Source organism: Zea mays, chromosome 2, assembly GCF_902167145.1.
Source record: "Zea mays cultivar B73 chromosome 2, Zm-B73-REFERENCE-NAM-5.0, whole genome shotgun sequence".
Taxonomy (NCBI): Eukaryota; Viridiplantae; Streptophyta; class Magnoliopsida; order Poales; family Poaceae; genus Zea; species Zea mays.
The window spans coordinates 1,941,261-2,007,564 of NC_050097.1; the positions used below are offsets into that span (position 1 = coordinate 1,941,261).

Sequence of the window (66,304 nt, forward strand, 5' to 3'; positions counted from 1 at the left end):
GGAGTAGCAACCATTATGAGTTAGGGGTCTTCTTATCATGTTTTTTTAAGGTTGTCGATATATTTGTCTATCATTCAAAATTCTATATTTATCTTTTAAAAATTATTTGTGCAATATTATAAGGTTTGTTTGACATCAATTCATTCTATTTGAGTCGACATATTTATAAAAATATTACATATTTATATCGTCAATATAATATTAGTGTTATGGTAGTATTTTATCACACGGATTTTATATATCATAGTGATGTTTGTCATTCTGTATCTATGTTTTATATTAAAATTTAACTTTCGTGGCAATGCACGAGCACACACTTATAACAATATAACACACATATGTACATAAGTTATTGTGTTATTATACGGTTCTGTTGCAACGCACGGGCACTCACCTAGTTATTGTATTGAGCTTTGATAACCTCAGCATTTGCCCCTGGTTAGTATTAATTGTTCTGGTTCAACCTTTTATTTTCATAGGTTGTACCTACTAACGTATAAGTTCAGACAGGGACAATAGATTTGATCTTTCATTTCCTATATCATCTGATGCAAATACTTGCGCCCTACTTCAAACTTTGATCGATGAAAATGTTGCTGATCACATATTTGAGGTTCTCGAGTCATCAGGTAAGAACTTCACTTTTTTGTAGTTGTGAACTTTTATGAAGTATTATGGTCAAGAAGACTTACAAAGTTGCACTCCTGTTATACATCTTCAGGAAATAATGATCTGCTTGTCATTTTTTCTGTTCGAGTACTATTACTTTTTTGCGAGATCAGAGGAAAAATGTAAATATTTTCATTGACATTTTAATCTGAAATTTAAATACTTTTACCAACAATAATTAAGGTCATAAACATAGGAACGATTTATAGTGTTAGTTATTTGCTGTAAATTTCTTTTATTTGCTCAACTGTAGTTTCAACTTTGATTTTATGGGATCTAGGGTCTTCCTGAGAGATCTTTCTAGGAAATTGGATATGTTTATTTATTTATTTATTTATTTATTATTAAAGTTTTATTAGACTGGTACATTTTTATAAAGGTAGAGTCGTCTGCATCTTTTGAAACTACAGTTGGCTACCTAGCCGTCTGCATCTCCTGTTACATTTTCATTGTCATTAGACTGGTACATTTTTATTAGAGATGTTTAAGGTCATAAACATAGGAAAGATTTTATGGGATCAAGAAGGCTTCTCTTGTTCAACTTTTTGCTACCTAGCCGTCTGCATCTCCTGGTATTTGGTGAACCACAAAAGGTTTAAATGACTTTAATTGCATACCTAGCAGCAGCGAGGAACAAACTTTGGTTACCAACATTAGTGTCCTTTGTAAGCAATACATTCATCTGCAAGGAACTCTGATGTCTTGCTCACAATCTACATAGTTGTAGTTGCAAACCTTGCAGTGGCAAGTCATACACTGATACAAAGAGATCACACACGCTACATATACATACTTGTGCCTTATACTTGCAAAATGTGAGCTCTTTTTGCATCAAACATTTGTTGCTGGTAATATTGTACACCATGAATGAAACTATGTATATTTACTTTAGTCAGAGATGCAGGTGACAATTTCGCATCTTGTCTCTGACAACTTAGTCAATTAAATATTTTCACTTACTAAGCATTACCTTATTGTTTGTGTTTGCAGCCATAGGGGTATAATTACAGAAGAAAATCCAAAGCCAAGGGGTCGTTTCAGAAGCCTCTGTCCAAGACAGAGGTAAGAACTATGAAATAGTCTGCATATTTGGAAGTTGAAAATTACAAACTAGGTGTTCCCTCTATTCCATTTGTGTATGTTGTTTCATAATTGTATACGTTGAAGGAAAAGCTAGCTATGGCCTCGTGCCCCCCCACTAACTTTGCAAGTATCTTGCTACGGTGCTACCTACTGAATTTGTTTGTCTCATAAACTGTTCAAATTTAGTACGTGACAATAAGGCTGAGTGGGCCTAAGCTTCGGAAGTTTCATATGATGTGCAGGAATCCACTGGTGTATCAGATGGTGATTTTGTTTCTTATGTAAATGAATGGCGCATAGATGGGGCTACGCTTATCGGGAGCTGCTACAGGACAACTCCAAACACTATCAGAGCCATACACAGAACTCTAAACCAAGGCTCCAATGAGCAGCAGTTACCTCTAGCATAGAGCAGTGCTCCACTCCTGATGCTCTCCTCCCAACAATACCTTGAGCTGTATCCCCGAGATTCCTTAACTAGCGAACCAATACTGTTGCACGTTCTCTTTCAATTAAGATGTTCTATACCTATGTTTCTAAATACAGAGACTTATATCGTTAAAAATAATTAGATTAGTGTACGGTTGTCGATATATTTGTCTGTCATTAAAAGTTCTATGTTGACTCCTTAGAAATAATTTATGTGATATTAATAATGTTTGCCACACATATTTTACAGATCATAGTAATGTTTGTCGTTCCGTATCTATGTTTTATATAATTTTTTAGTACCGTGGCAACGCACGGGCACAGACCTAGTATTACTCATAATTTCATATATCACATCATTTAAACCCACAAATTAACACAATTCATCATTTACTAGTTCATAGTGTAGGCTTTGTTTTGCTGATATATGCTAGCTCATTCGAGCTAACAAACTGGCTCGAGCTTGTATCAAATTGACTCGTTAACGAACCGAGCTGAGATGTTAGCTCAGCCTGTGACAAAATTGATGCAAGTCGAGTCGAGCCGAGCCAAGCTGACCATGAGTCGAGCGAGCTCATGAGCCACGAGTATTTGTCCAGCCCTACCACCAACGTCTCATTTTTTACAGCGCAGGACTGACCCACGGGACCCGGCGCGCACTACAACGAAGATGTCAGCGGTGGACTGGCTACAGGGATTCGTATGACGAACGAGCGAGACGATATGACATACGAGGAGTATGGCTATGCACGACCATACGGAAGACCCACACGACAACGTGAAGGAGCAGATCTCTCTCTCTCTCTTGTAGAAAACAAATCTCCTTTGTAAGGACCAACCCTTGAGCAATAAAATGACATGTCATCTTCCTTCTCCTACACAAGCACATATGTTGTAACATGCTCATAGCAATACTATTATCAACACTATATTGGAGTAGGGTGCGAAACCAAACCAGTATAAACCCCGTATCTCAGATTTCTCATCGAGTCCCAGCGACTCACCATTCGGAGTGAGTCCACGCTAGCACCCCTGCCAAAGACAAATCTTATTGTCCCCCGATTTTCGAAACTAAGAGACATTTAGTTTTTGTTCCATAGTTGTGCTTGAGGTCTATGTTGCTTTGTTTCGTCTAGACATTAACCTTGCCGCAATCTACATTATATTTTCGATATACATATTTATCATTTTCTTAATCTCACCCACCTTTTTCTTTCCGTTTCAACATTAGCCATTCTCTTATTTAATTTAGTGATGATCAAATCATGTTTTTTCATCTAGCACTCTAAACCCAAAAAGCAACACATAGGGCATTCCACATTTCCACTAGTTACCAATCACCACTAAAACAACTCGTATTAAATTTATATTAGGATTGATAGAAGCCTACTATATACTTGTTACCACTTTATGATCCAAACTATTAGGCAAATTTACCATGATTAATTATTTCTCACATATTATTGAGTGGATTCTACAAGTTATGGTATGTCTCATAACAACTATAGCAGATTATATTTGTTTTTGTCTCCATCAATTTGATATTGTAGTGCAAGTTTCATTTTTACTAGTAAAAATGCTTGTCTCCCACCTGTTACCTGTCTCCCTCCCGCAGGCACTCACCCTAGCCCTCGCTCCTCCCTCCTACCCCGACGTCGGCTCTGCTTCCGACGCGCTCCCGTCCCCACCCCTCATCCACGCTAGTCGCCCTCCTTCGGCTCCACGTACTCGTCACACACCGCACCCACCCGCGAGATGGGAGGACCTCATGTGCCGCTCGCGCTGCTCCACGGTCGCCTCACGCTCCTCGCCACCGCCCGACCCACTGCTCGGGTCCTAGCCACTGCCTGCTTTGAGCACGCCTGGCCTGCAGGGGTGCGAAACACTGCCCTACCTCGTGGCCCTGACACTCACCTCTAGTTCTAGCCTCAAACCGGACCTCCGTCGCCTATTCACGCTCCGAGACGAGTTGCCGCTGCTCGACTACGACGATGACGATAGCGTCTCTAACTTCAAGATGCTCCTGCTGCGTTGCAGCGTCGGTGGTGACATGTGGGGATGGTGATGGTGTGTTGGAGGGGGCGACGATGGGTAGGATGATAAGGAGTCGGTGGCGTGAGGGGACCACGGGTGGAGGCATGATTGATGCGTGAGGGATGATCCAAATAAGCTAGATCTTTGGATCTGAGTAAGAGAATATATTTAGATCGATCTCGTCCCTTGGTTTTAAAGGTGGGATGATCCTGGGTGCATTTGTCTAGGTGGTTATTGTAAATTTTGAAGTGGTGCTTTTATATAGGGGTATACATATAAATAGAGATGAATGTGTGTTGCCATCGTGCCTTAATAAGCTATAGTCCAAGGTTGCCTTCATCAATTTACTTATTCTATCTTCTATCCATACTTCTATTCTAAATTTTATTACACGCAATAGAGACTATAGTGAAAAACAATATCCTGTACAACTATATGCACGGTCTAGAGACACCTCGATGGAAACTTGCCGCCACGAGGTTAATTGAGACCATGTTCAATATTTTATCATATGGTCATCTAAAACATTGTTTTGCACTGTAAACTACAATATTTATAAATTGAAGTTTGAATATGGATACAAGTTTGAATATGGCTATAAGGATGGGAGAAGGTGTCACGGATGTAGACCTAAATCAAATCATGTCATAAACAAATAAAAGATGTAAGCAAACGTAGAGGAAATTTTGCCTAGTTGTCCGATGAAGCGATGGAGACACCGGCTCCAACCATCCAATCCAACACCAACACACGCTGCCATGCCATGAAATATCCCCGCAGTTAAACAGCTCAGTTCAGCTGATACCTCGCCGGCAGATCCCCCTCCTGCTCATCCGCCTTCCTTTCTCGAAGCGCCCAATTTATTACCTTCCCCTAATCCCGCAGCCTTGCCAGAAGCCAAATTGGTGCTCCTCTTATCTCGCCGCGCCGCCACCGCTCCATTTCCGCTCCCCCAGCCCCCCCAAAAGAACCTCGTAACCCTACTCGCGGGATTCCGCAGGCCGCCGCTTGCTTAGGGTTCATCACTCCTGTTCACACCCGATGGCCGTGGACGAGGCGAGCAGCAGTGGCGGTGGGGAGGAGGGGTGCGGGTCGTGGACCCGCGAGCAGGAGAAGGCGTTCGAGAACGCGGTGGCGACGATGGGCGGGGAGGAGGACGGGGACGCGAGGTGGGAGAAGCTAGCGGAGGCCGTCGAGGGGAAGACGCCGGAGGAGGTCAGGCGGCACTACGAGCTGCTGGTGGAGGACGTCGACGGCATCGAGTCGGGCCGCGTCCCGCTTCCGGCGTACGCGGCTGACGGCGCTGCCGAGGAAGGGGGCGGTGGCGGGAAGAAGGGAAGTGGCGGAGGAGGGACCCATGGGGACAAGGGGTCGGCGAAGTCCGCCGAGCAGGAGCGTAGGAAGGGCATCGCCTGGACAGAGGACGAGCACAGGTTGACTTCCAGTTTCTAGCTTTGATTCTCGTGCCCAAAATTGCAGTGATGCTTGATAATTGGTTGCTGAATTGCCTGCGTTTTCAAAACGTAGGGGGAAACTGTTGCTACTATGTTGAAAGTTACTGTTTATCTGGGGATTTTGTTAATTTATTAATCTGCATAGCTGTCATAGTTTTTTTATTAAAAAATTAGTTGTTTAGAGGGTTTACCTGGTACTCTTGGCAACTAAACTGGGTGTGAGTGTGAGTACTGTCTACTGGGTCGGGCGCTGGGTATGCGTACCCACCTTGTAAGTCCGTAACTAGGCTTTGCCTCTTGCATGAATTGATTGGGCTGGTGACGAGCACAGGTAGGATACAATTACATTTCAGCAAGTGGATTCCATGTTTTAGGAGCTAGGTTCCTACTGTCTTATTTGGGGTTCATGTTCATTAATTTGTGCCCTGGTCGTTTTCTGTTGGAGACTTGTATATCCGTTACTTAGATAGTTAGCTGTTGCTGCTAAATGCTTTTTGGCGGTGCGATGAGTGTCGTTTTTTGCATTTTGGCGCTTCTGGTATGCGCGTCATGATTCTTTTCAGCTGCTGTTCACCTATTGGCGGATTAGAATTGGTGCATGCTCTGTTAGTTTTACTTGAATTTTTGTTACTTATGGATGAGTGTCGGTTTGTGTGTTTTGGCATTTCCTGCATGATTATTTTTAGGTGCCACCATGCATTGGTGGATTAAATAGATTGCTGCATACTTCCTTTGATTTACTTAGCCCGGAGTTTTTGAAATCTGTTACTTAGATTGTCATCTTTTGTTGTTTAATTTTAAGTTCATTGCAGGGTGGAGTGTTGGTTTGTGTGTTTTTGTAGTTTTGGTATGTTGTGCATGAATCTTTTCAGCTGCCATTCTCCTATAGGTGGACTAGATAATCTACTGAGAGCTCTGTTAGTCTGACTCAATGCTTGCAATTATTGTAATCTATACATTGATGGTTTGTTGAATAAGTGTACTGTAGCTGTACTATATTGGAATTACTACATCATGTGCATGTACATGTTTTAATCGTTAAGTGATGGATAATATTAGTGGCACCTGGATGTTTTAATTTTCTTTTGGCTTCTGCATGAACATCAGTGCTTTCAAACAATGGTAAATGTAATTTACATAAGCATCAAAGTTTTCGGGAACAAAAGCATATTGGATGCACCTATCCATGTTTTATGTTGTCTCTACACGCGTCATGGTCTTGTTCCATTGTACATTTGTACTATTTAGGGAGCAAACTGTCCTTCCACATTTGCTAAATGGACCTACCTTAGTAAAGTAGTCCCCATGATATAATTTTTTTTGTGCCAGGCAGCCAATGAAAGGAAAATGCAAGTACAATATAGCTCTTTTTTTCTCTTCATTCTTTCTTCAGTTGCATGACTTGCTAATGAATCTCTAGCCCCCTGTAATTAGGTGTTTCTGTTCTATGCATGATTTCATGCTTATTGGTATATACTCTTCTCCCCCCCCCCTGGTTTCTGTTTACTGTTCTTATCACTTTCTGATATTTGCTACGTGACACCTTTTACAAAATGCTCTATTCAGTATTAACTTGCTAACTTTGAAGTTATCATGCATTCATATGTGCATGTAGTGGTGTAGGTGCTATATGCACCTTTTACAAGTAGCCCTGTTTTTTATGTACAACCCCATTGCTGTTGGTTTGTTGATGGTATTTCTGTTAGGTGAGTGATAAGTTTTCAATATACGTCGTATTGTGTGAGTGATAAAGATGAAATTTGGGTAAGCAAGGGTTACAGGAAAAAGAGCAAAAGCTGGGTTCCTTTTTTCTCGGAAAAAAGATGGATTCCTTCTTTTTCTCGAACCAAAAAGATTGGTTCCACACTTGTGATTTTAATGGTTGGATGACTGAAATTGTGTCTGAATATAGTTAGCTTGTTGAGCCAAAGTCAGAAGATGAAAATACATACTGCTAATGATGAAGCAGAAGCGTGGGGGTTGATGTAGTAATAGTAGTTACAAATAGCTTGAGAATGCAGCTATTTTCCAAGCAGCTGATATTATGCATAAAGCTAAAGAGATGTTTTTTCCACTGACATGGGCACACTGCCAAGTATTATTTTTAAGAACAATTCAAGTGGCGACATATCATGTATGACACATTCAGCTTTCTTTTTTCTCCTGAAATCTGAATGCTCTAGGTGACTATATTTAACATAAGTAACTTGTATGCAAGAGCTGAATAGTTTATTTTAACCATTGGTTCTTTCTTCTGGAGACTGGTCAAGTGGACATACATTATAACCTATTCTCAAAAGCTTCATCCACCCAGAGTCTGTTGTTTGTTATTTAAATGCTCTTTAACTTGATTTTGATTTTGCAGATTGTTCCTCCTTGGACTTGAAAAGTATGGCAAAGGTGACTGGCGGAGCATCTCGCGGAACTTTGTGATCTCAAGGACGCCGACTCAAGTAGCTAGTCATGCACAGAAGTACTTTATCCGTCTGAACTCAATGAACAGAGAAAGGCGGCGATCAAGTATACATGACATCACCAGTGTGAACAATGGAGATCCATCAACTGCACAGGGTCCAATCACAGGCCAAACAAATGGTCAGGCTGCAAATCCTGGAAAACCATCTAAGCAATCCCCGCAGCCAGCGAATACACCTCCAGGCGTCGATGCTTATGGCACAACAATTGGACAGCCAGTTGGTGGCCCCCTTGTCTCAGCTGTTGGAACTCCCGTTACACTACCTGTTTCCGCTCCACCTCATCTGGCCTATGGCATGCGTGCCCCGGTTCCAGGAGCCGTAGTACCTGGTGCTCCAGTAAACATTGCTCCGATGCCCTATCCAATGCCACCCCCACCATCTCATGGGTGACAGGGTGAGGGACACATTTCAAATGCTGTGTAGCGTCTAAACAAACCCATAATCTCCCCCTATGCCAGCATTTTGCGGGTGTGCTGCTATGTCTCAATAAAGCAATGCCAATAAACCCTTGTACATTACAAACTGTTGTTACATGTTGCATTGAGGACATTGCAGATTGTGTACTTTGTGTTGCATGCAAACTTTTCATGTACATCTCCAAAATCCAAGTGTTTCTCGTTATGGCAGCTTGTACTTCAGTCAGTACCTGTGATATGTAAATGTGTACCAGCTGGAACAAGAGTAAGATACTGTCGCCTGTTTCTCATGTCCATTAACTGTGTGGCTAGCTAAGTAGGAGTATTTGGTAGAATGGTAGTGATATTTTCCACGATCACTGTAGTGCCACTATCACACTGGGTTGTTGGGTTCAGTGTGCTCCGTTTCCGACACCAATAGCCTTGTTTTGGTGGGTCTTCCAGCTTGTTCACTGCGGTTTTAGGGAGTTTTAGGGACTGTTTGGTTCGTGGTTAACTGTGTTACACTTTGTATAAGGTTAGTCGTTTGAATTGAAAAACTAAACTTAAGCAGAAAAGTTAGCCAAAAACTAAATTTAGACAGAAAAGTTAATCAGACTGTGGTAAGTTAGTCAGCGAATCAAACATGTCCTTTAATCTGGTTACGTCTTCTACAATATTGTGTGTCTGAATTGTAGTCGTAGCAATTACAGTTGCAGGACGGCGGAACAGTACATCAGCGAAAATAAGTGTGACAAGGAATTTACAGTGAAAGTTCCATTCCTATCGTTTTCATTTATAAATATAGAGTATAAATTTTTTATAAATATAGAGTATAAAATATATAAATGTGTGCTTTGTTAACTAGGTAGGTGTGGATACAGGTTTTAAGCTATTCACGCTTCGTGAGCCTTTAAATAATTTTAATTTAAAAATAAATAGAAATAGAGCTAACGAGCCCCGCCGAACTCACCTTGATGACCCAACGAGCCAAGCTCGGAGCCAGCTCGCTAAGTCTCCTTTAGAGTTTAAATTATATACTTTTATTATATATAAATATATAATAAAAACATGTAAAAAATCTAGCAACACATTTTAAATTATATCTAGCATTGAGTCTATAAAATATAATAAAATAAATTAATAATATAATGATGTAATAGAGAAACAATATAACACCATGTCATTAGTTTGGTTCGGACTCGCTCAGGCTCGGCTCTCGCTGCGTGAGGGAGCCACAAAAGTAGGCTAAGCTCGGGCTCGTTCAGGCATGCGAGTCTCTTCGAGCCTAGCTCGAGCCAGCTCACGAGCATCGAGCTTTTTTTCTAGCCCTATTGTCGTGGATGAGGACTTCCAACGACACGCGTCGTGTTTGGATCCTGCCAACGGATTGACGATGACTCTCGTAGATAGGGTTGAAAACAGACGAGAAAAATCTCGTCTCGACTCGTATCATTTTTCACATTTAATCCACTATTTTCGTATTTGCGGAAAAGTCTGAAAACGAGACGGGAACGAGACATGGCCTATTCCGCTTGTTTTATAGGATCCTATATTTATTCATACTGAACTCATTTTTATTCCGTGATTTGAGAAATACAGGATGAGCATAATACATATTAGTGTATAAACTAAAGCATCATATCCTTAAGTGAGAACTTATAACACAAATGGTCATTCTAGCCACCGACTCTCAATGATAAGTGACCTAAAGGCTCAAACAACATCGGCTGTAGCTATATGTACACCACTAGCAAATAAACAACAACAAAATGTTACCTCTATGTATCTATATGTGTTTATGTTATTGCTTGTTAGTTAGTTAATAGTCAGCCATCCATATTATGCGTGTTTGTATTGAATTACAAGTTTCTGCTTAATATTTTTGTTTCCGTTCATTTTCATACACTTGTTTATCCTGCTCCCGTGTTCGTTCCTGACTATTATATGAACCCAATAAAATGCCAAAACAAATTTTAATTCAAGGCATAGGGAGTAGTATATTGGGTAAAGCATACGCGGTTTATTTACAATATCCGGTAGAATCATTATTATGCGATTCGATTATGTACAAATTGATCATGTGTAAAAAAAAGCGATTCTAGCCAAGATCTCATGTTAGTAAAAAATTTGCTTGAGATATTGAGGAACTCCGAGGAGCAATAAAAAGCTTTATACCACTGCTACAAATCGTTTACTTAAGCGAAAGTTGTGGAGAAAAGTTCTAGATAATACAAAATCATAAACATGTATCGTTTCATGTACTCCCACAGTTATTTTTTATTATCGTGTTTTAGTTTAAAAATAAACTAGTGAACTGAAAGGCAGTAACAATGTTATATTTTTTGGCTGCCATTTTATTTCTAGTTTTTTTTTGTCTCGTAGGGCAGCAGGCTAGCTTTGTTTTTGTCACAACATAAGATATTTTTCCCCGTCCTCGATCTCCCAAAGGAAAATTCCCCAAAGGCCGAAATAAATCAGGCAGCAACCACGGAGAGTCAGAGACCTCTTCAAGGGCACAGCCGCGGCCACCACCAACACCACCTGGCCCCGTCCTTCCTTTCTTGTGTTGCCGCTAGGCCAGCCATACACACACGACGTCGCTGCTCCGCATGGCCAACGCCAATGGCTCGTCCACCGGTGCAGGCCATAGCGACCTCGTCAGGGCCATTTCGCACGAGCAGCACCAGGCGTTCATGGCCTCCGTGCCCCGGGCCGCACCGGGCGGGGTGAATGTGCACCACCAGCAGCACTTCCACCAATACCCCGCCGGCTTGATCCCAGCGCCGGTGGCACTGCCGGTTCACGCACCGGTGTCGTCACAGACGTCTCCGTACTCCGCCCAGATCGCGGTGCCGCCGCCGCCGCCACCACTCATCGCATCTCCAGACCACCGCCTGCACTCCCTGCCGCCTACCGGTCAGTTTATACCCCGGCCCGGACGACGCGCACGCTGGAATAGTTACGCGTAGGAGCCTCCGTGACCTTGTAGTTTATTAGGGTTTTCTTGGATGATGCTTCTAGGGTTTTGATGCGCGCTCGGATCGGCTCGCGCTAGGTCGATGTGGGGGCGATCTGATTCTGTCCCGGTTGTTATTATAGCAGCAGATTTTATGCTCCCGTTATGATTAGCTCCTCGTTTTGACACAACTTATGATTAATAATTGGCAAGCTGTGTCTGTGTTGTTGTACGGGTTCAGAGTCATTTTCACACACTTCGTTCTACTTTATGATCTCTTTTTGCTATTTCAATCCCAATTATTTATGTCTGATGATATATATATGTAGGTAACCAATATATATGTAGCATCAGTTTCCTGCAGGAATATATATCATGCATGCCGTTCACCATCTTTGCTATGTCGCACATCAATTCTTGCTACTTCTTCGTTCATTCATCTTGTTTTTCAGTTCAATTCACTGCTATGCAAACATCTCATTAAGCTTTGCTCCGAAATTCTCCAGGATGCTACCAGCTGGACTATTCTCCATATGGCAACGCTGCTGCGCCTTCGCAGCAGCACACATCAGCAATAAGGGGTTTTGCTGACTGGGGAACGCACAGCAATGCGCTCATGTCCTTGGCTCATGCCACTAGTTTTGGTAACAACGGGAGCAGCAATATCAACAACAATGGATTATTACATCAAAACTTATCCCCGTACACCACGCATACATGGACTACTACTTACGTGCAGAGGCCTTATAACACTGCTGTTTATGCTCCTGCAACAATGAATATGCTCCAAACTCCTCCATTTCATAGCAACAGCCATGAAAAAGAGTCAGGTATATGTGTGTACATTTGGCGCTTAAAAATGGAATTTCTGCATGAGTTTGTTTTGCGTAGTGGACTGGTCATCACCTGTGGAAAAGAGTCAGGTATATATATGTGTGTAGAGGCTTTATGGATCTGTTGGGATCCATGATATATATAGATAAAGAAGATATAGTAGTGATATTTTGCTTGCTTTTGTATTCATTAATCTTATTTGCTCCTTAATTACTAGAGTCTAGAGACTGTTGGTTCTAGCAAAACCTCTAACAAATCAACAAAACAAAAACCCTGATCACAACAAGCTAATTTTATCTAATGATATGATTTACCTTGATTCAAAAAACAACTAGCTTCACTTGTGGCACCACACCATTGATGCAAACGTACATAAGGTTACTTTGGAGTGGAGGAACCCTATCTTGCATTGAGGGTTTGCTTTAATTCATGAGAACATGAGGGAAAACATGCGTTTCAAGTGAAGCTATTTGAAGTAGTAATAGTTTGCTGTGTTTTCAAGTCGTTCGACTAATCGCGATTAGTCGGGCTAGTCGGCTAGCAGAGCTCGATTAGCACAACCGACTCGATTAGAGCACCTAATCGCCCTGGTCGTCCGACTAGTCGACGATTAGGGTCGATTAGTCGCTCGATTAGCCGGTTCTGCACAACTAGGTTTAGGATCCAGATTTTTTGATTTTGTGGGCTTTTTTGGCGGGCGGCCCGACTACAGGGAGATGGAACGCCAGCAGTCTCTACTCTCTACTAAATCGACGGTTCACATCTCTACTTTCCTGGCTTCTCAATCTCTTTCCTTTTCTTCTCTTCTTCTCTATTCCCCTACCGGCTCCTAGACTTCTTGTTCTAAAATCCAGACTTCACCTCACCAGTACACTCGCGGTTCCAATCCAGACACGCGTGAATCCAGTTCCAAGTTCCGAACTTCACCGACCCAGATTTCTCGTCCAGAATCCAGACACTCGCGGTTCCAATCCAGATACGCGCAGATCCAGAAATCCAGAAATTTTGTGTAGTTCTGTTCTTCAATCTTCATCCTTCATCCTTGTATGTGTTGTGTCATTCTGGACTGGACTTCTGAATTTTTGTTCTTGTACTCCATCAGTCCATCCTATTCGGCTATTCCTGTAGAGTGTAGACTTGTAATCCATCGTCCATCCTATTCCTTATTCATTTGATACATTACATACAGAGTTTGGAGCTGCAGGTGATGAATTTCAGTTGGATGAAGATTTTCTTTAGGTAACTAGGTGGTAATGTGTGTTGTGTGGTATCTGGGACTTGTAGTATTAGTAACTAGTAATTGTTTCTCTGGTGTTTTTAGTATTGCTGAATTCATGTCATGTTTACCCTATCCTTCATAATATCGTATATGAAGTTCATATATATTATATAGTTATATAATTATATACTATATAGTATAATAGTATTATTATATAGTATATACTATATACATAGGTCCTGGTCTCCTGGATGAACAAGACGACTAGTAAATGACCAGGTCGACCAGAGATCGATTAGTCGACCTAGTCAACGACTAATCGAGATTAGTCGCCTGGTCGGTCCCCCAGTTCAACTAGCTGGTCGAGCGACCAGAAAACATAGATAGTTTGTCGCATTCATCGTCATAGCCAAAGGGTTACCACGTGAAGTAGGGTATTAAAATCTGCCAATTAAAATTGTAAATGAAGCGGAGGTCTGATATTGTTATCTTGATGGTTCATGAGAGGTTAGAGTAAAGGTTTAGGGTCCATTATGCCAAGGAGCTTAATTCATAGGGGATTAGAGACATAGCATGGACCATGGAGTATTACGTGATGCTATCGGTTGTAAGGATGTAAGGGAGGACCATGAGAGGTTTCGGTTTCTGTTTGGCGTTGGGGCTGTTGCTTGGGGAGGGGTATTATATATACTAATTAATTTCTAAACAGCCTCAGTTTCCAAATTAGTTATGCTCTAAAGTCGAAAACGCTCCGCGCCTTGTTCGTTACTGAAATCCAGAAACGGCTAGATAGATTTATATTGTTTTACTTGGAGAACAAGGAACATTTAATTTATTTGCGACAGAAAGTGCAAGATTACAATATGGTTAATTTATAAACATTCCCAGCAACCCAAGACCTTTTTTTTTGCAATGCATCCAAGCGCATGTATATCATAAATATGTGATACCAATACAGCAGACTAGTTTCTAAACCTTGCATTTTGTTGACACAAATATATGCATGTCATGCAACTATATATGGTTTGAAATAAAAGGAGAAATGTGCAGTGTGTTGCTTGATTACTTGTCATTGGTGGTGCGCAGGTGCAGTTTTTTCAAATAGCTTTAACATGGCCCCATCAGTGACACCTACCTCCCCTTTTCAACTTATGTCTCCAAGCTCAACCAACTACACTTCCACTCAAATCTTCGAGGAAACCAACAATTTAGAGGTAACATTAGGAGTTTTTCAGTGTATGGTGAGAATGTTTGTTTGTTCAGATGAGCAGTTATGGTGTCATGATTCTCCAGGACACTTCAAGAGTCTTTGGAGGTGGGGATAACGAAAGCAACAACAGTGAGGAACCGGATCCCAAGCCGGCTGTGGAGATGGAAGACCTAAACCAAGGCAATGATCATACTTCGAATAAAACAGTATGTTGTCATTTTAATGCATCACGTGCTTTGTTGATACTATTAGTATTTTCTATACAGGATAAACACACGACTTAACTCAAGAAAATAATTGCACTCATTCATGTTTAGGAGTAAAGACAACTATTTGTTATTCTTTAATACTAAGGGAAATGAATTCACAATTTTGAACCAGTTGATTCTACCTTAAAAATTTGAATACTCAAACCTGGTGACCTTGGCGGTGAGCAGGAAAATAATGTTTTTAGATGGATAAAATGATTTTAGGTAGCTACAATGTACTGTAGAAGGTATCACCCTCCAGTAGGTATTACTAGTATGCCAAAATCCATTGCTGGCCACTTAAACAATCATCATATATGGTGGCTTCCTCCTGAACTAAGTCCCATTTTTTTTTCTCATATGCCAATCTGCTACAAACAAAAGGCTAACTGTCAAGATTACCGTATGGTCCTGCGCAAGGACTTGACAAACAGTGATGTTGGAAACATTGGAAGAATCGTGCTGCCAAAGGTAGATACTTGCACTTGCATATCCTGTTAATTGGGCTTTACTCTCTGGTATGTTCACTGTGTTCCAGCACGAACCACAGCTATAGTTATTCGGATGTTAATTTTGTCTTCTTTCTTTGATTACGAATAAATAGGATACAAAATCTGTCATGTAATCCGTGTTCTTGTTTTTAGTATTAAGCTTGTTAAGATTCATAAAAAGTAAACCTCAAATTTGTCATATATCTTCTCAAATGATAGATATAAAATTCGGATACGGATTCGGATGTTTTGTCACATTTTTTTTTTGTTATTGTGGGGAGCAAATAATACACAAAAAATTATACAAAATTTTATTCTCGTTTTTTATAATGTTCTTAGTGACATAATTAAGGAGTAGCACATAATTCTATACATATCTAATTTAAAATATTAATTTGTCGTATAATTCTGATGTTTAGGATCCATCCCTAAGTGGAAGAGTGGAAGTAAAATTTTATAACTGAGCCACGAGTCATCTTGCAATTTCACCTTTTTTTCCTGAATTCTGTAGAAAGATGCAGAGCCTAACCTTCCAATCTTGGAAGATAAGGATGGCCTGATACTGGAAATGGACGATTTTGAACTCCCGGTTGTATGGAATTTCAAGTACAGGTACCTTCACCATATTGTACTACTATTGGTTGCTCAGACGTTAGAGTTTCTGATGATCGTCAGTTTAGAGTGAACATTTGCTTGTAAAATCCCTCCGGGTGCCAGGAAGTAAAACGGTTACATAGTGCAAGCCTCAGCATTGAGGATTGGTATATCTGCCTGTTGCTTGTCAATTGAATTTTATCGTGCTGATGCAATACATTCTCTTTCAGGTACTGGCCTAATAACAAGAGTAGGATGTATATATTGGAAAGTACTGGTAAGTTGATCACAGAGTAAAGTAATTCTGAACTAGGGAGTTCTGTATATATATTGGCCTATTCTCAGGTGAATTTGTTAAGAGGCATGGGCTTCAAGCTAAGGACATCCTCATCATTTACAGGAACAAGAAATCTGGCAGATATGTATGTAGAAGTTACAATATTATCCACTTCCTTCTGTCAGCTGCATTCTGCTGTGTTTTTTTTTGGTTCCAAATTGCAAGTCTGCTTTTCTAGATACATAGCTTTTGTTACACATCTACATGTGTTATTATATTATATCATCTAGAAAAAAGCAAAACAACTTTATATTTAAACAGAGGGGCCGGGGTCAATGTACGGAGCAATATGCAAGTATTCTCTCACTTTTCTTTCCTGGCAGCTCTATTCTATCTTGTCATGCCTCTCTCCTCTCTGTGCTAAGCAGGTTGCCCGTGCGGTGAAGGCTGAGGACATAGCGCCGCCAGAATGCGAGTGCGTCGAGGCAGGAAACCCTAGAGAAGAGTGCGGCTTCTCCGTCAGTCCTTCGATCAATAAGAAGATCATCACGTAGATGGCTGGAGCATCAGAAATGTATGGTGTAGGCTGTTTGCCGCGCAGGAGCACACCGAGAATCGGCGGTTGCTGGGAGCCAAGCAACTGTTTCGATCGAGGTTGTGTCGTCAAAGCTGAATTCCCACCCAACCTGCGTAGGCCTGTACTATACTGTTTCCCTTGTTTTTGTCGGCCGTTTCGTGTAGTTCGAGATAAATGATGAGTTTGCTTTTGTAGCTGTATATATTTCGTCTTTGGATAATTCGGTGACAAACAAGTCAAGGTCGTTATATACCGTCTTTTTGAATAATTATTACGATTATAAGAAGTTTTTTTTATTATTTTTAGATATATGGTTTTCATCTTTATTTATAAAGCCACCGATGGCCCTGAAAAGCACTTGAGCTTTGCATCGTGTGTGGGTGTGTGTTGCTGTCATCTTTATAATAACTATGCTCATAAGTAGGATTTAAACTGAAGGCCATCATTTTCTGATGATAAAACAGACCCAGTTTCCCGTGTGGATGCTAGCTTATCTATTATATATATGCTCGGTGATCGACCAACTAATCTAATCTGCAGACAGTTACACACACAGGTGGAGTGCCATGCATTAATTTCAGGTTGGCGTGTCAACAATCTCGGCAGTTATATCAAATGTACAGTGACCCAATCCAGTCCCGGCAAATTAAATTAAGCTCACCTAAAAACAATGACATCGATCCTTAGAGTTGATAGAAGGGAACAATGAATGAACCCTTGCGTTTGGAGTTTGGACCAGGGCGCCAGACTAGCAAGATAGATCCGAGCCACCTTGATCGTTACTCCGGGCCAGGGGGCGTCGACGGCGACAAGCCTAGCTAGGCCGGCGGTGGTGGGGGCCGGCGGCGGCGGCGCTTTTGCCCTGCCGTGTCCCGATGCGTCCACCATTGCACATGCATGTACATGTACATACTCGCCTCGCGCGCGCCCACGTCGTCGTTCGCTGCACTTTGCCGCGCCCGTCCATGCCATGCATAAAATAAAATGTATTTGCAAGTGCTCCATCCTCCATATATGGACTGGAGTCATGGAGATGGTTGTTGCCCTGTCACCATAACCACCACCAGCACAACAGAACAATACCCTGGCCCTGGGTGCGGTTGCAGGGTCAGTGGAAGTGGTGTCATAATTGATAGTTTAGGCCGGGTCATAATTGAACCCTAATACCCTAGCTAGCTAGCTAGTAGCTTCCCTCAAACAGCAGGTCGGGTGCAGTGCAGTGCAGCAGCTTGCTGCCAGAGGCAGAGGGGGATGTCTCAAGCTGCAAGCTGATATGATCCTGCCAGCATGCATGCACGCATGAACACCACAGCTTTCATTTCACTCGTGACATCTCGTCCGATCCGGAGAGGTAGTAGTAGGAAACTAGCAACTCACACTCTCTCTCTCTCACACACACACACACACACACCAAGGGGTAGTGTAGCTAGCTGCTAGCCTTTCCAAACTCAAGTGCATCTAGCCACCCCCTTTTGATGTTGAGATGGACAACACATGCAATTCAAGCCCATGGACACTGCCACTACTGTACCATATTTATATGTATATGATGCACATGTGAATAAGTGATGTCGACTCTCTCTCTCTGTGTGTGTGTTTAACGTACCAGCAGTACGTAGCTAGCACATGCACCCAAGTTTTGCTGTCAAGAATTGCTGGCTGTCAGACAAACAGTGACCCGGCCCTAGCTAACCAAGCTGTAGCAACATAGAACAGGGAGCTAGGCATCTAATCACCAATCCATGAAAAATAAAGGTGTGGTGGCATGCATGGGCCATTAACCAACCTGTGTGGATCGATCTCCCTCTCCGATCCATGTGGCAGCAACAGTTAGTTTATGCATGCATGATCACAGGCACACCTACTACTTCACCAGTATTAGCTCCATGTATATATTTATTTAAATATATGTGAAATTGACCAATTAGCACTGTTATCATCAGTAAAATGGCTGTAGCAGAAAGAAAGAGAGAGAGAGAGAGAGAGAGAGAGAGCCAGAGAGGAAAGGTTGAACAAATGCCAGGCCGGCAAGGGCAACAGCTGAAAAGGAGAAGCTAACAGCCGGGCACCAACTCGAACTATCATTTCAGCGCATTAAGGACATCTAGCTGCTCTCCACATCTCCAATAATTCATCCATCCAGAACCTTCCTTCGCAGTCTGCGCAATAATTCCTGATGATTTGTTCGGTTAGGGCCAGTGTGGACTAAGGAAGATTGGATTGGATTAAATCCTCTCCTATTCAAGTTTGAATTGGAACTACAATCCCCCTCGATTCAAATCGAAACGAATCCGCCTGTGTCTTGGCTTGGCATGGCCGCTTGTTCATGGCGAATTTTACTGCAGGCATCTCTCGCTCGTTTCAGCCATTTAGTGCGTGCGACCAGGCGACATGCAACCCTAGTACATCTGCACTGTCATGTAATAATACTTTTTGACTGGAAAACATAGATTGTTGGCACTTGAAATCCAGAGTACACACCTTCGTCAGATCAGGATCTTACTTTTGACAGTAACTTGAAATTCAGAGTACACTTTCGTTTCCACTAGCTCCCAGAAATATCCAGCGCATTAGCGGCGGTCAGCACTAAGCAAGCAAGCATGCATGCATGTACAGTTAGATGTTGGTGGCACCGAAAGGGAAAGGTGAACGAAGTGGACCGGACTGGTAGCGCAGAAGCCGACCAATTCCTTGCTTTCCTTGCGGAAAGCGGCCACGCCAACCTCCGATCGAACACGACAGCAGCTCATCATCACGGCTAATTAACCAAGCAGCCGACTAATCTTGATCAAGAACGGATTCTTCCTCTGTATATACTAGTGATTCTCCAACCCTAAGCATGGCGAATCGAATGACCCGCCTCCCTCCGCTAGCTCCGGCGGCACACCGAGATGGAAAACCAAAGATGCATGTCTCCTTGTACTGTATATACGCATCGTACGGCGGGGAGGTGGCCGGATCGTAACGGAGCGGAGGTCGCCTATTGCCTGCCGAAGGAGTTGCGGTTCTTCTTGATGAAGTCGTCGAACCGCCGGTTCATCTCCTCGGCGCCGACCGACGGGTCCCGGGCCCTCGGTGGCGGCCGTTGCTGATGGTGCGCGGCGGGAGCGGGAGCTGGAGCTGGAGGGGTAGCAGCCGGAGCCGCCGGGCGCGTCTTCTGCATGATGGCGTTCCACGTGGCGTCCAGGTCGTCGTCGTCGTCGTCGCCGTCCACGGCCTGCGACGGCGGCAGCGAGGGTTCCCGCTCCAGGACGACCGCGCGCTCCTGCGGCGCCGGCGCCAGGCTACGCCACAGCACGTCCGGGGAAGGCGAGGAGGCGTCCTCGTCGGACTCGGTGGTGACGCAGGAGCCGCCGCCGCCGGAGTCCGGGGAGGGGGAGGAGAACTCAGCTGGCAGGGGCTGGCCGTACTGCTCCTCCTTGGCTCTGACGGCCGGCGTGGCGGCGGCGGCGGTGGACGGGAGCTCCGCGGCCGGCGGCCAGGGGTCGTCCTTGTGCTGGGCGGCGGCGGCCTGCTGCTGGGAGTGCCTGTGGTCGGACAGCTTCCAGATGACGAGGATGATGAGGTGCACGGTGACGAAGAGGTAGGGCGGGACGAGCCAGAGGCGCGCGGCGGCCCAGGCGCGCGGGAGCACGGCGGCGGCCACGGCCACGAGGCGCGGGACGGCGAGGCGCGCCAGGGACGCGAACGCGGCCAGCGCCGCGGACGCCAGTGCCACCTTCGCCGCGAGCGCCGTCGTGGGCGGCATGCCCCCGCCGCGGTGGCGTGAGGCGTGGGCGTATGACATGGAGAGCGTAGCGTGGGTGCGGTGCGGCAGGGGGAGGGAGCGCGGGACGGTGTCGGCGTCGCGACGTGGGTAATAAAGTGGAGGGAGGAGACGGTGGGCATGGAGCGAGAGCGGAGTGGAGCGGATGCGCGGCTATTTATGGGTGGACGGGACGGGAGGGGAGAGAGGGAGGCAGCAGATTTTGTGACGCAATACTATATAGTACATATATAGTATGAATATACAAATACATTCATTGAGCGTAAGTGAATGAAGTAAAATTTTGGAAGATTGGAGTAATTATTACAAGTTCACGTCGTCATTTTTAACAGAGAAACTAAAGCACTGACCATTAGTGGCGATTCCAGTCCATATATATATATATATATATATATATATATATATATATATATATATATATATATATATATATATATATATATATATATATATATATATATACTTCCTCCGTTTCTTTTTATTAGTCGCTGGATAGTGCAATTTTGTACTATTCAGCGACTAATAAAAAGAAAACGGAGGGAGTATATCCATCGAATCCACTAGACCGACCCCAACCCCAAGCAACCTTTGGTTTGGTGGCATCCTGACTCGATCGCGGCTGGCCCCGGGTAATCATTCATTCCAGCTCCCGCTCAGCCCTTTTTCCCTCGCGCTCCGATCCGTGGTCGAGAGCGTCGGCAGGCGCGGTTGGTTGCCTTGGGAAATGTCCAGACCTGCCTGAGGACGTCGACGACGCGCAAGTGCTTCAGTTCCCTGATCCGGCTGCACCTGGCTGTCTGTCCTACTCTACTGGCACTGGCAGGTCAACTCCCTCTCCTTGGGATCGAATCGATGTGGGTTGATGAGCCAACTGCCCGATCCAGATCTGCCCAGGTCAGGTGTGGTCAAAGCGTGGCAGCCAAAGGCGCAGAGCAGAGCAGAGCAGAGCAGGATGTGCATGCGTTTATCAGCGCTGCCGACGCACATCCCGGCCGCCGCTGTCCAAGTCAGTCACGGGGATCCCCAGCGGTAACGACGCAGAGGCAACAGTATGTCTGCAGAGCTTGGTCGAGAAGCGCCTTTGATGAGGCTGCTTTTAGTTGTTCCTTGCTTGGCTTCTGCCAGAGGCGGATGAGAATCTGAGATCGATCAGGTGGTCCGCTAGAGAGCCTCAGCCTCTTGCATTGCATATCGAGGTACAAAGCCTGAGATGATTAGTACAAGACACAGAGGGGGGGCTCCGCGTTTGTTGTCCATGCATGCATATATTTGTTAAAACCAACAAAGCGTTCTTTGTTCGCCCGCCCAGTGCCAGTGGTTAGCGTGTAAACAATGGCGCAAAGTTGATGCTTGCCCCCAAGGTTCTGGTTCCCTTCCGTACAGTCCAGATCACCAGCAGCGCAGAGCTTTCATTTTCATTGATGCTCTCTTCTCTTCTCTTCTCTTCTCTCGCCAGCCAGCTGCTTTATTCCTTGCTTCTCCTAAACTAGATGCCACTTGGCTATGATTTAATTAGCTGTCAGCGCGCCTAATCAAGTACAGTAGGAACTGGCGATGGGCGTCCCCATCAGCTTGAGTGCTGCTGCTGGTGGCGGGGGCTCTTATCTTTCCCATGGCCGGTGCTGCGATCGTGCATGCCCTGGCCCTTCTCTAGCTTTCCACCTTCTTCTTCCTCTCTCTGTAGAGACCACCACCACACACACACTTTCATCATGACCATGCGCCAATTTTTCCACTCCTGGATTTTCCACCACGACGAGCTCGTCACTCGTTCGTTTATCCTTCCTCAGGCTTTTTGCTTTCTTTCTTTCGTTCTTTCTTGTTTATGGGTTTTGCTTGCATCATTAGGACATTTATTTATTTAACATATTACTGATCCAAGGGGCATAGGAGATCTGTGCGAAAGCGAAGGGCGGACGACCGACCCGCTAGGCGGGGGGGCCTCCATGATTTGCAGACCAGAGGGAGTATATAGGTCCTGTTTAGAAGCAACCTAATTTTGAAGAATCTAGTTTTCATATATTTTTAAGTTAGTAGAGACTAGTTTCTTGGTTTTTAAAAAACCGAGGTATAAACCGATATGTTTTGAACAACTTCAATTTATAAAACTTAAAAACTGGCTGCCCGTGCTTCTAAACAGTCCCATAGCACGTACTCCCTCCATTCCTTAATAGATGTCGTCCATTAGCACAAATTTGAACTAATGAGCACAAATTTAAATTATTAGGCGACAAATAAAGAGAAACGGAGGTAGTACCGTAAAAAAAAGAAACCCTGATGAACCAGTCTTGTTCCGCGTCTCCGACCCGCCGGATCAAGCTAGCTGATCGAATCGGATCCCTGCACTGCACGCTGCACGGCGATGACGATTGGCGAATCGGATCCCTGCACACGCACCAGCGGACTGACCTAGCGCAGTTGCGCTGTCGGATTCCTGTCCGTCCCCGGCCCGCACGCACGCGCAGTGGCTGCCGGTCAAGTAGTGGATGTGGATGTGGATCGATCCGACGCCAAACAAAGCCACGGCGTGTCCGCTACCCGCTCTGCTCAAAGCTCAAGTACCTAGTGTGTGGATCCTATCGTGGTCTGCAAAACATATCGGGTAACGAACTTCACAGATGACGTGATCGCTACTAATAGCATGTGCCCGCTAACTACCCGCGGTAATAAAAAGATTTATATATATTCAGATGCCGCAGCAGCGCCAGTAGACAGGGGGGGGGGGGGGGGGGGGGGGGAACTGAAAAAGAACACGGGTAGTAGCAACAACCAATCTTGGTCGATGCGGACGCGGCAGGCGGCAGCGAATGGATGAGATCGAGATGGAGATGGACAGGGCAGGCGACATCAGTGGCGTGTGCCGGACGGACGGATGGCGACTAGATCGACGCTGCTATTAGTAGGCTTGCATGGGGACATGACAAGTGCTCAATGATAAATTAAAATCTATCAGTATCAATCACCAGGGGGGTGGCCAGTAGACTGAGCAGTATCTGTTTATGTAGTCTGAGCAGCAGCACCACCTAAACATGACACTTCACCAACCCCTGCGTAAAAGAGGGGTGGTCGGTCATAAATGCATGTGAATAATATAAAGGTTGAAGATGAGCACAATCGAGAACCAGCATAAATATAATGCAGTTTAAAGAGATTCATGACATTTTTGTAACACTCTACGTCCTCTACTATTCATCTCTACTATTCGTCGATTAATAAAATATAAAGGTGAAGATAATTACAAACTCATTAACTAACTCAACATCATGACCTCCTAGCCACCTTACCACTTGATTTTTGGTACAAGTTCTAGCTTATTGGTTTCTAATCCACCTCTGTACCGGTTCTTGAGTGTCGTGCATGTGAATCTTGTCCCCCCCATCTTTCCAAAATGGCACCCCTTTACTTTTACTACACTACTTATTGGAGCGAAGATGGAACCAGTCCTTGATCACCCTTCGTACTCATCAATCAACAAGATTTCCGATGCATGCATGGTGATCGGCCAGGGGAAACGAAGCGGATGTGGGGGCCTTGACCTCACGAGAGGCGAAGTCCCCTTGGCAAGTTCGACGAAGACAACGTCGCGAGGTAGCGAAGGCCTACAACGAACACACCCATAGACGAGTCTACGTCAGCAAGCGAATGCCTCACACTAAACCCCAACGGGGAGTCGGACGACTTCACTGCTCCGGTGACAAGAACATGTTCACGGAGGCGATATCCACGGCCCTGCTGAGAGGTTGCACCTCCAACCAGCTGGCGAGATGCCCCCACCTGTCAACCTCTCTTGAGGGTATAAAACCTCGTACAATTAGGCTAATAGGTTTACTATACTCCTTTATAGAGCATGTGAGGAGAGAGTTTACATGTTAGCTAGTCCATGGGTCCGGTCAGTTAAGACTCAACAACCACAATCTTATTTTAACCATAGATTTGTACCATACCTACCGGAGGGGGTAGATATGTTATGTCGCTTCTTTGCACACTAGGGTATATGCCATTGGATACTTCATAGTTGATAAACGGTGCAACAATCTGCACATCCAGTGTAAGCCATATAGATTACCCATGCTAACATAGCGAACATACTTAAGCTAAAACAGCTACACACCTTCTTCACAAGATCTTTTAGTTGTTTTCTACCTTGTAATTTGCAAGACCAGGAGTATTTGGGGAAGAAATATTTATGACATTCATTAAGAGTACAAATATGCCTCACAGTTGAGAGCACCTAGAGGGGGTGAATAGGTGATCCTGTAAAATTCAACACTAATAGACACAAAACTTTGGTTATGAAGGTTAGAACGGTTAAGTGGCTTGAAACGAGGTCTTGTGAGCACAGACAATCAAAGAGAAAACAATCACAAGAGACACACGATTTTGTCTCGTGGTTCAGCCAAGTAACACTTGCCTACTTCCACGTTGTGGCGTCCCAATGGACGAGAGTTGCACTCAACCCCTTTCAAGTAATCCAATGATCAACTTCAATACCACGACTTTTCTTGCTTTTCTCTTTTTCCCGTTTGCGAGGAATCTCCACAAGCTGGAGTCTCTCGCCCTTACAACAAAAGATCACAATGAACACACAAGAGTAAGGTTGGGAGCAACACACACAAATCTGCAGAACACACACGCACACAAGCCAAGACTTGTGAGCTCAAGATGAAACACAAAGAGTTCACAACTAGAACGGAGCTCAAATCACTAACACGATCGATCAAGTGCGCGGAGACACAAATATGTCTAGCGATAACTCCCCGATTAATAATTTAGTCTGATCGGCATGTCCGGGTAACCACTATACAATTTAATCGCTTGCCGTGAGCCTGAAAGCTCAACACGACACAAATATGTCTAACGATTTAAGTATGCGCATTATAACCTTCATATACATTTTAATAATTTTCTGCTATTTACTGTATGAAATAAAGCAGAAAAATAATAATAGAATTAATGCATGAGCATAAGCAGATCAGGTGCATGAAGGCATTTTCTCCATATTCAAGCATGTATTTTTTCTACTAATTATTTACTACAGAAAATAATTAATTAAATAAAAACGCTAACATGTTTTATTCTATTCTCTCGAGCGGCATGCAAATGTGAAAGCTCTCTTCTGGGTTTTGGTGGTTTGGATGACAACCCAATTAAAGGACTAACAAGTGTGCTAAGTGTTGAACAGGTGCTTAATGCAAAGCTAACAGGGTTCAACACAAGTGAACAAGTGTGATGGTCCAAAGACTGGATTATCTATAGATAATGGACATCACAAGTAAGATGGACATTGCTTAAATGAGACTCGGTGTGCGTAACTCAGAGACAATCGATCAAGCCAAGGATGGAGGCAAGAAGAGGTTCGAGGTACCGAGTGCACGGGAGAAGGTTGAAAGGGAATTAGGCTTACACCTAGTTCCTAAATAATTTTGGTGGTTGAATTGCCCAACACAAATCTTTGGACTAACTAGTTTGCCAAAGTGTATAGATTATACAGGTGTAAAAGGTTCACACTCAGCCAATAAAAAGACCAAGTTTTGGATTCAATAAAGGAGCAAAGGGGCAACCGAAGGCATCCCTGGTCTGGCGCACCGGACTGTCCGGTGTGCCACCGGACAGTGAACAGTACCTGTCCGGTGCACCAGGGGACGCAGACTCAAACTCGCCACCTTCGGGAAAGTCCAGGGCCGGGGCGCTATAATTCACCGGACTGTCCGGTGTACACCGGACAGTGTCCGGTGCTCCAACGGAACGCGGCCTCAGGAACTCGGCAGCCTCGGGATTTCACGAAGACTGCTCCGCTAAAATTCACCGGACTGTCCGGTGTACACCGGACTGTCCGGTGTGCCAGCGGAGCAACGGTCATCTGCGCGCAACGGTCGACTCTGTAAAGTGTACAGTTGAATTCAGAGTGTCAGAGCAGAAGTCAGAGGGGCACCGGACTGTCCGGTGCTGCACCGGACTGTCCGGTGCCACATGAGGACAAAGCCTCCAACGGTCGACCAGCTCCAATCTCAACGGATAGGATGACGTGGCTGGCACACCGGACTGTCCGGTGCGCCCATCGCCAGCAGACTTCATCAACGGCTAGTTTTTGGATGGTGGCTATAAATACCACCCCAACCGGCCACTTCAATGTGTGGGAGTCCAAGCAACATTCCAAGTCATCTAGTTGACATACTCAAGCCCTCCCAACCACATATATTCATTGATCCATCCTATACACAAGATTTAGCCCATTACAACCAACACAAGTGTCACAAAAGAGAGAGCAAGCAATTGTGAGCTACTCAATTGAGTTTAGCCCTAGCGCCTTGTGAGATTCATTGAGAGATAGTGTAAGCTACATCTTTGTGTTCATTTGCGCGTGGAGTTTTGACTCCCATTCAAACTTCCTCCAAAGTGTTGGAGGCTTGTAAAAGCTAGCAAGAGACACCAAAGATTGTGGTGGTCCTTGTGGGATCGAGAGTGATCCTTGAGAAGAAGAAGAGCTCGCCGATCCTTGTGTGATCGGGGGAGAGAGGGAAAGGGTTGAAAAAGACCCGTCCTTAAGTGGACTCCTCAACGGGGACTAGGCCTTCGAGGGCCGAACCTCGGTAAAACAAATCACCCGTGTCCATTGTGTTTATTGCTTGTGATTTGTTTATTTTCCCTTGCTCTAAGTTTTTCTTGCACCATTATTCGCTAATATCATTTGGTGTTGCTTCAAGTTTAATTTCATTTAGTGAAGTAACATTTCGCAAGAATGAACTTGGCTTAGTGCTCTTCTCATCTAAGGCTTCTTGCTTTGTTATTCTATAACTTACTAGTTGTATTGATTTGTCACTTCCGCATTATTTAGCAATACTCTTTTCAAGCAAGAACTTAGTTTCTATTCTCCGATATTTGTATATCTTGTTCTAACCACTGATCAAGGGATCTAGTTGGGGGATAAAGTTTTAATTTTTAGGTTTCGCCTATTCACCCCCCCCCCCCTCTAGGCAACTTTCAATTGGTATCAGAGCTAGGCACTTCATCTTGAGTCTAACAACTCGAAGTGATGGCTCGTAGAAGATCCCAAAAGAACAAGAAGACCCAGGAGAACCCAACTCGGAAGGAGGTAACTCTTGAGATTTTATTTGATGATTGTTCTAACTATGATTCATGGTCATCTAGTGTGATAAATGCTTTTAGAACCATAGATCCTCGATTAGAACAAATTATAGACAAGAGTATTTTTCCCTCTAATTTCAATGGAAAAATTAATTCCGAGGAGGATCAAAGATGTTATCGCTTAAACTATCTAGCTTTTGACATCTTAACTAATTCTCTTAGCAAAGAAGATTATCATGCCTTCATATCAAACTATGATGAATCCGTCCATGATGCGCATGATATTTGGACTAGAATTAGAAGCAAATTTGATGAGTCCAAACATGATAGTTCATTTTGTGTCTCTACTTCCTTTGGTATTTGTGTTACTAACCCTTGCAAGGAAGAAGAAGAGAATGAACGATGGAGACCAAACGATGAATCCACCTCTCCAAAAGGTTTGTCTTCCCATTTCGATTCCCACATATGTTGTGTGGCTAATGAAAATGATAGCGGAAGCACAAATGAGGATGAGGAGGAAGAAAGAAGCTTTGTGCTTCTCTACGCTCGCCTAAGCCAAGAAGATAAGGCGGTCATGCTCAAACTTCTAGAGAGAGCGAGAGAGCAAAGCGAAGCTCGTCAAAGGCTAGAAGATATTCTCTCCATAAAGATGCAACACTTTGACGAGTTGACTAAAGAACATGAGGAGCTAAAGTGCTCTCATGTTGATTTGGTCCAAAGGTATGAAACTATTTCAATTGAGCAAAATAACGCGTTACATTGTATCGCTCAATTAGTAAATAAGAATACCTTGCTAAAGGACCAAGTAGAAAAGCTAAAAATTGAAAATCTAGCTTTTCAAGAAAAATATGATATGCTCCTATGCTCTCATGAAAATCTTAGAGATGATCATATCATATTAAACATTGCTCATGAGGTTGTGATAGAAAATTTAAAATCCCAACAACCTCACTCTTGCACATGTATTCAAATTGATACTATATTACCATGTGCTAATGCTTGTTGTTCGTCGACAAGCAAATCTTCCTTTGAGCTAGAATTTGCAGGAACAAATGATGACTCATATCAAAAGCTCAAAGAAGAAAATGAGAGGCTAAAGAAGAGCTTGACATAACTAAAAGGGAAATGCATTGCCCAACCTTCTCAAGATAACCGTGATCACATGGTGAAGAAGCTTGAGACGGGAACAACCGTGGCATGCACTACATCCCTTGAAGAAAATGTCAAGGATTTGAGGATTGCAATAAGGAGGGAACAAAATATGAAATTCAACACCTTCTCCAAAAGCCTCAACCACGCCTCCTCAAAAGGTAATATCCAAGGTAATGATCAAGTCACACTTCACATTAAGAGGTGTAGTGAATACTTTGAAGAGGGGCACTTGATTAGGTCGTGTCCCTACATTAAAAATGGCTTGATTATTAACAAGGATGATAGACTTTGTTTTAAATGCTCCAAGAAGGGACATTTGCTTAGATCTTGTCCCCATTTAAAACAAAAAGGCATAGGGTTAGAAAAGAAAGTTTTTACTAACCATGTAGCAGGCAATCAACAAGGAAAGAAGAAAACGTCAAATCTTGGAAAACGCCTTTGCTACACATGCCGTAAGAAGGGACATCAATGCAAGGATTGTCCCATTGGTAACAATTTCACTCCTAACTTGTCAATTGATTCTCATGTAACTAGGCAACCCAAAATTGCAACTTGTGCTAGAAAGGTAATGAGTTTACCTAGTGCTAACACAAAGGACTTTTGGGTTCCTAGATCTTTGTTTACTAACCTTAATGGACCCATCAAGCGATGGGTACCAAAATGTGCGTGACAAGATTTGTAGGAGAAGGAGATGGTATGAATCTTTGGGGTACTTGAGGGAGTTAATTCAATTCTTATCAACCCAAGCTATCAATCTTCAAATGATCTACATATTCAAGATTGACCCAAGGTCACTTCAATCGTATTCAAAACTCATATCATCTCGGGAAGATATTAATGTTGTAGGAAATAAAGAATCATCATCAAAGCCTACAACATGGAGGAAAGTCAAGGGATGGTAACATTTATATTCTTAAGTGCAATTATCTTAATTTGTCATGTGCCTTGTATAGTCACATAGAAATAGAAAGCATTTAAGCATATGTTAAAATTATGTTACCATTCTTTAAAGAAATTCCTCTCATGTGGTAGATTGTGTATTTATCAATTCTATATTATGACAATCTACATGTTTTAAATTGTTGCAAGTTCACATGGCATGTTTCTACATTAATTATTCTATTATTGCCATGTTCTAGATATAGAGAGATATTTCATGTTCTTAAAAGAATAAGGTGTCATGTAAGAAATTCAAATACTTAGGACACTTATAAAAGGAAAAATTCTCTCTATAGCTAGAAAAGTGAGACTAATGTTTTTATCTAAGTAATTTAAGTAGTCTCACTTGTAGAGAATAAGTTTCTCTATATGGAAATGCGTAATCCATCATGACAAGGAAAATCAATCCAATAGTTTATGTTGTATATCTTATTGCTTAATTGGATATGATTCTTTCACATTTATCGCTTTCCAAATCATGATTTAGATTTATTCCTATAATCTCAAAGGATTATTTATGCTTGTTTTATGAGTTAAAATTGAGCATAACATCATCTATGGATAATCTAGTTCATGCTATGGAGTTTCCATGTTTTGTTAATCTAACTTCTCATTCCTTACCAAAATAATTACAAAAAAATGGAAACTAGTGCTTGTGTTGCTACTAACATTTCTCTTAAGTTCAATTATGAAAATCTACAAGAGAGAAAGTACACAAGCCTCATGGGTTGAGCTTCACCCAAAGGAAGAAAGGTAAAAGCAAAGGTATGGGAACTCATCTTCTTAAGTTTGGTTCCCGTCTCAATGGGTGTTTAATCTAAATTATCATATTCTACCCTTGAGAGGAATAGATTCTTTATTGGACCGAAATTAACTAAGTGTGCATTCAAATATCATTTTCTTAATAGTCATGTCCATTAGAATCTATTTAATGCCTTTGCGATATTTATATATATGTTATCATATTGATTTGCTTCCAAGTGATAATTAACTAACTTCAATATGATAAAGTAAAATCTCCAATGATTATTAAAATGCTTAAAAGGTGCTCACTCATTTTTCTCAAATGAAATGCACTAATGTTAAAGATTTTACTTCATGTCTGTGTGACTTATGGATGATGAATTTTGTATGCTAATTATCTAAAGTAATCATCCTTCACCATATACTCCCTTGCGCTATTAACATGTCTCTTGAGTATTTTCAATAAGTTTGGAAGGAAAAAGAAACAAATATAAAGGGAGGACACTCAAATGAAAAGGAAAGAACATCAAGGACAACAATCAATGGTGTGGTTGTAAGCATTCTAAATCCTCTTTCATTATGAGGTTACCAGGCTTAAGTTATTTGTTGCAAAATTTATGAGCCTTGATCAAAATGTATAATGCTTCCCCCTTTATGTCCTTAAAAATGAATGCATCGAAATCATTTCTTTAAATTACTTGATGCATATCTTTAGGGGGAGTCCATTATTATATTTTGATTATGTTGAGACTATTGCTTTATCTTAGTAATTTCATATAGTCTCTTGCATGAGAATAATGTTTCTCATATAGTATGCTACTACACATCAATCCAACTTGTTCAAGTAATGTCGCTTTTATCAAGGATTGTTGCTTTCATTTCTAAAGTAGCATGCTTATTGGATTCTCCTACTTTTAAGCTTGATTGAAAATTTAATGCCTTTGTTGTTTTCTTGATCGCATATTGGTTGATCATTGAACAACTTCAATTATCACTTATGCTTCTTAGTGCCTCATGTAATGTGAATTTGATTTCAATTGTAATTTTAACTGACATCTATCTTAATATGCACTAAGGAAATAGGAGAATTCATGATTCATTTATACAACTTGTGATCCATTTGATATATGCTAACACTAACTTGAAAAAGATCACTAGTTGTAGAACTCTCTCTTGTGCAAAGCATTTCCATATATTGTCATTGAGTATAGGTCTTAAGCAACTAAGACTAAGGACAAAGCACAATGAAGAGAGCGTCTCTATGAGAAGGTACAAAAGGGTAAAACCACTTCCTTTCATTTAAACTTGTACCTAAATCTTCCTCTTATATACACTCTTTGCATATCTTGTATAAAAGGAAGAGAAAGCATGACCTTTGCATTTATCCCTGCTTCATACCTAGTTTAACCTCTTAAAATTTCACTCATGCATTATTGCATCTTTGCGAAAACTAGATGAAGTGGTTCTATTGTCAAAGAGCTTAAAGCTTAACCTTGTAACGAGGATAAGCTACCTTTGTTCCAAAGGTGGATGATCCTTAAGTCTCTTTGAAATCTTTAAAGGAAAATGCTTAAAATGTTTGCAACATGCTTTCATAAGTGCATAAACTGTCTTGAGCATCACACATATACTATGACACAATGCACTTCACTTTCTCTATGATATAGACTTGTTCTCATTAACCTAATCATGTGCAATTGGCATTTAAAGCCATAATATGTGTTCCTCTCCATGCACATACTTAGGGGGAGAAATCTATATTATATAGAACTATGATCATGCTTAATTGACATATCTCTTGATCATATCTCTTTCATTTTGGTACAAATGCATATATCCTATTATTCCCGTACCATGACTACGACTAATATGTTTCCAAGTATATTACTATGCTAAGTCGTAGATTGAAAGGGAAATGGAGTCTTCGGCGAAAACAAAGGCTTCCACTCCGTATATCATACTTCGCCATCACTCCAAGCAACTCTCTATTCTTTGGGGGAGAAATGAGCATCAAAGAAAAGGACTTCGTCTCTGGAAGAGAGTAAGAGCCCAAAGCTAAAAGACCGGATTTCGCCTTTGGTATAATCTTAACTCATTTATTTATGCCCAAAGGGGAAGATAGCACTTCAAGGGCTCTAATGATTCCGTTTTTGGCGATTCATGCCAACAAGGGGGAGAAATGAGCCCAAAGCAAAAGGACCACACCACCACCACCAAATTCAAAAACTTAGTGCTTTCCAAAAGTATTTATCATTTGGTATCCTATTGTGTTCAAAAAGGGGGAGAAAGTAGTATTTCAAAAATGGTATATCAAAACCCTCTTGAACACTAAGAGGTGGATCTCTTTTAGGGGGAGTTTTGTTAAGTCAAAAGAAAAGCATTTGAAACAGGGGGAGAAAATTTCAAATCTTGAAAAAGATCTTTGACTATTTGCAAAAGATCTTTGAAATTGATTTACAAAAAGAATTTGCAAAAACAAAACTCGTGGTGCGAACGTGGTCCAAAATACTAAATAAGAAAGAAACATTCCATGCATATCTTGTAAGTAGTTATATTGGCTCAATTCCAAGCAACCTTTACACTTACATTATGCAAACTAGTTCAATTATGCACTTCTATATTTGCTTTGGTTTGTGTTGGCATCAATCACCAAAAAGGGGGAGATTGAAAGGGAATTAGGCTTACACCTAGTTCCTAAATAATTTTGGTGGTTGAATTGCCCAACACAAATCTTTGGACTAACTAGTTTGCCAAAGTGTATAGATTATACAGGTGTAAAAGGTTCACACTCAGCCAATAAAAAGACCAAGTTTTGGATTCAATAAAGGAGCAAAGGGGCAACCGAAGGCATCCCTGGTCTGGCGCACCGGACTGTCCGGTGTGCCACCGGACAGTGAACAGTACCTGTCCGGTGCACCAGGGGACGCAGACTCAAACTCGCCACCTTCGGGAAAGTCCAGGGCCGGGGCGCTATAATTCACCGGACTATCCGGTGTACACCGGACAGTGTCCGGTGCTCCAACGGAACGCGGCCTCAGGAACTCGGCAGCCTCGGGATTTCACGAAGACTGCTCCGCTAAAATTCACCGGACTGTCCGGTGTACACCGGACTGTCCGGTGTGCCAGCGGAGCAACGGTCATCTGCGCGCAACGGTCGACTCTGTAAAGTGTACAGTTGAATTCAGAGTGTCAGAGCAGAAGTCAGAGGGGCACCGGACTGTCCGGTGCTGCACCGGACTGTCCGGTGCCACATGAGGACAAAGCCTCCAACGGTCGACCAGCTCCAATCTCAACGGATAGGATGACGTGGCTGGCACACCGGACATGTCCGGTGTGCACCGGACTGTCCGGTGCGCCCATCGCCAGCAGACTTCATCAACGGCTAGTTTTTGGATGGTGGCTATAAATACCACCCCAACCGGCCACTTCAATGTATGGGAGTCCAAGCAACATTCCAAGTCATCTAGTTGACATACTCAAGCCCTCCCAACCACATATATTCATTGATCCATCCTATACACAAGATTTAGCCCATTACAACCAACACAAGTGCCACAAAAGAGAGAGCAAGCAATTGTGAGCTACTCAATTGAGTTTAGCCCTAGCGCCTTGTGAGATTCATTGAGAGATAGTGTAAGCTACATCTTTGTGTTCATTTGCGCGTGGAGTTTTGACTCCCATTCAAACTTCCTCCAAAGTGTTGGAGGCTTGTAAAAGCTAGCAAGAGACACCAAAGATTGTGGTGGTCCTTGTGGGATCGAGAGTGATCCTTGAGAAGAAGAAGAGCTCGCCGATCCTTGTGTGATCGGGGGAGAGAGGGAAAGGGTTGAAAAAGACCCGTCCTTAAGTGGACTCCTCAACGGGGACTAGGCCTTCGAGGGCCGAACCTCGGTAAAACAAATCACCCGTGTCCATTGTGTTTATTGCTTGTGATTTGTTTATTTTCCCTTGCTCTAAGTTTTTCTTGCACCATTATTCGCTAATATCATTTGGTGTTGCTTCAAGTTTAATTTCATTTAGTGAAGTAACATTTCGCAAGAATGAACTTGGCTTAGTGCTCTTCTCATCTAAGGCTTCTTGCTTTGTTATTCTATAACTTACTAGTTGTATTGATTTGTCACTTCCGCATTATTTAGCAATACTCTTTTCAAGCAAGAACTTAGTTTCTATTCTCCGATATTTGTATATCTTGTTCTAACCACTGATCAAGGGATCTAGTTGGGGGATAAAGTTTTAATTTTCAGGTTTCGCCTATTCACCCCCCCCTCTAGGCAACTTTCAAAGGTCAAGGAGACCAGGAACCCAAAGCCAGGGGTGAAGAAGAAGACTTGCAAAGTCAAGGTTGATCGAGTTAAGAAGAGTTATGGTGCATCAAGGATCACTACATAAGGACATGACTTACAACCAATGAGGTAACATCTACAATTATGTGGTGTAAGTCATAAGGCTCAAGATCAAGCTCGAGAAGTGAACGGGGGTTGGGGCTCAGATATGTCAATCTAGATCAAGTCAAGTTGACTTGATGGTTTAGAGTCCAACATCGACCTCAAACAAGCCAAATTGGGTAAAACGATGAAAAAGGTTAAGTATGTAAGGTTTGAGTGTTCAACCATTTTGCATACACCTCTTACTACAAGTTTGGTGCTTTGGTTTGCTCTCTAACTCTTTCTGTAGAGAAAGTACCATTCTGAGCTCTGCCGGAGGAGAAACAGAAAAGCTAGGAGAAGAACAAGAAAGATGTAAGTTTCTAGGACTAAATCAATTGGATTATACTCTAAATGTGTTTGTTTAAGTCTCAGGAAAATCCTCCCAAAAGTTGAAGTCAAACGGAGAAAGAACGGAGGAAAAAACACTTAGTGCGCTGTTGGCTGGTGCACAGGACAGTGAATAGTAGCTGTCCGGTGCACAGGACAGTAAATAGTAACTCTGTCCGGTGCACAGAACAGTGAATAGTGACATGTCCGGTGCACAGGACAGTGAATAGTAACTGTGTCCGGTGCACAGGACAGTGAATAGTAGCTGCGTCTGGTGCACAGGACAGTGAATAGTAGCTGTGTCCGGTGCACATGACAGTGAATAGTGACCTGTCCGGTGCACAGGACAGTGAATAGTAACCTGTCCGGTGCACCAACGGATAGCTGTTCCAGAGAAGGAAACTGCCAATCAGATCTGTTACTGTTCACTGTCCGGTGCGCCACCGGACAGTCCGGTGCACCCGCAACCAGGGAAGGCTAGGAGCTTCCAAATGAAGCTCCAACGGCTCCTAGGCCCTTTGGGGCTATAAAAGGGACCCCCCTAGGCGCCTCAAACAAGAACACAAGTGCAGCCAACAATTGTATACATCACTCGGATCGATTCTCTCTCTCCCTCTTGTGTAAATCTCTCTAGTTTGTGTGAAGGCAAAGTTATAAGCCTTTAGAGAGTGGAGAGGTGCTGCAAAGAGCTAGAGCAAAGTCTTGAGCGCATTGTTACTCCGCCGGAGTGCTGTCAAGAAAATTGTAAGCAGCCGCAACTTTGTTGTAACCCAACTCAACATAGTGGAAGGCTCTATCTGTCATACTGACAGATCTGAGCAAACGGAGGAAGGAGTTGAAATAGACTCCAAGCCCAGGTGTGGCTAACTCCAACGAGGACTAGGCAAGCATTTCAGGCTTGGCCGAACCTCGGGATAAATTCCTGCGTCTGTGTGCTTCGCTCTGTATTGTGTGCTGACTCTCTGTCTTACTCACTTTTTATATCTGCACTTCAACACTTATCTGTGGTACAAGTTATATTTGAAGTGCAGGGCATTTTGAGACAGGATCTTCTATTCCGCTGCAACCTACTCGAAGGATCTTTCATTCCACTGCGATCTGGTCTTTGAGTAGAGTAAGAACTAAAGTTTTAAAGTGATAATTTTTTATTCGCCTATTCACCCCCTCTAGGCGACATCCAGATCCTGTTCCCGGGCAAAGGGAACTTTCAAGATGAGCATGCACTCCAACCAAAAAAGTGGATAATCAACCATTAACAAGGAACCAAGAATATGCGACGAATGCATGCCAGAATGCTGACCGCCAGTAACTGCATGCGATACATGCATTGCACTGTGTCATGGCAAATATAACCGCGCGAGAGAAGCACCGTGAGGGCCACACCTTATCCAGCAGGTGCATGCGGTTCCAGAAAACGTGAACAACCATGCAAGGAAAACGTCAAAGCCCACAAGGCAATCACGATCCGCTATCCTGGAGGAGGTGTCGGCATGCACGGCTCCAGGCCCTTGATTTTCGCAAGGCAGTGGTGTGGCTCCAGGCCTTCTCGTGAACTGCAGCGCGGCATCTCGACGCATGAACCGAGACCAGTCGACCACCGAATGGTGCTCTGCTCGGACCAACAGCATACACACGGGCTCGTAGGTGATATACACGATGAACAGTAAATTGCAGATCCACTCAAGATTTCATACCGTGATTCCTGGTTTGACAAACGAGAACGAAGCCTGTCGCGTAGGACAGTTCGACAAGGCCAAGAGACCTGCCGACTTGACGAAGAGTTGATGCAGATCTGATCCCGCAGCAACATCGAGGTAGAGTGTGCTGATAACGTGTTGAGAACTACGCCACTACGGATCACCAGATCCGCTCCCTTCCCTCCCGTCAGCAGTAGAGGCGCGAGAAGTTATAGAGGACCCGTCTCCCTTCCCAGAAGCACGACAGAGAAACACACGAGACACAAGATATAGGGTTGGGCCTCTGGCCTCTTTCTGATTTCTGTATTATGAGGGGTTATACATGTTACTTATATAGAGATGTGAGATACTTCAAGGGCGAAACCGGTATTTGCCCGCATAACCCTAACTAGGATTACTTAACAGAGTGGACTGTGGAGCGCGCGAGGTGGACGGCGGCGGTGATGCTATACAAGTCACAACTCAAGTGAGAGGCTGAACCGGGTCCTGGTCGGCGTGTGCCGTGGGGACTGGGGAGCAAGCAGAACTGCGGAAGGAACAGAGACACCACGAGTTGGGTTGGACTTGGATCCATATACCATATGTCTCGGCCCAGTTTTCCTTGTTCTGGCTCAGATATGTGGCTGTGCCGCTGTGTGTTAGTTTTCGCCCAAACTAAAAGGGAAATTAAACATCCATTTTCTTAGTGGCCTGTTCTCCAGTCCCCCCGGCGGCGGCGTGCTCTCTCGCGTGCACCCGGCACACTCCCTCGTTTCTGCCGTGCTCGTCGCGTGCACTCCCGTCTGTCTCTGTGGGGGTCGGCGACGATTGGCAGCCTCCATACGCCAGGTGCCCAAATCTCTACCTTCGGTACCTTCGCCGGCGACGAGCATCACCAGGTACGCCCACCCCTTATCTTCTGTTCATGCCGTGTGAAACCGAGCACCCAAACCCTAGCTAAGGATCTCATCCGCTTACAGTTGCAGTATACATTATTGCACCCATGTCTTAAGGAGTAGGTGGTTGGTGTTTACTTGTATACCGAGTTATTTGAGATTGTAACAATCTCGTCGCGCGGCTTCACCAGTTTATTACTCCGCAGCTGTACTTCGCTAGTTTGGTATTATGCAGCTCAAAAGCACGCCAGATTGGGACTATTAATCTTCCGTCCTCTGTAACCTTCTGTAAGCTACGGTAAAAGTCAATTTTGTCCACGACGATGCTGTAACCGGAGAGCGCGGTGACCGCGGCGCCGAAGAGGGTGAGGTTGGAGAGCGCGTCGAGAGAGGCCGGGATGGGGCCCGACAGCGCCGGGTTGCCGCCGACGCGGAACTGCTGGAGCGCGGCGAGCGCGCGCAGCGAGGCCGGTATGGTGCCGTTGAGGAGGTTGTCCTGGACGCAGAGCACCTGGAGCGCGGAGAGGTTGGCGAGCGAGCGCGGGATGCCGCCGGTGAGACGGTTGGAGTTGAGGAGCAGGAACTAGAGCCCCGAGAGCGCGCCGAGCCCGTCGGGGATGTCGCCGGTGAGCGCGTTGGAGGAGAGGTCGAGGACCCGCAGCGCGGAGAGCGACGCGTACGAGGGCGGGATGGCACCGGAGACGTTGCAGGCGGAGAGGTTGAGCAGCTGCAGCGAGGAGAGCGTGGCGAGCGACGGCGACAGCGAGGACAGGTTGAGGAAGGTGTCGGGCAGCGAGAGAGACACCACCCGGCTCTGCGGCGAGCACGTGACCCCCTGCCACGAGAACGGCGTCGCAGCCCTGGGGTCGGCCGAGCAGCGGAGCGAGGCGGCGCGGAGCAGCAGCAGCGTGGCGGCCGCCGCGGCCAGCTCCGCCATCTCGGCCTTCTCCCGCCGCCCCTTGGCCGCCCGCCGCAACAGGCGCTTCACCGGCGAGCCCGGCAGCATTGCCGCCGCCTGCCTGGTGCCTCAGCGCGCGGGGCTGGCCGCGCGTATCTCCCAGCCGAGCTCCTGCTTCCAGCCGTGGTCCTCAGCGCGCGGGGCTCCCTCCTCGGCCTCTGCTCCTCCCGCGCCCGCTTCCCATCGCCGCTCTCTTCCCCAGCGCGTCTTCTTCCCCAGCCGCGCCCTGCCCTCTGTTCTGCTCTGCTCGCCGCGCCTTGAACCTTGCTCCAGCTCGCCGGCTGGATCTCCCTGGTGCCGCGCCCCTGCTCTGCTCATCTTCCTCGCGCGCGCCTCCTCCCCATGGCCGGCAGCAGGCAGGCAGCTCCTAGCAGACTGCTTGCGTCTTGGCTTACCGCTCTCGAGGGTGATCTCCTGCTCGTCACGGTTGCAGCGGCTAAGAGACGGCGGCGCGCGCTCTGGGGAGTACTCTGGCCAGGGGTAGATTAGTACGAAAGGTACACAACCTGTATCAAGAGCAACAAAACAGACGTTAATGAAGCACGGGAGATTAATTGTTCCAATCTGGCGTGACTTTGAGCTCCATAATACCAAATTGGCGAAGTATAACTGCGGAGTAATAAACTGGTGAAGCCGCGCGACGAGATTGTTACAATCTCAAATAACTCCTTGTATACCTCAATTCTCCAGACCCCCTCTATTTCTACTAAGGTCATGTTAATACAAGGGGATTAAGGGGGAATCAATCCACTAGTAGTCAAAATCCTACTCAATCCACTCCAATACACCTCAATCCACGTGGTTTTGTTGTAAAACGAACAAAGGAATTTTAATGTGGATTGGTATTAATTTATTTATTAAGAAAATATATCCGCGCATCTTTTTATTTTAATTTTTTTGGAAAAAAATGTTGTATCGACGTTTACTGAGTTACTGACAACCATATCCTTATATGTGCTGCACAGGTTTCCTGTTGATCATGGCACAGCGTGTGATGTGCTTGCTTCGGCGCTCCATAGGGTTTACAGTGCCACCAGCACAGAGAGCCCTGAGTACAACTGCCACACCAGCAGCGGAGGGTGCAGCGGTGGCCGAGGCGACGGCGAAGGAGGCAAAGAAGAGGAAGAAGAAAAATCTGTTCGACGTGGTGCAGTTCCTGCCAGGGTGGGGCGTCGGATACAAGGTCGCCAAGACGACCTGGCGCGATGTCTCCTACCAGATCACCAAGATCAACCTGTACAAGGTGATCCAGTCCCCAAGCCCTCCCCCTGCACACTTCCATTGTTTTTTTGTATGTATTTCATTCCAATTGATTTGTCGTGATATTTGCAATGCAGGATGGTCGGCATGGAAAGGCATGGGGGTTTCGGTACAAGGCAGGTTAGTATTTACTTCTTCTCTGCATCCTCTGTTCCTTACTAGTAGACATGACACATGTGCCTACACAATAGAGGAATGACAATAAAACTTTTGAGCAATCAATCCCTAAATCATATATTGTTCATCCATACACATGGTTAATGGTGGTATAACAACAAATACAGCCACAATCAAATACATCTCTCAATTCACGTTTCATTTATTGTTGATACCGATATAATTATTTAGATATGATATGATGCATTACTGAGTTCATAACTGGTGCCTTCTAAGAATTCAGTGAAGTCCTTTTTTCGTTGGTAGCAGTCGTAGGTCTATACATTTGTCCTAATAGGCTAACGCACCCCCCCTACACACACGCACCCACGCACGCATAGTGGTTTCATATAGATTAACCATATGAAACCAGCTCAACTGAACAACCTAGGATCAGGGGCGAAGCCAGAATTTGAGTTTGAGGGGGGGTAAATCAGATTGAGGGGGGCTGTTAAGAGGTATTTTATATTATTTACATGGTGATTAGCTAAAAAAGTAGTAGCTCCTATGAAATTTGCGGAGGATTAGGGGGGACGTTGCCCCCCTCTGCCCCTCCCTGGAATCGCCCTGCCTAGGATTGACTTTGGTTATTAAATCTTAAATATTCTACATTGTATTACAATGCCTGACTATGGTGCATGGCATATATTTCAAGTACAATACATGTGCAGTGAATGGAAAGCTGCGATGGATTTTTCAAGTAATGTGTCAAAAAAGAGTTTATATAGTTTTACACATATAAAATTACTGAGTGCCAGAATTGAAGAGTTGGATGGTTGGCTAAGGGGGCGTTTGGTTGCCTTCTCCGGTGGTGCAGCTGCATCTACACATGCAAAAAGTAGTGTTTGTTTGGTTCGTTGTATCGCACGAGACAGGCTAGCACGGAACTTAAAGCGCCGCGAGCCAGGCCCGGCAGAAACGCATCGCGCGGCCGCACGCGCGCGGCCAGGCTCCGCTCAGCCAGCTCTTTACTCGTGCACGCATATCGAGACACGTTTTTAATTGGTTTTTTCATTATATCGTCTAATTAAAAGATTTAATCACCGGACCGATTTCATATCCGCGTTCCTGACATTTTTGCGAACGAAACTAGACCACTCATACTATATATATTTCAAATAAAAAAATTACGTGATTAAGATTAATATATAATTAGTGTATATTAACATGTAATTAGTATCTATTAAGCAATTTACCATATAATTAGTGTCTATTAATAGATTTTTTAATTTATTTAACAATTTTTTTAACTCATGCACCATGTACTCATGCAAGCAACCAAACAACATCTCTTGTGAACCAGACTGGCCACATACACACAACCAAACACGCTATACTGCATGCACTCAGCCAGTCCAGTCTGAGCCAGGCTCACTAGATACGAGCCAGGCTCACCCATACAAGTAACCAAACGCCCCCTAAATATCAGTAACTATTTACCATGGTTTTTAAAGTGGTAAGGCGAGACAAGGCGTTGGACCACCGCCTGGACGCCTAGGCGAGGTAGGCGGGCAAGGCGCCTAGGGCTAGGCGTTGGATCTCCGCCTGGACGCCTAGGCGACGCCTTAAGAACAGTGCTATTTACTCTCTCAAGAAGAAAGCAGATCCAGATTATTGCATCTTGACAACGGGTTCACTCTTATGAGGCAAGAGATAAATTAGTTGTTAGGGTCAACATAAAAAATACTAATTGAGGTGTGAGACTAGGGATTGCTCTCGAGCCATTCTAATGTTTTCATCCTGATTTAATCATTTGAGTAATATATTTGTCTCCAATTTCTAAGGCCTAACAAAAGGCATACAAGTATTTGAGTCACAACTTTTTTTGATTTAGTTGTAGCGTGTAAGTCCACATGCTATGTACGTGTTTGTGTGCGACAATCAAGTGTCTTGAATCTTTAGGGTCGTGATTGGTTCACTTCTCTGAAAAGCCATGGTCGCATCCACTAGCCAGGCTAGATTCGGGCAGGTCAAGAGCATTCAGGTGCATGCTGTTTGGTTTACTGCATGTATGTGACAAGGCTGAGTAGGGAGTTTGTTTGGTTAGCTGGATTAAACGTGCTCATGCATGCTGCTGTCTCGTACCAGCCAGGCTGTAGGAACAGACCTCAGCTGCATTCCTAGGGAGCCAAGCTCCTGGAATGTTTCCCCGGTGCCAGTGCAACAGGGTAAAAACTAGAAATGGTACTAGCCTGAGCCTGAGTGCCTGACTCAAATTCACCACATGTATTTGATAAATTATTTATTTTCTTAAGCTGTCCACCAGGATATATTTCCAGCCGGCTTCGCCCATGCTCCTGGCAGCCTTTTTCGAGTGTCCAACCAGGCCCAGCTCTATTTTCAGGAAACCAAACTCTATGCATACGAAGGCATGCAAGGCTGGTGCCTTCTGGGATACCAAACACACCCTAGTTAATTGTTCTATAATTTCTTCTGTGCATGAATGATATTATTCCTACAACATATTAAATTTTATGTAATTTCTTTTTCAATAATACAAGGATATTAATACATCTTTCAGGATATCCGAAGGACAGATGCATGCATTTGTGTTTACATATAACAATTTGTTTTGCTTCTTCCCCAGCTGTTTGTTGAAGTTTCTTAATCATGATTGAATTGATGTTGTTTTGACTGATTTCCCCTCAAACCTATTCTGCTTGCTTGTATGTGGGCCAGTTACTGGCAACTGTCTAGGCAGGGAGCACAAATACCGAGTCATTCATTGTTGACGCCTTTCAGAGTCACAGTTTTGGAGTGAAAAAAGGCATCTTTTATGAGTTCATTCATAAAAAAGTCATGCCTCCTAATCAGATTATTTTTCAGGTGTGCAAGCTGCAGACGCCCCAACTAGGATCAGCGGGGTTAACAAGCGTGGGTGGAAGTACATAAAAGAATCACAGAAGAAACTACACGATGCCCCCAAAGTAGACGTAGCGATTGCTGGCTAGTTGCATGTTGTAAGATGATTCTTGGTTCCTTCATTAGCTAAATCTTTAGATGGCTGTTGCCAGATGAACAGAGATGAGAGATCCACTTTTGGATCGAGACAATGGTTCCATCCATTTTGCTTGTGTGGACTGAACCTCCATGCAATATGTCCCTTTCTTTTATTTCTGGAACCTTTACCATAATGTACTAATACAAAAGAACTGTGTTGATGGTGGCAATCTAGTTAAGCTTTGTTTGATTCAAGTCAATTTTCTTAGGTAATGCTCATTCATCCACCAAATCGAAATCTTTTATATGAAATTGCTGAGGATATTGGTTTTTCCATGTGCATTACTTTGTACTGAACCCCGCTTTTGGGGCACAAATTAACCCCACTTTTGGGACACGAATTGTGTGTTCGGTTTATGGAGGAATTATGTGTTTGATTAGAGGAATGAGGTGGTTCATCTTCTCATTCTTTATTTCTCTCTTTTTTGTTGTTTTTATTCTCTATTTTTTTAGTTTGTGAAATGAAATGGTTTGGTCCATTCCTCCTTAATAACCCGTTTGAATGCAGATATCAGAGCATAGAATTAGAATCAACTTTCCAAATTTTTTAGTGTGGTTGCACATTGAATTGAGATTTGGAATCAGAGACCTAATTCTCTGGAATTGTAATACAACTAGAAACCACCTCTCCCAATATAGAGCATCACCCCTTTGTATTGGGAATTAGATCGCATAATTCTAAACTTTAACTTATTAATAGCGAAACAATAGAGTTGGAATTATATCTCATTTCAATATCATGACTGATTTGATACTGAATACAATTCAATTCCATGCTCTTTAATATCGATGTCCAAATGGAGCTTACTAATCAAGATAATAATTAGTATATACACGAAGAATTAGTTGATTTGATCAAAAAATCGTATATACACTTTTTTATGTGGAATGAACTTGTGATTTCATCAAAAGTCGTGGGATAAACTTTTTTTAGGACTAGTTTGAAAACAATATTTTTCCAAAGGATTTCTATTTTTTTAAAAAAAATGAAACAATTTTTTTTAAAAAATAAAAATCTCTTGGAAAAATAAGGTTCACTAGCTAGTACGTATGTGGAATGAACTTATGACACCACTGTAGCCGATGCCCGATGGTGTCGCCGCAATGCCGCTGCGCCCGCGCTCACCAGCTGCCGTGCGGCTTCCTCCCCTTGCCGCCTCCGTGGAACCCCGCGCCTTCCCTGCCGCAACCACCTCCCAGCAGCAGCAACAGTGCCTCCCTCCCTGCCCCTATGCCGCGCTCCTCCAGCGCAGCGCCGCCACCGCCGACCCGTGCCTCGCCGCGGCTCTGCACGCGGCGCTGCTCAAGCCGCGCCTCCTCGCGTCCCACGTCTTCCTTCACAACCATCTCCTCATCGCCTACTTCAAATGCCGCCTCCCCCACCTGGGCCTCCGCGTGCTCGACGAAATGCCTCGCCGCAATGCCGTCTCGTGGTCCGCCGCCATCGCGGGGCTCACGCAGGGGGACCGGGCCCGCGATGCGCTCGCGCTGTTCCGTCGGATGCGCCTCGCCGGGTGCCCGCCCAACGAGTTCGCGCTGGCCAGCGCGCTCGGCGCGATCTCGCTGGCACCCGTGGGCACCGGGCATGCGCGGCAGCTCTATGCGCTCTCGGTGCGGCTTGGCTTCGGCTCCAGCGTCTTCCTGACGAACGCGTTTCTCGCTGCCATGGCTCGTCACTTGCAGCTCGAGGACGCGGTGCGGCTGTTCGACGGCGCTTCCGCCCGAGACATCGTCTCGTGGAACACGCTGCTCGCCGCGTTCGCTCGCCATTGGAGCGTGCAGGGTTGGATCCTGTGGCGAAGGATGGTCCGGGAAGCCGTTGGCGCCGATGGGTTCTCGTTCAGCACAATCCTTTCTGGGCTGGCGGTGACCGCGAGCTTGGCGGGCGGTCTGCAAGTTCACGCCCAGCTCGTGAAGAGTGGCTTTTGTGACGATGTGTGCGTGGGGAACTCCTTGGTGGAGATGTATATGAAGAGCAAATGCCTAGCAGATGGCGTCATGGCATTCGCCGAGATCCGCTGCAAAGATGTTGTGTCGTGGACAGGGCTGGCCGCTGGATGCTTACACTGCGGCGAGCCTGCCAAGGCCATTGGCATTCTCGGTCAGATGATGCTGGACGGAGTCATGCCTAACAACTACACATTTGCAACGTCAGCTAATGCCTGCGCGAGCCTCACCGATCTGGATGAAGGAAGGAAAGTTCACGGGTATGTGATCAAGCTGGGAGACGACTCAGACGTTGGTGTCAACAACGCGCTCATCGACATGTATGCTAAATGCGGGTCAGTGGCCTGTGCTCACAAGGTGTTCCAGTCGATGCAACAGCGGCCAGTCATCTCCTGGACGGCGATGATCATGGCTTTCGCGCACAACGGGCGAGCTCGGGAAGCTGTGGAGGTGTTCGACGACATGCTGCTGAGAGGTGTAGCTCCCAACCGCGTCACTTTGGTCTGCGTTCTCTATGCCTGCAGCCAAGGTGGGTTCGTGGACGAGGGTTGGATCTACTTCAACGCCATGAAGGACAAGTTTGGTATTCAGCCTGGGGAGGACCACTACGCCTGCATGGTCGATCTCCTTGGGAAAGCAGGCCAAATCGAGGAGGCTGAAGAGCTGATATCAGGGATGCCATTCCGGCCTGGCGTGCTGGTCTGGCAGGCGTTGCTTGGCGCCTGTCATCTTCACGGAAACGAGGCTGTAGGCAGGAGGGCTGCAGAGCATGCGCTTGCGCTCGAGAACGATGACCCGTCGACATACATGCTGCTGTGCAACACACTTGCCGGCCAGCACGATTGGGACGGCGCACGAAGTGTCAGAGTGCTCATGGGATCACAAACCCTGAAGCTGCCCGGGTCTTCATGGTTTCAGTCCATGTCTGACAGAAGCCAGGCATGTATCAGATGAACTCTGTTCTGATGGAATGGAAGCTAGTTCTGTATTTTGGCTGAATGCATCAAGCTATGGAAAGAAGCCAGTTCTGTATTTCAGTTCATAATTCCATATGATGCGCTTGATACTTTGACTGGGTAAATTTGTGCAAAACCTCAGAGGCGAAGGGATATTTGACCAAGAATACAACATGGGCATATCAAAACTTACACTGCAGATTGATCATTTGTAGTATCAGCCATACTATAATTTTGGAAACAACAGACCATTATGTGCCACAAAGATAGCGAAAACGAACTTGCTTTGTATTAAAATTAGTGGGGGCATACCTCATCACAACCCTTTATGTATACCTTACCAAATATACGCAAATGACAATCATACATAGTCAAACATGATCCCGCAACGTAGTTAATTACAAACTAAACATGGTGCTCATGTAAGGAAAAAAACCTTCAACATTCCCAGTGCCGTTGGCATCCTCAGTGCTCAAGCTGGAGGCAACGACCTTAAGCGGCTGTTGTAATTGTAGTCAACAGAGGTTCCAGGTATTCCTTGAACTTGTCTTTTATCATTGCCCCTTCTCGTCGGCTGCCTGGCACCTCTTGGCCATCCTTGAAGAGAATCAAAGTCGGGAGACCATAAACCTTGTACTCTTCAATCAGCTGTGGATTGGCATCATGATCAATCTTGACAATTTTTAATCGCCCAGCATATTCCTGAGTCGCCAGATTAGACTTTATCAAAGCTGACAAATCTGATTTCAGGCAAGCATAGTGTTTCCTTACGCATATGTCTAAAGCATCACATTCTGCTAATAGGTGTTGTCGACCAGGTCATATTAGAACATCTGCAAAGAGTTTTTTTTAGCCACTTGAAACACTCATTGGCTTACCAATTGATTTTTTGGGAACTCCTGGAGATGCTCTTGTTAACCAATGGCTTCTACACAAAACTATTAAAATGCAATGCAGTTCTTAGATTTAGGGGGAAAAAAACCAAATGCTGTTACAGTGTTCCTAATAGCCTCCACACCTGATGAACACTATGATGTGTACTTCCTTTATGAAAGCGTTTTGGTCACTGGATTTCATGAAAACAAAAACTGGATTCTGGACTTTTATACTGATGTCAACTCAAATCCCAAATATGGGAGTAAGGATAACTGCAGTGCTTTGATTTTTCTTAGTTGTCTCAAGCCCCACTTAAAAAAGAGGCTGTTCACTACCTTATCTTGATAACTTTAGCTTCTATAGCGTCGTCGATGTTACCAAATTACTTACATTGCAGTCGCTCTCTTAATCCGTCATCATCCAGAGTACGACACAACACCAGCACAGACGAATAAAAAACACGGATAACCATCCACCAAGCAGCAGCAGAATAACCTATACCTCGGAGGCCCAATCGACGACGGGCGCGATGAGGCGGCACGGCCCGCACCAGTCGGCGACGAAGTCCACGAGCACGGGCAGCTCCGACTCCAGCACCTCCGCGGGGAACTCGCCCTGCCCAATGAACCTGGCCGCCGCGCCGCACCGAACGCGCGCGCGAGGGCGAGCGAGGCGACCTGGCGCCGCGCGGCATCCGGCCGACCGGAGCTGAGCGAGCGAGAGGCGGAGCGCGGCCGGAAGGCGGGCCCCGCGGGGACCCGAGGAGAACGGCGTGTGGATAGAGGCTGCGATGGTGGACGCCGTGGTGCTCGGCGCGGACGACATGAGCGGAGCGGAGGCAGCGCGCGGGGAGGAGAGGAGAGGAATCTTCTCGAAGGTGTTGCCAGTGGACAGTACGCCACCAGTTCTGTTCCGCGGCCGAGATTTGTGGGCGAGGGGCTGATTTTTGTTTTGTTTTTCTCCCGTAACATAACTCGTCTGAGGCGCGGAATTCGGCCCGGCCCAGAAAAATGAAATTGCCAAGGAAACGGGACGCGAGCAGCCCATTCGACCTATTCGTTTGGAAGCAACGGTCTTTCCGGAATTCAGGCTTTGGAATGAGCCGGCGGTGGACTTTTCGTCCAACGAAATCTTCTCGATATGAGATTTTTCTCTGAGAAACAATCACAAATGATTCTCGACAGAGAAAATGACATCTTTGGTGTGCATCTTGTTAACTTGTTTCTTTCTGCGGATGAAAGGGCAGCTCAGTGCTTGCTAATTGCTGTGTTTGAGCTGTTCTAAATTTTCTGAACCATGATGTATGAACTTCCAAAATGACCATACTACATTATATCATATCATATATTATTTTAAAAATGAAATCACTGGGATAAAAAAATAGAGAAAAAAAAGAAAGGTTAGTTTGAAATATGCCACTCTAATTTTAAAAAGTTGAAAACTAATTTATTTTCATATCCTGCTTTGTCATAGAGTAAAACCTCAAATAGCAGTCAAAATTAAATCATGGTTACAGTTGATTTCCCTGTAATTTGAATATTTACACTTGTACATATCCACACTAAAAAAACTATAGGAACTCCCTACAGTAACTGCTTCAAAAAAATAAATTTTATATCACTCAATTGCATCAAAATAAACTAACCATCTATTTTTTTTTAAAAAAAATTGCAATTAATCCAAAAGAAGAGATGCTGGCTGCATGTCACAGTCAACACCTGAACTGTCTCGTCCAGCATAAACTACCATGCCACGTGTACAAAGCGCGCATGGACCAAGTCCACGGAGAGAGCAAGATCCATCGGTCCGCAACCCCTCCCTCCGGCGTCCGGCTTCGCCATCACGACGCCTCCTCCCTCCCTCCTCTCCTCTTCACTGACGCTTTCTCCCTCCCGTCCTTGCTTTATTCCACCCCCGCAAAAACCCCCGACACCCCGAAAAGCTCACCCCGCACATGGAGAGCTCCGTCTAGGGTTGGTTCCCGGGAGCGCGTCCATGGTGATGCCGACTGTGGCCTCCGCGGCCGCAGCGGCGCTTCACCCGGCGATCTCGACGCGGCGCGCGGGGGTCGTCGGGAACGGCATTGCGTCCGCCGCGGCGGCGGGTGGACGCCTGGCCGGCGGCGGGCGAGGGGCGGTCGTGCGTGCCAGGGTGGCGGAGGCCGCGCCGGTGGCGGCCGAGGGCGGCAGGTTGGAGGCGCCTCCCGCTGCACCCATGGTGGAGATCCCCGTCACCTGCTATCAGGTGAATGGTTGGAGTCGCCTGGTCTGTTTTATCGACTGCAATTTCGAAAACGGCGCTCACCTTCTGTTGTCTGATCGCCGCCGCTTGATCTCGGCGGCGCCATGTCAATTAATTACCTGGGTTGCAGATTGAATCGGCGTTTTCATATAACGAATCGAATTCAATGTGCGCATCCGTAATTGTATGCGCTTCCCTCCCATTTTGAGTAAAAAATATGTGTGACCGCGTTCTGATTTTTCGTCTGATCAGTTCACAATCGATTGGACCATTTGTCCTTTTTAAAAACTTGTTGGTTGACATGTTTAAGCTTAACAATGACCGTGTAGATGCTAGGCGTTACCGAGAAGGCTGAGAAAGATGAAATCGTGAAGGCCGCGATGGAGTTGAAAAATGCTGGGATAGAAGATGGATACACAGCTGAGGTCTCCACTTTCAGACAGGTTCCTGATTAGTTTCTGCAACTATATCTATTTATGTACCCCATGTTTTGTTTTGTGAGGGAATGCAATAATCCTGATGTTAATCATTTGCGTGTTGCCTTTTGTCAGGCTCTCCTAGTAGATGTCAGAGATAAACTTCTGTTCGAACAAGATTATGCAGGAAACATAAAAGAGAAGGTTCCACCTAGGTCCTCTCTTCATATACCTTGGAGCTGGTTGCCTGCTGCTCTGTGTATTTTGCAGGAGGTAATGCATCACACAGACATTTCTCATCAAAATGTCTGTTGGAACCAGTAACACGCTGCTATGAAGTTAATGCTGGTTTTGTTTGGTTGAGACTTTTCACTTTATTTGGCTATGATCAGTGAGTTAGTTGTTATTACAGCGACTATCTTTAATTTTCTCATTGCACCAAATTAAGATATATTTTGTGGAGTACTATCTGTATGTGGTTTAAATCGTACATGTGTCATGTTCTTCTTGGTAATATACAATTCACGTGTCAGGTATTATATTTAATACGCCAAATTATTTAATATAACTTAACAGGAATAAGAGCAGAACTCTGTTAACTTAAATGTCCCTAAGCTTTGAAATATTTATGAAAGGGCGTAGCCAGGTACCTTTAGGATCATGTTTTTCAGTGTGTAAATAATAACTACTGTTCTTTCTTCAGATCAGGACATCAGGCAAGACAGTGTAAAGTGCCAAAATTGTCACTATTGAAAATTTTCCATGCTGAAATGCACTGTTAGCTTTGAAAATCCCAGCACGAAGGATGTCTTAGCATCCTAATTTTCGAAGTTAAACATGCATTTTTTGCTTGCCATTATGTATTGCAATACTGGTTTATTCGCTCTTCATCCATGTATGATGTTTCAGTCTTGTTTCAGGTTGGAGAAGAGAAGCTAGTTTTGGAAATTGGTCAGGCGGCTCTACGACGCCCTGATTCTAAACCTTATGTTCACGATGTGCTTCTTGCAATGGCATTAGCAGAAGTAAGAATAACATAAGGATCTTTTCCATATTTTCTTTAACAGCTGTTTGATGAATTGTTAGGAACTTCTCTCACATTTAGATGGTTCCATGCATTTCGTTGTAGTGCTCTATAGCAAAAGCCAGCTTTGAGAAGAGTAAAGTGTCCCTTGGCTTTGAGGCTCTGGCACGCGCTCAATATCTTTTGAGGAGAAAACCATCTTTGGAGAAGATGCCCATTCTTGAACAGGTGTGATGTTATTACTTCTACATGAACAAGTTCTTCTGAATAGTAAATACAAAATCATGCCATAACTTATTCATTGGTGGTCCAGATTGAAGAATCACTTGAAGAGCTTGCGCCTGCTTGCACATTGGAGCTTCTAAGCTTGCCTCAGACACTTGAAAATTCTGAACGCAGGCGAGGTGCTATTGCAGCTCTCTGTGAACTGCTTAGACAGGGCCTTGATGTTGAATCATCTTGTAGAGTCCATGACTGGCCTTGTTTCTTGGGTCAAGCAATGGACAAACTATTAGCCAATGAAATTGTGGATCTTCTTACTTGGGATACTTTGGCTACAACTCGTAAAAATAAAAGATCGTTGGAGTCCCAGAGCCAGCGGGTTGTAGTTGACTTCAATTGCTTTTACATGGCGATGCTTGCTCACCTTGCATTTGGATTTACAACCCGCCAGACTGAGTTGGTACCCTCTTTTTCTCACTCGCTTGGCAACCTGTAGAAGTTGCTATCTCTTTGCATTATTTTTAATTTGTTTTACATCTGTGCAGATCAAGAAAGCTAAAACCATCTGTGAATGTTTAGTTGCATCTGAGAGCACAGACCTAAAATTTGAGGAATCTTTCTGCTCATATCTTCTTGGAGAGGTTATAAACTTATCTCAATCTGACTAAATTAGCTTTAGTTCCTTGCATTACTAGAACTAATGATTAGCTCTCAGGAAACTGGAACCACAGTATTTGAAAAGCTTCAGCAGCTTCAAAGTACTGGAAGTTCAAATTCAAAGAACTATGGATTGGATAAAAAGAAAGACAGCAGTGGCAAGGTTACTGTCAACCAATCACTGGTATGTTGCATCTGTTCAATTGGAGCAAATAAGCTTTACTATTCTACATTACTTGCTCAGAAGTCTCATGCAGACAGTTTTTAACCAGGAACTGTGGCTGAAGGATGTGGCCCTTTCTCGTTTTGCAGATACAAAAGATTGTCCGCCATCTTTGGTTTGTACAATTGTACTTTTAGTAATCACATAAACCACAACATCTTCTGTTATGTAATTTAATTATCTTATTCTCTTATGGCAGACCAACTTTTTTGGAGCTCCTAAACGTGTCCTTAACACATCCAAGCAGAAACTGGGATCCCCAAGATCAGTCCTTTTGAGCTCTCAGCCATCTTCTAGTGCTTCATTATGCAACAGAACTTCAACAGAACAGAGCCCAAGATTGAGTCCCAACAGCCATCTGGGGGAGGCTGTTAAGCAACTTGCACCTGCCAACTTGGGGCTCCAATCATCAATGGATAGGCAAGTAAATGGTTCAGGGACAGCATCTGTTCCCCTGAAGCGCAATCCTGGATCCCATATCAGAACATTGGAATTATGGGGACTAAGTGGAGATGTTATGGGAAAGCTTGCATGTAGCGCACTCCTTGGCTTTGTTGTATTTAGCACATTAAAATTGACCAGGTTTCAGTTTGGGCATGTGAGATACACGGACCCAAGTAGAGAGTCTGCATCCATGTTGTCCTTGAATGAAGCGTCTGCAAAAGAAGGCTCTTTTATCACCAGTCGTGTCAGGAAGCATTTTGAAAATATATCAAAATTTCTTTGGCTGAGTGATAGGCCTAATTCAAATAGCAAAGGAAGTGATAAACACCCAGCGGTTAATGATATTACTGCTGCAGTTTGCAAGCAAAAGATGGATATTCAAGAAGCAGAAACACTTGTAAAACAGTGGCAAGACATAAAATCTGAAGCTCTTGGCCCTGACTATCAAACTGACATGCTACCTGAGATTCTTGATGGTTCAATGCTCTCTAAGGTGTGCTTATGTATCAAATATCTATTTGCATGTGCTATTGCTTTGCCTTTATGTATTTTATGTGTAATCAATTCCAATTTTTTTGGAGCAGTGGGAAGACTTAGCGTTATTAGCAAAGGACCAGTCTTGCTATTGGAGATTTGTGCTGCTAAATCTTAATGTTGTTCGAGCCGAGATAATCTTGGATGAAATAGGTGCTGGTGAGGCAGCAGAAATTGATGCTGTACTTGAGGAAGCGGCTGAGCTTGTTGACGATTCCCAGCCCAAGAAACCGAGTTATTACAGGTATTTTCGGTAGATAGCATTGCTGTTGATTATTCTTTCACGTCCTGCTCGACCACGTTAACATGGTAATTGTATCTGTATGGTTATAATCGCAGCACATATGAAGTTCAGTACGTATTGAGGAGGCAGAATGATGGATCTTGGAAAATCTCCGAGGCTGCTGTCCGGGACCTGACGTGATTTCGGCCAACTCGGCAAACGGGCTACACAACCATTGGCGTATAGGCGGCATGGCAATCTTAACCTATTAGGAATGTGTAGTGGCACTATTAGGTTACCTGCAGTTCAATTTGAGTTCTTTGCATTAGTTAGCTGAGCTCCGTTGGGATGCTTTGAGGTCTTGAGCTGCTCTCATGGTGAGCTTGGCCCTTTGGATTCAGGATTTGACACAATAGTTGCTGGCAGTACAGATGCTAACCAGTGCTGATTCCACATTCTTCCTTTTCCGATATGATGTGAATTATGTTATCTAGTTTTTGAGTTTTACCCACGTGTAATTGAAATCCGTGACCGCCATTGTTCAAAGAACAATGCAATTTGCTGAATTGATGTTTGCGTTTCACGGCACCTGTCTGTTACTACTTTGTGTGACTGCAACCTTTAGTTCAATAAAGCAAGAGCAAGCATATTTTTACTCATAATATCTGTATTCTTTTTGGATCCATAACTACAATGGTGGTATTAAGCTTGTTAAGTAGCTAGCCGTGTTTAGGAGTTTTCGGCGCAAGTTCTCGTTACCTGCTGCCGGTGATTTGAACACCAAGCATGAAGCTGACTAGCGATGACCTCCGCTCCGCTGTGCATAGGACACTCCAAGCTAGAGATGGCCAAACGGGCCGCCCGGCCCGGCCCGGTCCGGGCCCGGTGAAGCCCGGCCAAAAACCGGGCCGGGCCTGCTGTGCCATCGTGCTCAAGTTTCTGTCCAAGCCCGGCCCGCAGCGGGCCTAAACGGGCCGGGCCGGCCCGTTTAGCACGAAAAAACGGGCCAAAAAGCGGGCTAAGCGGGCCGGTAAGCACGTTTTAGTGTAAAAAAAACGGGCTTAACGGGCTTAGAGGTAAACGGGCCGTGCCGGGCTAGCCCGCCGTGCCTAGTTTCCTGTCCAAGCCCGCCCGCTTATTCTACCGTGCCGGGTTCGGACCGGGCCCAAAAAGCGGGCTTCGTGCCGGGCTCACGGACCTCGTGCTTTTTGGCCATCTATACTCCAAGCGTGAAGCTGACGAGCGATGACCTCCGGCCCTCCGCTGTGCATAGGACCAGATCTCGGCCGCTGCCGCCTCGCGTCGTCGTCCCTCTTTACACAGCGCCGCTACGCATCCGCGCCGCAAATTCGCTTCTCTTCTCTGCCTCCGCCATCTTTTATGCCCGCCGGCGCATGCCAGCCGCAGCCACATCAGCCGCGGTGCGCGCGGCCATGCGCAAGCTCGGGGGTCTCCTCCCCCGCGCGCATCGTCCGCACTCCACCACGACGGGCCCAGACGCCGTCGCGCCACCGTCGTCGCACACCCTCCACGACTTCAACCGCCTCCTGGCCGCGCTCGCGCGGGACGGCGATGGCGACGCGGCGCTCCGCGTGCTCCGCCGTATGCGCCTATCGTCGCCCGCGTGCGCGCCCACCGCCGCCTCCTACACCTCCGCCATGTCGGCGCTCGCCAAGGCCGGCCGCCCCGCTGACGCCGCGTCCCTCTTCGACGACATGCTCGCCAACGGCGTCGCCCCCGACCGCGCCGCCTTCTCCCTCCTCCTGCACGTCTACTCCTCCCACCTCCACCTTCCCGCCGCCGCGCACTCCGTGCTCCTCTGGATGACCGGGCTCGGCCTCCCGCCGACCCCCATCGACTACACTGATCTCATCTTCTCCTTCTGCCGCGCCGGCCGCCTCCACAACGCCTTCCAGCTGCTCGACGAAATGCGCGCTCTCAATTACCCGCTGACACCACATGCATTCGCGCCAATCCTCAAGGCAGTCTGCGACAATGCCGACATCCAGGCAGCTGACGCGCTCATAAGCTCCATGCGTTCCTCTGGTTGCCTCCCCGATGTCGTCGTCTACAATATATACATCCATGGGTTGTGTAAGATCGGGGATTTTGACGCTGTGGAGAGAGTTATTTATGAGAGTGCCCGTAATGGGTGGGAACCAGATGCAGTCACATACAGCACCTACATTGTTGGGCTTTGCTGCTCTGGACACATTGAGGAAGCATTTCGGCAGCTGGAAATTGTGGTAGCAAAGGGACTGCAACTGACAGCAGTTGGTTTGAACATACTGTTGGACCATGTTGCCCAGAATCTTGATATGTGGGTAGGCAAGGAGGTCCTGGAGCGGTGCCAAGAGCTGGGCTTTGTGGTCGACGTCGTGACATACAACACAGTCATGGATCATTTCTGCAAGAAAGGAAAGTGGCTGCGCGTCCTAAAGCTGTTCACGGATCTGCTCAAGAAACCAATAGCACCCAATGTGCAGACATACAACATTTTGATTTCATGCCTATGCCGAGCTGGCAAGTTTCACTTTGCCAAATATGTGTTCAGCAGCAAGGGGTTCGTGGCAGACACTGTGACTTGTAACATTCTGATCCATGAGTTCTATGAGGCCGGAAAGGAAGGTGAGCTTGGTTTTCTGTTCGCTGATGTGAATGCTGGGAAGATTGCCCCAGACACAATCACATACAATACGTTGGTTGACTGTCTCTTTAGGTCTGGGAGGAGGTCACAGGCTGCCAATCTTGTTAGGCATATCGATGGTGGCTACCCTACAGAGCCCGTTGCGCATCTGACGTATTGGTTGGTTAGGAGTGGAAATGTACGGGAGGCATTGAGGCTGTTTGATGATATCCAAATAAAGGGACTGGTTTTAGATTGTAGGATTTTTGCTAATGTGATCAAGGCATTCTGCAGAAAGGGTCCAACAGAATGCTCAGAGATTTCACAGTTGTGCTTTGTATTGGATAGGATGCTTGGAATTGGGTAATCATTATGCGGCATGGGTCTGTAACTTTGAAATTTTGGGAGCTCTGCTGGTTCTTTTTCGCTACCTTGCATGGTATAGGTGTTTTTGTGTCAAAACTCAAAAAAGGAGGATCCTGAACTTGTTTGAAAAGTCATGGTTACGAGGATGGATATGTAGATTAGCATGTAAGTTAGCTTTTTTCAATTGTAGGTTAAGGTTCTTACGTGATTATTTGATTATTCTCTTTCCTTAAGAGGCTCATTTGAATGTTCGTGGTTGTAGGACAAAAACAATGTTACCAGTACTGGACAAGCTATTGGCTATCAAAATTTTGTTTTAAGGACGAGAACATTGTTGCCACTGTTTTGAACGGGTTCTTGGCGAGCCAAAGTTTGTTCTTGCCCTTCTCGTTGTAACCGACAACAGGCACACAATGGTTCTTCGCCCCCAATCATGGGCCGTTGTAGATGATGTCGGCCTGTCTGTTGTCTCTGCTATATTAAACTATCAATTTTTTTTGGTTTCACGATCATCGTCGTGCCCATACATTTAAATTATAAGGTTGTCTTTGATAGATCATGTAAAATAGAGAAAGGGCGTGACACTGTAGATAATATTATTTGACGCTATTTGCATAGTGGAGTTTGAAATAGTGGATGTGATAGAGAATGAGATAGAGATCTATTGGAGATGGCCTAAAAATGTTAAAATTATGTACAAATGAAAATTTGAACCGTAGTTGTTAACTTTAAACCCACATACTTACTCATCTAGTCATCAGAACATATATGTTTTTACTTAAACATAAATGGAAACCGTATATACGGGAACTTTGCTAGAATAACCTAAAGGACATGTCTACGGTGATGCCCACCACGTCTGCGTACTGCCCCATGGTGGCCTTCAGTGGCAAATACAGAGATGGATCAAAGATGGCTATTAAGGTAAGTCTATTTTTTAGCCTGAACTAGATGATATAATCGATGCTTAATATCATAAAGTAACACGATATAATTCAAATATTTAAGGAACATGTAAACCAAATACGTAGGTACAAAATCTAAAAATACATTACTCAATAGATATATGTCGTGGTTTCGAAAACCAAGGACAGTAAGATTTGTGTTCGGTAGGGGATTAGTGCGGACTCACTTTGAATGGTGAATCATAGAGATTCGAACGTGGGATTTGAGACGATGGATTTATACTGGTTCAGCCTTATGCCCTAGTCCAGTATAGTGCTGATTGTAGTATTGCTCTGAAGAGTGTTACAACTGGTATGCTTGCCTGCTTTGAAAAAGAGCGGGTCCTTCCCTCTTATAGTTCAAGGGCTGAACTCTATAATGAGGGCTTGTATTCTGGTGGGAGGAGCTCGATCGATGACCCTTACAGTGTGGTTCCTCTGTTGCTCTTCGTAGGGTCGTGCATAGCCATTCTCCCATCAGCGTACTGTCCCATCCGCTCGTCGTATGGGTTCCTTTTCCAGGTCTTTCACTAACAGCCTCGTGGTAATGCGCGGAGGGTCCCACAGGTCAGCCATATGTATCAGTTGTGCGTCGTGAGGTCTTGCCTGTCGTCACGAGTCTGTGTCACTCATTGGCGTGCATAGGCATACACACGGTATGGTATATCTGTTGTGCACTACCCAATATTCGAGTCACTATAGAAGCTCTGATGCTGAGGTACTTTATGAACATGGTCGTCCGGTCCTTCGAGGCTGTGGGAGGTGTGGTCATGTCATTAGCGGTCTCTCAGCGTGACTGCGGCCTACTATTCGGATGACTGGTCATGGCCCGGGATGTCATGTCTTGTCTTAGTTGGCGTGGACTTTACGACGTTTGACTTGGGTTTCCATCTTGCTCCTCTTACTTGGTTGGGACCTGGATGGTCATTCTATCTTACAGACTTGCTCGGTGGGGGCCTAGTCGGTCGCTCCGCCTCGCGGACTTGCTCGGTAGGGGCTTGTTTGGTCGCCTTGCCTTGTGGACTTACTCGTCGGTGACCTGGTCAGGCGCTCCGCCTCGTAGACTTGCTCGGCACGGACCTGGTCGGTCACCTTGCCTTGCGGGCTTGCTTGGCGGGTACTTGGTCGGTCACTCCGTCTTGTAGAGTTTCTCGGCAGAGGCTTGTGTCGGAGAGGAAATTCTCCGGCCGGGTGGCGGAATGCACCTGCCCTAGATCCTAAGATGAGGAGGGGCCTAAGCGTTTTTCCTGTTAGGTGAAAACGGGAAGAACACAAGAACACACAAGGATTTAGAGTAGTTCGGGCCGCCGGAGCGTAATACCCTACTCCACCGTGTGATGTATTGAGCTTGAGAGCTTGTATGAACTTGTGAGCCCAAGAGTCTAAGTGAGTTTGAGCCTAAGTTGGGTCTGAGTCAACCTCCCTTGTAACGCCGTGTGCCCTCCCTTTTATAGCTCAAGGGGGCACGTACAAGGATACTGAGCCCCGACATGTGGGCCGAGGGACAAATGGAAGGAAGCAACTAATGCCTGTAACGCCAGGGTGAACTCTGAGCGCCATCATGTCCGTGGCGTATACAGTGTTGATATGTCGTCGTAGCTTCCTTGGAACACGCGCGTCGTGATGAGTGCAGCGCATGCGGCAGCATGGGCGTATTGCCTCCCAACGGAATGGACAGGCACGCCGCCTGTAAGATGGCCTGGTCGCCGTCCGTCAGCGGAGTGGACAGGGCCCATTTAATGCTGAGGCGGCACATCGCCTGCCAGTGGCGTGACAGGGCTCATTAAATGCTGAGGCGGCACATCGCCTGCCAATGGAATGGATAGGCGGCGTGGCTTATCCACAATAAATGCAGAGGCCACGCGGCCCAGAGGCCTTACGTCAGGCTCCGCCCGCTGGCTTATGTCACGGGTAGTGAGCCACGTGGCAGCATCGGGACTCCGCCTGAGTGGGGAGCAGAAGCGTACACGGCATGGTCCGGACACGCGTCGGCTCCGGACCCCCTCCTGGTCTTGAACAAGGTCCGGGTACTCTTTGTCCCAGAATCTTGGGACCCTGTCATGAGTGGCCCGGACCCCACACAGAGAGGTCCGAGACTTATCCCAGGGGTCCGGTTCGTGCCCGTGGAGGTTCCGGACCTTACCCGGAGGCCTGGTCCGTAAACACAGGGGTCTGGCACTTTCCCATGGGGGTCCGGACCCACTCCTGATGCCTTGGGGCATATCGTCTTCTCTGGCCACGTGGCGGCCCTGGAGTCGTCCACGTGGTGGGGTCGGGTGCTGCTTGCCACGCGACTAGAGATAGCCGCGTGGGCACCGCGCCTTCGTATCGTAGTAGGGGGTACCCCTGTTTCAGGGTACCGACAGTGGCCCCCGGGCCCACCTCAGGGGAGGATACGAGCCTGCAGATGGGGCCAAAGCTTGATTGGCGATTGGCGCGCCGCTTCTGTGCGCTTGCTGACGTAATCACTGCCAGTCTGTCTTCGGTCACGCCAACTGCCACGTCTGTCCCCGCGGCTGACTGACCCGCGGCCCCCACACATGATGGTTTCGCCGGGCCACGCGCGAGGCGCCTCGATACCGCTGCATTGGTTTGAAAAGTTACCTTCTCTGTCTTTTGCGGCGGCCCCGAGGAGGCGTAGTTCTTATGCGAGCGGTGGTTCGCTCTTTTGTACTCAGAAATCGACGCCCAAGGAGTATGACTCGTGGGCCCGGGCCCCCGTGTCAGGGACTAGGCCGTTGCTTCCGGCGGAGATGGAGAGGCGCACTACTGTGGGCGGCAGTTCGCTTCTCGCGTGGCGGTTCGCCTTCTCAGCACTCGGAGACCCTCACACCAGCGGTATGACTTATGGGCCCAGGCCCCCCGTGTCAGAGGCTGGGTTGCTTTGGCGCGAGCTGGGCGAGATGGGCGCGAGCGGGAGAGTCTTCCTCGAAAAGGGATTCACCCCGCGTGCAGCAGTTACGCTTCCACATTCTCTTCTCTCGCTGCGCCCTTTCGCCTTTGAGCTTTCTGCGCCCCTTTGCATTTGCGCTCTCCTGCTCCACACCTGTGCCCCCGCCGTCGCCATGACTTCGCTTGGCCAACCCGACCGCTTCCAGACCGAGGCAACGCTCGATGTGGTGCGCCACCTGCTTGGATGTAGTGCGCCGGCGCTCGCCGGGAGGATCCGCGCTGGAGCCGTCCCCCTCGGTGACCTCGCTGCCGGGGAGTTTGTTTTGTTCACCTTGAAAGGGAATTAGGCTTACACCTATTTCCTAATTGATTTTGGTGGTTGAATTGCCCAACACAAATAATTGGACTAACTAGTTTGCTCTAGTCTATAAGTTCTACAGGTGCCAAAGGTTCACAATAAGCCAATAAAAAGACCATGAAAAGGGTTCAAACAAGAGAGCAAAAGGCAACCCGAAAGGCACCCTGGTCTAGCGCACCGGACTGTCTGGTGCACCAGGGCACTCGAGGCTGAACTCTTCACCTTCGGGAATTTCCAAGGGCGCTCCGCTATAATTCACTGGACTGTCCGGTGAGTCACCGGACAGTGTCCGGTGCACACCGGACTGTCCGGTGTGCCAGCGGAGCAACGACTACTTCGCGCACAACGGTCGACTGCAACCGCATTCAATGCGCTACAGTGCGCGCAGAGGTTAGAGCACGCGCGAGAGGTGCACCGGACAGTCTACAGGACCTGTCCGGTGCACCACCAGACAGCCAGGCGGGCCCACAAGACAGAGCTCCAACGGTCGAAACCCAACGGCCAGGTGACGTGGCTGGCGCATCGGACAGTGTCCGGTGGCGCACCGGACTGTCCGGTGCGCCATGCGACAGAAGCCTTCACCAAACGGCTAGTTTGGTGGTTGGGGTTATAAATACCCCCAACCACCCCACATTCAAGTCATCCAAGTTTTCCACCCTTCTACACCTTACAAGAGCTAGCATTCAATACAAGACACACCAAAGAGATCAAATCCTCTCCCAACTCAACACAAAGCTTTAGTGATTAGAGAGAGTGATTTGTTGTGTTCATTTGAGCTCTTGCGCTTGGATTTCTTCTTTTCTTCCTTCGTTCTTGTGATCAAACTCAATTGTAACCAAGGCAAGAGACACCAATTGTGTGGTGGTCCTTGCGGGAACTTAGTGTTCCGTTTGATTGAGAAGAGAAGCTCACTCGGTCTAAGTGACCATTTGAGAGAGGGAAAGGGTTGAAAGAGACCCGGTCTTTGTGACCACCTCAACGGGGAGTAGGTTTGCAAAAACCGAACCTCGGTAAAACAAATCATCGTGTCTCGCTCTTTATTCGCTCACGATTTGTTTTGCGCCCTCTCTCTTGGACTTGTTTCTATTTCTAACGCTAACTCGGCTTGTAGTTTGTGCTTAAGTTTGTAAATTTCAGATTCGCCCTATTCACGCCCCCTCTAGGCGACTTTCAATTGGTATCAGAGTCGGTGCTTCATTAGAGCCTAACCGCTCGAAGTGATGTCGGGAGATCACGCCAAGAAAGAGATGGGGACCGGCGAGAAGTCCATTTCAAGCCACGGGAAGGCTCCATCAGGAGAGTCCTACAACAAAGGGAAGGGGAAGGAAAAGGAATCCCCTTCATACAAGTCGCGTCGGAGCGGTGACAAGAAGGATAGGATGAGGAAGGTGGTCTACTACGAGACCGACTCCTCGTCGCCATCCACCTCCGGCTCCGACACGCCCTCCGTAACTTCTAAGCACCATGAGCGCAAGAAGTTTAGTAAGATCCCCCTACGCTACCCTCGCATTCCTAAACATACGCCATTACTTTCCGTCCCATTGGGCAAACCACCAACATTTGATGGTGAAGATTATGCTAGGTGGAGTGATATGATGCGATATCACCTAACCTTACTCCACAAAAGTATATGGGATGTTGTTGAGTTTGGTGTATAGGTACCATCCGTAGGGGATGAAGACTATGATGAGGAAGAAGTTGCCCAAATTGTGCACTTCAACTCCCAAGCCACCACTATACTACTCGCCTCTCTAAGTCGAGAGGAGTATAATAAGGTGCAAGGGTTGAAGAGCGCAAAGGAGATTTGGGACGTGCTAAAGATCGCGCATGAAGGAGACGAGGTGACCAAGATCACCAAGCGAGAGACAATCGAGGGGGAGCTCGGTCGCTTCCGTCTTCGCCAAGGGGAGGAGCCACAAGATATGTACAACCGGCTCAAAACCTTGGTGAACCAAGTGCGCAACCTCGGGAACAAAAAATGGGATGACCACGAAGTGGTTAAGGTTATTCTTAGATCACTTGTTTTCCTTAACCCTACTCAAGTTCAATTAATTCGTGGTAATCCTAGATATACACTAATGACTCCCGAGGAAGTGATAGGAAACTTTGTGAGCTTTGAATTGATGATCAAAGGCTCAAATAAAATTAACGAGCTAGATGGCCCCTCCACGCCTGAAGCTCAATCGGTCGCATTCAAGGCAACGAAGGAGAAGAAGGAGGAGTCTACATCAAGTAGACAACCAATCGACGCCTCAAAGCTCGATAATGAGGAGATGGCGCTCATCATCAAGAGCTTCCGCCAAATCCTCAAGCAAAGGAGGGAGAAGGACTACAAATCCCGCTCCAAGAAAGTTTGCTACAAATGTGGTAAACTCGGTCATTTCATTGCTAAATGTCCATTATCTAGTGATAGTGACAGGGGCGACGACAAGAAGGGGAGAAGAAAGGAGAAGAAGAGGTACTACAAGAAGAGGGGCGGTGATGCCCATGTGTGCCGCGAGTGGGACTCCGAGGAGAGCTCCTCCTCCGACGAGGACGCCGCCAACATCGCCGTCACCAAGGGACTCCTCTTCCCCAACGTCGGCCACAAGTGCCTCATGTCAAAGGACGACAAAAGAAAGAAGGTAAAATCAAAATCCTCCACTAAATATGAAACCTCTAGTGATGAGGATAATGCTAGTGATGAGGAGGATAATTTACGCATCCTTTTTGCCAACCTTAACATGCAACAAAAGGAAAATTTGAATGAATTAATTAGTGCTATTCATGAGAAGGATGAACTCTTGGACACCCAAGAGGACTTCCTAATTAAGGAAAATAAGAAGCATGTTAAGGTTAAAATGCTTATGCTCTAGAAGTATAAAAATATGAAAAACTATCTAGTGAGCTAAGCACTTGCCATGACACTATTGCCAACCTTAGAAATGAAAATGCTAAATTAATTGCTAAGGTTGATTCTAATGTTTGTGATGTTTCAATTCCCAATCTTAGAGATGAAAATATTGATTTGCTTGCTAAGATTGAAGAATTGAATATCTCTCTTGCTAGCCTTAGAAATGAAAATGAAAATGAAAAATTGATTGCTAAGGCTAAAGATTTTGATGTTTGCAATGTTACTATTTCTAACCTTAGAAGTGAAAATGATATATTACATGCTAAGGTTGTAGAATTCAAATCTTGCAAACCCTCTACATCTACCATTGAGCATACTTCCATTTGTACTAGATGTAGAGACATTAATGTTGATGCTATCCATGACCACCTAGCTTTAATTAAAAAACAAAATGATCACATAGCTCAACTTAATACCAAGATCAATGAGCATGACTTAGAAAATGAAAAGTTTAAATTTGCTAGAAGCATGCTCTATAGTGGGAGATGCCCTAGCATCAAGGATGGCATTGGCTTCCAAAAGGGGGACAATGTCAAACTTAATGCCCCTCCTAAAAGATAGTCTAATTTTGTTAAGGGCAAGGCTCCCATGCCTCAGGATAACGAGGGTTACATTTTATACCCTGCCGGTTATCCCGAGAGCAAAATTAGGAGAATTCACTCTAGGAAGTCTCACTCTGGCCCTAATCATGCTTTTAGGTATAAGGGTGAGACATCTAGTTCTAGGCAATCAACCCATGCAAGATTGCCTAAGAAGAAAACTCCTAAGGCATCAAATAATTCTAACATTTCATTTAAGACCTTTGATGCTTCTTATGTTTTAACTAACAAATCCGGCAAGGTTGTTGCCAAGTATTTTGGGGGCAAGCACAAGGGGTCAAAGACTTGTGTTTGGGTACCTAAAGTTCTTGTGTCTAATGTCAAAGGACCCAAAACTATTTGGGTACCTAAAATCAAGAACTAAATTTGTTTTGTAGGTTTATGCATCCAGGGGCTCAAGTTGGATCATCGATAGCGGGTGCACAAACCACATGACTGGGGAGAAAAAGATGTTCTCCTCCTACGAGAAAAACCAAGATCCCCAACGAGCTATCACATTCGGGGATGGAAATCAAGGTTTGGTCAAAGGATTGGGTAAAATTGCTATATCCCCTGACCATTCAATTTCCAATGTTTTTCTTGTAGATTCTTTAGATTACAATTTGCTTTCCGTATCTCAATTGTGCAAAATGGGCTACAACTGTCTTTTCACAGATGTAGGTGTTACTGTCTTTAGAAGAAGTGATGATTCAATAGCATTTAAGGGAGTGATGACTTTTTCCAGGGGGTGCCTTAGGTGGTATGCCACATTTTTGGTATACAACTTAGGTGGTTTTGGTGCCATCTACAAGGTGAACACGGTGGATCTTTAGATTAGGTGTAGAATTTGACTTAGAGAGAATTAGAGAGCTCTAGCTCTCTCTCTACTTAAGGAATGGATTTGAGGTTTCTTAAGGGGTCTTTTTGCAATGTTTCCTCTCTATATTTGTTGATTAATATGTTACTTAACTTTGGCCAAGGGTTAGGTCATGATTTGCACATTTGCTTAATCCCCCCCTTCAACCAAGGTTTTAGGAGATAGGGGTTCAAGAGGGGTCTAGGGTTTACTCCTCTCTTGTCCAAGGTGATAATTGCACAAAAGCTTGGGTAATGCTTTTGGTCATTCACATTCTTGGGTAAAACATGGTCTCCAAAGTTTTTATGCTCTTCTCCTCAAGTTTCTTCCACATGTGATCACAGTCATTAGTGCATAGATGTGCCATAGCCATGGTAACACTTGGGGTGTTACAGCCCTCCCCCCTTAAAGGAATCTCGTCCCGAGATTTTAGGTAGAGTCCTCTGGAGGGGTGCCGAGAAGGTGTGTTGGTGTGTTGTTCCTTCTTTGATTCAAGTTTCACTAGTTAACTGCTCTTCGAATGCCATTCTCTTTGCGACTTCAGAAGGAAGTCCTTTTTAAGTCAAATCCACAACTTAGACTACCCTTATCATCTAAGTTTTTCTTATATTTGTATTCAAAGGGCAGGTGGGGGGTTTTGGGTTACGTACCGACTCTTTTGGGCAGAAAGTCGGGGAAGCGAGAGCGTAGAAAATCCTCAGTCTCCCATGTAGCTTCTTCTACTGAATGGTGACTCCACTGAACCTTATACATTCTGATCGACCTTGCCCGCACTGATCTCTTTTTCTGATCCAATACCTTAACGGGGTACTCTTGATAGGACAGGTCTGGTTCTATCTCAATTTCTGGTTCAGGTAGCACTTCAGTGGGTAAGCGGACACATTTTCGCAGCTGAGATACATGGAACACATCATGAACAGCTGACATGTGTGGTGGCAACTTCAATTGATATGCTACTGGTCCACAAGTTTCCTTGATCTCATAGGGTCCCATGTAGCGAGGAGCTAACTTGCCCTTGATCCCAAATCTCTGGACACCCTTGGTGGGTGTCACCTTAAGATAAACATGCTCTCCCACTTCAAACTGCAGAGGTTTCCGCCTCTTATCATGATAGCTCTTTTGCCTGGCCTGAGCAGCTTCTAAGTTCTTCTTAATGACTCTGACCTTTTCCTCTGCTTCAAGTACCAAGTCTGGTCCAAATATTTCTCTCTCTCTAGCTTGCGACCAATTTAGCGGGGTTCTACACCTTCTCCCATACAAGGCTTCAAAAGGTGCCATCTTTAGACTGGACTGGTAGCTATTATTATAAGAAAACTCTGCCAAAGAAAGACACTTGTCCCAATCCTTTCCATAGTGTAGCACACATGCCCTCAACATGTCTTCCAAAATCTGATCTACCCTTTCGGTCTGGCCATCTGCTTGAGGATGGTATGCTGAGCTTCGTATTACATGGGTCCCAAGTGATTCCTGCAATTGCTCCCAAAATCGGGCCACGAAAGGTGCTCCTCTGTCCGATACTATAGTCCTTGGTATTCCATGCAAACGAACTATCTGGTCAATGTAGATTTCTGCATACTTCTCCGTCCTGTGAGTGGTGTGTACCGGCAAGAAATGAGCTGACTTGGTCAATCTGTCCACAATGACCCAAATGGAATCATGGTGCCGAGAGGTATTGGGCAATCCCACGATAA

The 66,304-nt window shown here is 45.4% G+C and overlaps 7 protein-coding genes across 8 annotated transcripts; 5 read left to right on the forward strand and 2 right to left on the reverse strand.

Annotated features, from left to right (window-relative positions):
* Positions 1–5,116: 5,116 nt before the first annotated feature.
* LOC100279751 (uncharacterized) lies at positions 5,117–8,793 on the forward strand. The gene is given in 2 exon segments (NM_001152709.1): positions 5,117–5,648; positions 8,035–8,793. Coding segments are annotated over 2 exon segments (894 nt in total). The 5' UTR covers positions 5,117–5,256; the 3' UTR covers positions 8,537–8,793.
* Positions 8,794–11,150: 2,357 nt separating this feature from the next.
* LOC100286038 (uncharacterized) lies at positions 11,151–17,245 on the forward strand. The gene is made up of 9 exons (NM_001372379.1): positions 11,151–11,460; positions 12,007–12,330; positions 14,640–14,767; positions 14,847–14,969; positions 15,396–15,482; positions 16,014–16,114; positions 16,327–16,373; positions 16,442–16,518; positions 16,802–17,245. The coding sequence occupies exons 1-9, from the start codon at positions 11,154–11,156 to the stop codon at positions 16,925–16,927; spliced, it is 1,320 nt and encodes a 439-aa protein (NP_001359308.1). The 5' UTR covers positions 11,151–11,153; the 3' UTR covers positions 16,928–17,245.
* Positions 17,246–19,437: 2,192 nt separating this feature from the next.
* LOC100383465 (uncharacterized) lies at positions 19,438–20,825 on the reverse strand. Its single transcript, NM_001176113.1, has one exon. The coding sequence runs from the start codon at positions 20,735–20,737 to the stop codon at positions 19,931–19,933; it is 807 nt and encodes a 268-aa protein (NP_001169584.1). The 5' UTR covers positions 20,738–20,825; the 3' UTR covers positions 19,438–19,930.
* A 16,749-nt stretch (positions 20,826–37,574) lies between these two features.
* LOC103645763 (uncharacterized) lies at positions 37,575–43,532 on the forward strand. Its single transcript, XM_008670469.4, has 4 exons — positions 37,575–37,966; positions 39,887–40,164; positions 40,259–40,301; positions 43,164–43,532. Exons 2-4 carry the CDS (start codon positions 39,901–39,903, stop codon positions 43,286–43,288), a joined length of 432 nt encoding a protein of 143 aa, XP_008668691.1. The 5' UTR covers positions 37,575–37,966; positions 39,887–39,900; the 3' UTR covers positions 43,289–43,532.
* A 2,977-nt stretch (positions 43,533–46,509) lies between these two features.
* On the reverse strand, positions 46,510–48,006 carry LOC100278417 (uncharacterized). Its single transcript, NM_001349987.1, has 2 exons — positions 47,618–48,006; positions 46,510–46,942 (listed from the first exon to the last, which is right to left on the reverse strand). The coding sequence occupies exons 1-2, from the start codon at positions 47,939–47,941 to the stop codon at positions 46,733–46,735; spliced, it is 534 nt and encodes a 177-aa protein (NP_001336916.1). The 5' UTR covers positions 47,942–48,006; the 3' UTR covers positions 46,510–46,732.
* Positions 48,007–49,040: 1,034 nt separating this feature from the next.
* LOC100194122 (uncharacterized) lies at positions 49,041–53,687 on the forward strand. Its single transcript, NM_001359399.1, has 12 exons — positions 49,041–49,360; positions 49,687–49,800; positions 49,909–50,046; positions 50,694–50,798; positions 50,903–51,025; positions 51,111–51,479; positions 51,565–51,660; positions 51,735–51,860; positions 51,949–52,014; positions 52,099–52,836; positions 52,928–53,121; positions 53,217–53,687. The coding sequence occupies exons 1-12, from the start codon at positions 49,112–49,114 to the stop codon at positions 53,299–53,301; spliced, it is 2,403 nt and encodes an 800-aa protein (NP_001346328.1). The 5' UTR covers positions 49,041–49,111; the 3' UTR covers positions 53,302–53,687.
* Positions 53,688–54,354: 667 nt separating this feature from the next.
* Positions 54,355–56,644, forward strand: LOC100381719 (uncharacterized). 2 transcript variants are annotated; one of them, XM_008670063.3, is made up of 2 exons: positions 54,355–56,257; positions 56,355–56,644. In XM_008670063.3, the coding sequence occupies exon 1, from the start codon at positions 54,495–54,497 to the stop codon at positions 56,091–56,093; it is 1,599 nt and encodes a 532-aa protein (XP_008668285.1). In that variant the 5' UTR covers positions 54,355–54,494; the 3' UTR covers positions 56,094–56,257; positions 56,355–56,644. The 2 variants fall into 2 exon arrangements, with proteins under 2 accessions (XP_008668285.1, NP_001167998.1); NM_001174527.1 differs by having other exon boundaries at positions 54,445–56,419.
* The last annotated feature ends 9,660 nt before the right edge of the window (positions 56,645–66,304 follow it).

What these genes read in the sequence shown, in the direction of transcription:
- LOC100286038 (NM_001372379.1), top strand. Translation starts at nt 11,154, where the DNA reads ATGGCCAACGCCAATGGCTCGTCCACCGGTGCAGGCCATAGCGACCTC. An exon ending in CAGCCATGAAAAAGAGTCAG is followed by an intron (nt 12,331 to 14,639) that starts GTATATGTGTGT and finishes GGTGGTGCGCAG; the next exon opens with GTGCAGTTTTTTCAAATAGC. An exon ending in GAAGAATCGTGCTGCCAAAG is followed by an intron (nt 15,483 to 16,013) that starts GTAGATACTTGC and finishes TGAATTCTGTAG; the next exon opens with AAAGATGCAGAGCCTAACCT.
- LOC100383465 (NM_001176113.1), bottom strand. Translation starts at nt 20,737, where the DNA reads ATGTCATACGCCCACGCCTCACGCCACCGCGGCGGGGGCATGCCGCCC.
- LOC103645763 (XM_008670469.4), top strand. Translation starts at nt 39,901, where the DNA reads ATGGCACAGCGTGTGATGTGCTTGCTTCGGCGCTCCATAGGGTTTACA. An exon ending in CCAAGATCAACCTGTACAAG is followed by an intron (nt 40,165 to 40,258) that starts GTGATCCAGTCC and finishes TTTGCAATGCAG; the next exon opens with GATGGTCGGCATGGAAAGGC. An exon ending in GGGGTTTCGGTACAAGGCAG is followed by an intron (nt 40,302 to 43,163) that starts GTTAGTATTTAC and finishes ATTATTTTTCAG; the next exon opens with GTGTGCAAGCTGCAGACGCC.
- LOC100278417 (NM_001349987.1), bottom strand. Translation starts at nt 47,941, where the DNA reads ATGTCGTCCGCGCCGAGCACCACGGCGTCCACCATCGCAGCCTCTATC. An exon ending in TCGTCGATTGGGCCTCCGAG is followed by an intron (nt 46,943 to 47,617) that starts GTATAGGTTATT and finishes CTGGCGACTCAG; the next exon opens with GAATATGCTGGGCGATTAAA.
- LOC100194122 (NM_001359399.1), top strand. Translation starts at nt 49,112, where the DNA reads ATGGTGATGCCGACTGTGGCCTCCGCGGCCGCAGCGGCGCTTCACCCG. An exon ending in CAACCCGCCAGACTGAGTTG is followed by an intron (nt 51,480 to 51,564) that starts GTACCCTCTTTT and finishes ACATCTGTGCAG; the next exon opens with ATCAAGAAAGCTAAAACCAT. An exon ending in TTACTGTCAACCAATCACTG is followed by an intron (nt 51,861 to 51,948) that starts GTATGTTGCATC and finishes GTTTTTAACCAG; the next exon opens with GAACTGTGGCTGAAGGATGT.
- LOC100381719 (XM_008670063.3), top strand. Translation starts at nt 54,495, where the DNA reads ATGCCAGCCGCAGCCACATCAGCCGCGGTGCGCGCGGCCATGCGCAAG.